The 60,948-nt window shown below is 37.5% G+C and overlaps 2 protein-coding genes across 2 annotated transcripts; one reads left to right on the forward strand and one right to left on the reverse strand.

The window, feature by feature from the left end:
• Positions 1 to 8,457: 8,457 nt before the first annotated feature.
• Positions 8,458 to 26,727, reverse strand: LOC140170192 (succinate dehydrogenase [ubiquinone] cytochrome b small subunit B, mitochondrial-like). Its single transcript, XM_072193524.1, has 5 exons — positions 26,654 to 26,727; positions 24,663 to 24,776; positions 22,492 to 22,642; positions 11,516 to 12,786; positions 8,458 to 9,835 (listed from the first exon to the last, which is right to left on the reverse strand). Exons 1-4 carry the CDS (start codon positions 26,685 to 26,687, stop codon positions 12,618 to 12,620), a joined length of 468 nt encoding a protein of 155 aa, XP_072049625.1. The 5' UTR covers positions 26,688 to 26,727; the 3' UTR covers positions 8,458 to 9,835; positions 11,516 to 12,617.
• A 160-nt stretch (positions 26,728 to 26,887) lies between these two features.
• On the forward strand, positions 26,888 to 58,764 carry LOC140170193 (uncharacterized). Its single transcript, XM_072193525.1, is given in 21 exon segments — positions 26,888 to 27,075; positions 30,250 to 30,356; positions 31,275 to 31,319; positions 32,206 to 32,292; positions 34,200 to 34,266; positions 36,214 to 36,285; positions 37,502 to 37,590; positions 40,246 to 40,402; positions 41,366 to 41,437; positions 42,472 to 42,566; positions 43,276 to 43,385; positions 43,962 to 44,109; positions 47,050 to 47,110; positions 47,865 to 47,939; positions 48,883 to 48,975; positions 50,961 to 51,090; positions 51,093 to 51,134; positions 52,107 to 52,164; positions 52,656 to 52,788; positions 54,061 to 54,132; positions 58,287 to 58,764. Coding segments are annotated over 21 exon segments (1,893 nt in total). The 5' UTR covers positions 26,888 to 27,018; the 3' UTR covers positions 58,410 to 58,764.
• Positions 58,765 to 60,948: the final 2,184 nt, after the last annotated feature.

Consider the following 60,948-nt stretch of genomic DNA (forward strand, 5'->3'; position numbering starts at 1 on the left):
AGAAATAGATAGAAGCTTATTATCCTCTTCAAAATGTTTGAATTTCAACCATTATGCAACCGCCATTTTGGCAGTAAATTATGAGTAACACTTGATTGGGTGGTAAAATCAGTATACTAGTGAACATATCATGTGCAGTTAGATTAGAGTGCCGTAAGCATGGTAAATTAATGTGAGCTTGATTTATTTACAGGTGCCTAATCTATGGATAAATTTTATAGTATACAAATACAAATGGTCCAACATTTATGTCACATTTGTAATTGTGCATTTATACTATAATAACATGAATTACTTCAATAGATCTAAAGAATAACAGGCTGTACGCCCACGTTGTTCAAGTTTATTAATTTTAGAATTGTACTAAATATTTTGTGCTGAATATATCATTCATTATGTCTCCTCAGGGTGCCTTTATTTGTTGCATATTGAGAGCAGCTGCATTGTTGTTATCTTGCAAATGTCCACTTATGTTAGGAATGCCAGCCTGGAATCCACGGTTACTGCTAGAAGATAAGCAACGGCAACATACTTTTTTCAGAGCATCGCGCATTGCATGCCGAAATTTTTCACAGCAGCAGACGTACAGAATCGGGTTGATACAAGAGTTCAGCAGAAGAAAAATATACCCTGAAATGGCAAGTATTTGTCTATTTATCGAAAATACATCTAAAAAGTCAATGTTGATCGTCTCTTGCAGTATTTCATGGAATAAATTCATGTTACGAGGAAATTGACAAGTGAAAAATAGTATACCGTTAAGCACCAATGTACGAGTAACTTGACTAGCTTGACGGTGAGCTAATTGAATTTGTTCACTATTGTTTGCGAGTTTTCGGTTTATCAAAACTGAAATTATTTTAACAGAAATTAAGCTGTTAATCAGAAAGCAAGTACAAAATAAACCAAATGAGAATATTTTTGGAAATATGATGTGAGAATGCTTCTTCTGAAGGCCAAATGAAACATGTTTGTTGAATAGCATATCTAGATGCCTTTACAGCAGTAAGTGCAATACCTAACAACCATGCTGCAATTATCATCTTGAATGTACGTTTTTTCCCTTTCATCAGACGGTGTCGCATTGGAAAACAAATTGCCATGTATCTTTCCACAGCAATCAGTGTGACAAAACCCAATGACACAAAGTAAGGAGTAAATGTCGATATCTGCAGAACATAACAATCTATATTTGAAATAAGAAGATAATCATACTGAACATCCGAGGTCGAATAATCCAAAAGTCCCCACAGGAAAGTAATCGTTAGAAAGTAAATATCTGCGATAGCTAAGTTGCTCATAAAAGCAGTCAAACTACTCTTCATTTCAGGAATTGTCAAGACTGATATCAAGAAGGTAACATTTCCTAACATACCAAAAGCAGAAACGAGCGAAAAAACAATTGCATAGACAACTCCATCTTCATTGGAGAAAATTTTTTCCATTGCTAAAGTCTGATCAGTAACATTGATGATATAGTCTGCCCAGTAACAAGTGTTGGTGTTTTGAACAGCATCCATGGTAGACCCTCCCTCGGGTCCGTGGAGAACGACTGGTAATGTAGATTACATAGCATTAAAAATCAACCCAATACACGGACCCTCCCAGTCTGTAGGCAATTTGACTTCCAGCTCCCACAAACTGCTGGAAGTTCACTTTTACGGATTTGGAGTCACGCAATCTTTCTATATACCACGTCCATGTTTTCACTACATTAACGTTTGTGTAAGCGACTAAACAACGATATTGTATCCGACCAATCAACGCAGCTTGGCAGCGCGGGGATATTTGAAAAGGCTTCCCTAGCTAAATAATGTGCAAACATTTGCAAACCGCACGCGATAATGTACGCAATATGGACAATAGGCCTAAGTCCGAGTCGAGTGGTTGCCTTTTATTATTGCGCGTACCATGGGTCTATCAGACGCGTGCCACTTGAGCTCAATACCTCTCAGTTGTTGACAAGTGTCCCATCCGATCTTGCGTCACATCCCGCGGCATAGCTTTGTGCTACCATATTTGAATTGAAACTGGGGCGGGGCTTTCGTAATTGACATCGGAATCACCGTGCTTCGTTGAACGAATATTTGGAAGTGAGATCTCTAACAGATTGGACCAGTCTCGGAATCAGCGCTCAATGGACTTTCGCGTTCACTTATAATACGAGTATATTTCTATATTGCTGCATGGTTGACTGTGGTGGGTGTAATTAGTGGCGTCGATTTGTGGATGAAGAGGAATGGGTTTTGGCATTGAAGAAAATAAGGGGGGGGGGTGGCATTTTTTTTCATAGGGCATTTATACGTAATTATTTATTGTTACATTATCCAGAGATGGAACCGAACCGAGACTGGGGGCCAGTCTACATCCATGGTGAAATTATTTTTGAACAGTCAAAATAGAAAGTTGTGGTAGTATTGTTGTTGCAACAGATGTAATATTGAGTTGACAGTCATGCACTTCATAGGCTTCCTGCCTTAATTTCAATTCATACAGCACTCAGTTCAGTTCTATAATTAAAAATGCAAATGTGAGTGGAATGGTGTCTTTATACTGCGTCAATCTCCACTTTCTTTACTAATTATGCATATACCGTAAACGTTCGCCTAATGGCGCTCTGGAGTTCATGGAAATGAGAGAGCGCCATCCCTGTAAAAGCCGACTATAATCACTGATCATTAAGGGCACGTGTAGTTAAAGGGTGAAACCTATCGACACATACAATTATGAACAAGATCGAACAAACTTGTTCATGATAATGTGGTAATCATCCACCCGATACGTTGTGGCCCAGTGAGCAGAGCATTAGACTATAGTGCGAGGATAAAGAGATCTTGTGGAGAAGATTGATGGTTCGAATCTCATGCAGTAATTTCTGACAGATTATGATGTCTGTCAATGTTTGTTTTTTCTGATTTGAGGAAATTTTATTCTCTATTTTCTTGAATTTATCTTTAACATTGTTTATATTTTTTTTATATTTTATCTTTTATGTGTCTTTTTTCATGATTCTTTGTTTTTATCGTTTCATTTTAGAGTAACTCAATCCATTCAATCAAATTTTGTAATGAACCTTAGATACAGACTTTAAGGTACATATTTCGAGGTGCATAACAGACACAAAATTTGTGTCATAACAAACACCAAATTGGTGTCGATGACCTGACATGCATGCATTCTTTTGTGATGGTCTTTCAATTTGTGCCGAGTGTCCTTGGCAGTCTTGACTATGCTTCAGTGGTCATGAAAGGATTCAATAGATAACCTCTGCCCCACTAATCCCCAGCTATTGTCTGAAATTGCACCTCGGAAGATATATTATAACAACTCAGTCCCTCAAATGATAGTCATATAACGACCAAAAGATAAATGACTGACTATCATTGAGGACTGAGTTCCGCAGTCTAAATGAACCTATTTGATTGTATAGGCATTTGTTATGTGTGTGAGACGAACTGTCGCGTGCGACAAGTCTTTCAATTCGCGCGAGTACAATTTTGGGGTTTGGGATCATAACATTTTGTTGCCGAAATAGGGGTGCGCAATTTTATTGACGAAGACTTTTTGTAAATTTGGGACCCCCCCCCCCTTTCCGAAAAAAAAGAGGATTCAAAAGATAATCCCTAGCTATATTTGTTTGAAACTGTTCCACAGAGGATGTATCATAATAGGCTCAGTCTTCAAATGATATAAATAAAATTTGAATGAGTGAACGAACAAAATCATACAACGACCAACTGAATAGAGGCTGTGCATATGACGTATCATCTCGTAAATATGGCGGACTACTCAAATACATTCAACAAAAGCATGAGTGCATCTACCGCGACAGTTCGTCTCACACACATAACAAAATGCACTACGATCAAATAGGTTGATGACCACATTTGATTGAATGGACTGCACTGCGCTATGATTACGGGGAAGAAACCGGTTCAAATCCTTTGTTTGGAGCCAATCGATAAACGCAAGGCCTCTATAGCTATCATTGAATACTGGCTAGGATTCCACAACACAATGAGAACATAAGGCGCTTTGGAAGGCACACAATACCTCAACGGCTTTCCATATTATGTGCACTCAACAACTATTCAGTATCGAAGCCCGGTATCGAAGTTACGTAATGTTACTATGTCAACGGGATCACGCGCTTAAGTAATGAACCACGATCGAAACAATCAGTACACAAAAAAGGCATACCAAAATAGCGTGATCGTAATGATCGCCATACAAACAGTGCTTGATTCCGATACCATCACGGAGTTACGTAACTACTTCGTGGTCTGATAGTTATATGATTAATGGTCTGATCTACTTGGGTTCGATCCTTTTAAGAAAAGAAAAATAGCTGATCATTTATAATGCATAAATGAATAAAGTAATGTAGTTACACAATTTGAAACATTGAGGCCGTTCTATTTTTTTTTTTTCATTTAACTGTTAAATGTAGTGGAATATATCACGCATTGATAGGTAGCAGGTGGAGCAAATTTTGTCAGCGGTTTTATTGTCGTTTGTTCGCAGTGCCTATTTATCTTTAAAAAAATAAGAAAATTAAATTTAAATTTACATTAAAAAAAAAAATCACAATATTCGTTCGTAAAATGGGGACAAAATCCAAAAACATTTCTTGACCCTTCTTCACATAAAAGTGGGGGCAGAAATCAAGATTCGAACAAGTACCATTCACCATTCAAGGCTCACCCTCTACCGACTGAGCTAACGGGCCAGACAATAGAAGGGTGTCATTTTGAACTGATGAATATTAAAAAATATGATGAAATTACAATGTTATAAAAAGATTGACCAAAATGAGTTAGGTATAACGTATGAATCGATTGACAAAGTAAGTCCAATGGCACTTTGAGAAAGAATACCGGAAGAAACCCCAAAACATTTGCTGCTCTAGCAACTAACCTAGTGACCTAAAGTATTGGGTCATGTCACGATATTTTTTCTGAGGCATATGTCCAGGTTGCTCAATTTAACATACACGTATCCTTAATGCTGTTGCGATTTTACAAGGATGGCGCTCTCACATTTCTAAGAATCCAAAAGCGCCATTAGGCGAACGTTTACGGTAATATAGTGACGTGAATGGTCATATTATGAAACAACAGTTAGCCTTGATTCAAGACTTCTGTCTTTTTTCCCCGTCTTCTTTCTTCCTTTTTTTAAAATCACTTTCTGTGTCAGTGAGTCTGATACATCACCTGCTTTAGACTACTTCAACCAGTGGTCTACACTGCGCTAGTATCGTGTTATGTTCCGTAAACCTGAGTGTTGACGAAAGAGGGCACCATTTTTTTTATTTTTTGTTCTGCACATATAAAATCTGAATTTTTGTCAGTTTTAATTTCAAAACGCACGGTTGGTATTCAATACGCACACTTAAGTTTATCGTATTCTTTCAACACATAGGCCTATATTCAAGTGCAATGAGCCTTACAATTGTTTTTATAGAAACCAAAAATGACGGGAGATATTCATCATTTTCTACCCCGGTATCCAAAGATCTATCGTCGAAATAAGTGCACATCTCGACTGCCCAATTCCTCTAGCCCACCCGGAAAGGACAAGAGCGCGAGCGGTTACTTCAAATTAAACTGTGTAGACTTTCATTCATCTGGGTATGTTGAAATTAAGATTTGATTTAAATCTAGTCAGCCAGACATATCTATTTTTTGACGGACGAACCGACGTTGTGACTGAAACCTTCAGTCTTCAGCTGGGTTGTGATGCAAATGACCTTGAGTACCGGACACTTCCAGTATTGATGACAATCGACGAGGAATTTGGTTCCAATCACCCGCTCATTCAGAAACTTGGCGTAGTCAATACCCTGTTCCATAGAGCCGAGTCGATCATCACCCAAGACTCTGACAAGATCGCTGAATATCAACATCTTCGCAAAGCTCTGGGTACCTGTGGTTACTAGGATTGGGCCATTAACACTAGGCTTTGAACAAGGACATCGCTAAGCCCACCGCTACGAGTACTAATCAGACGGGTAAAACAACAAGCATCACCATCCCATACCACGGTGACTTATCTGAAAACCTCAAAAGAAATTTGCGCTTTTCTCCTATTCAAGCCAAATGCGTTGGGGTGTGTTTGTGTGTGTACACGACGAACGCATTTGGCTTGAATAGGAGCTAAGTGCAACTTTCAAAATCCGACTTGAAGCCACTCAAGCGCCCATAACTCGACCAAATGATATCGTAGAGCAACAAAAGTGGTATCAAAATGCGCAGGAGAAAGCTGCGCTTTATATACATTAAATAAGTTTTTGCTATATATTTCAGTTCCCGATATAGCTGACCATCTATAATCGTTTCGATACTTTCTGGGTTGAGTTTATTTTGAAAACCGTACGTCCGATTTGCTTCAAACAAAAGGCATATTGATAAAGTGTGCTTTGCTCTACTCAATTAATCTGTTTAAAACATGCTTAGAGCACTTCCATAATGCCTCCAATACCACCTTAAAGACCCATTCAGTGATCCCAGCGAAAGTGTTAAAAAAATTAAATTAAAATTAGCATCTTCTTTTAATGACATTTGTCAGTAGATATCCACGAAAAAAGCTAATTTCCAAAATTTCAGTTGATTCCGATTTTGCGTTTCGAGTTATGCATGATTATGTGTATTGCACTGCTCCATAGACCATGTGTTGTAATTTCGTTCTGGTATAGATGAGGTGACATGTGTTTACATTTGATACGCCCTCTGTTGGTCTGTGATCAAAATTGTCAGGCAAAAAACACTATAGTTTACATGGAAGAAGTTGATTTTTATTCATTAACTTTGGTTTCAAAGCAAATAATACAAAAAATGGTATCAATCTTGTTTATAAATGCATCAAGCTATATACATAATATCACACAAAACTTCAAAGGTTTTTAGAAGTTGAGTTTTAAAGAGATTTATGTAGTCTGTCATAGACACTTCTGTGTTATTTTGCCTGCTTTGAAACAACAGAGGGCGGTCTGAATGTAAACATGTGACATCATAGGTCACCTCATCTATACCAGAACGAAATTCAAATTTCACGATATCTTTGCTAAACGAATTAATCAGCAAGAAATATTTTGAACATAAACATTATGTGGCCAGAGGATTCCAGTGATATAAAAATCTCAACTTTTTTGAGAAAAGTGGGGGATGATGCTGTGGATCACGAAATTCCCTTTTAAATTGTCATTTGGTATTTTTGGAATGAAAATTTTTTAAACGACAGTAAGAAACAGAATTGACGAAGTTGAAGCCACATTCAAATATATGCAGCTAATTTAGATACTGTCAGTATCTAAATTACAGATCCATATAAATTCCTTATTTTTGTCTTAAATACACGGCTTTCGGCTGAACCACTAACAGGCTATGTTAACACACAATATGACAATGACAAACGACTGTTTTTAGAGTTTATGTCTACACAATAGAATGAAAATCTATCAATACAAAACAGCTTCTGAGAAATCTTTTAGAAAATTTACACCAAATATTGTCAATTTTACTGGGACATTTGCTCAATTTTGCTGAGAAAATGTGCTTAAAAATGAGAATAAATGGCCGTTGCCATGGAAACTGCCTTCTCTTTGAATTCACTTTTAAATTAAAGATGCCTTTTATATCTTAAATAAAAAGTAATACAAATTTTTGCAATACAAGAAATTGATAAAAATGATAAAAAGGGTACATTTTTGCCCCAAATCACTAAAAACATGCAGTTTATGCCTACTTATGAATTTCAAGAGGTTAAGGGGTACTACACCCCTGCCCAATTTTATGCCTATTTTTTGCATTTTTCTCAAAATTATAGCGCATTGGTGACAAGTAAGATATGTATATTATAGGGGCAAGGACTACAATTACTGCACTGGAAATTTTATTTCAGCACAGACAACAGTTGTGGAGTTACAGTCAAAAATGAGGGAAACCCAATATTTGATCAATAAATCAATAACTACTTGCCTTGAGTCGCTGAATTTTCAGTGCAGTAGTTGTAGTCTTTGCCCCTATAATATACATATCTTACCTGTCACCAATGTGCTATAATGTTTAAGAAAAATGCAAAAATAGGCACAAAATTGGCCAGGGGTGTAGTACCCCCTTAAAAAACCATAGCTCACAGAAAAATGATGTGATTGACTTTTGGAATTGACATTTTTGAATAAAACCTATGGGTTATATGGCAGAAAAGATTCTCCAGACTCTTCTGGACATTTTGATATATGATTTGCCCATTTGAAACATATGGCCTACGAAACTGTTAAATTGAACACTTTGGCTGCGTGACTATACTGTATCAAAAATTGGTCAACTTTTGGGAAAAAAAGGTTTCCAAGTCTCACGGAAAGACCCCCTTTTTTGGTAAAATTTCTCCCATCTCTCTTCTGTGGAGCTGAAGCTGGTCATACACATGAAATAATTGCAACAATTACTAGCTTCAACATTTGTTTGATTATAGTTTCCATTTATTGTTATTGATAAACAGCATGGTAATATACCTAATTGCACCTTAAATTTACTACATGAAACTACTTAAAGCCATTGCTCATTTAGGTCTATCTAAAGGTATGGATTTGGTATAAAACGGGGTAGGGGGTACCCACCTTTTTTACCTCCAGGGGCAAATAACACTTATGCTGTGCCATACTAACTTGCTATTCCATATGAGTTTCTGGGTACGCCCCCTGTCATCTATTAATTTCCAAAGGTTCATTGCTAAAATCAGTAAATTGCAGTATACTGCAGTTGGTTTATAACAAGATCACACAACTTTAATAACTTACTCATTTTTTTTATTGGGATTATCCCCTTTTACTGTTTAGCCATATAAAAAGAAAGTATGTTACCTTTTAGATGCAATATCCTTATTCTATATCCATTCAATTATAGCTGATATAATTTTGGTTAAAAACAAGCACACCAAAAGTAAAGTATGTTTTAAAGGACATCAATTTGCTGTGCATACCCTCAAAGTATTATACTGCTCTGCCATTACAGAAGCGCATAAGTGACATTGTCCTGGTATCGAGGGGTATCTATCTATATAGCAGGAGTGAGTAACCTTTTTATGCACACGGGCTGCACATGCTACAAGTAGAAAAAGAACTTGTATAATTTTACACGATTGGTAAAATGATTGAAGGTAGTTTTGCTCAAAAGCCTTGTTATGTAGGCTAAAGAAATTAACCATGCATTTTCTTCTCTATGGTGCCATGAGCCGCACAAAAATCCGGGCAGGTCACATGAGGCCTGCTGGTTCCCCACCCCTGATCTTATCTATAGAGTTAATCAACATTATAATTAGAATTTACATACAAAGCTGCTATTTAAATTTCAAATCCAGGATCCATACATTTGGGCAAACACACTATAACAATCATCTTTACAAAAGCTAAGACCCTGGTCAGACATTATATACACATTGTAATTGCATCATCCGACCAGCGTTTTCTTTACCATGGTCCAACTATAGTTGACTAAACAACATACGGTCACACTGCAGTGTACTATAATCGGATAATGGTTATTAAGAGCTTGATTTCATGCTTAAATGCATGATCGGATGACGCATTGTGCAGGTCACACAGTTGGTTGTTTGTACTAACTATAGTGTGACCATAGTAACTTGGGCACTAACGATGCTAATTAGCATCGTTGGGGCTTGCAGTCGCATGGTCCGACCATCTTTACTTGGTAAAAACATGCACGTCTGACTAGGGTCTTAGTTACGCTATGTACATTCAAGCTGTGGGTCAAAGTCTCAAAACTGTATGGGCTATGCCAGTTGAAATCCAGTCCATACACCCTGTGGAAGACATGACCTAATCTTCCACACAGGGAGTGTAGGTTTCAAATGGAGTCATCCATTCAGGTAACCCCGTTAGTATGGATCTCAACTGAACCGAACTGGTTAATCCTAGTGGTGGCACCAGGATATTTTTCCAAGGGAGATAAAAAAAATACATGTATGAAATGTTTCCTTAAATTTGGCATTGTCTCCAGAAAAAAAACGTGATTTTCTGTGACATTTGACAGGGGGGGTAAGTGGGGTCTCCCTTTTTGTGAAGCTATGGCTGGGGCTGGTCAATACACATGAAATAATTGCAACAATTACTAGCTTCAACATTTGTTTGATTATAGTTTCCATTTATTGTTATTGATAAACAGCAAGGTAATATACCTAATTGCACCTTAAATTTACTACATGAAACTACTTAAAGCCATTGCTCATTTAGGTCTATCTAAAGTCATGGATTTGGTATAAAATGGGGTAGGGGTACCCACCTTTTTTACCTCCAGGGGCCAATAACCCTCTTGCTGCGCCATACTAACTTGCTATTCCATATGAGTTTCTGGGCACGCCCATGTCATCTATTAATTTCCAAAGGTTCATTGATCAAATCAGTAAATTGCAGTATACTGCAGTTGGTTTATAGCAAGATCACACAACTTAACAAAATAACTTACTCATTTTTTTGATTGGGATTATCCCCTTTTACTGTTTAGCCATATAAAAAGAAAGTATGTTACCTTTTAGATGTAATATCTATTATCCTTATTCTATATCCATTCAATTATAGCTGATATAATTTTGGTTAAAAACAAGCACACCAAAAGTAAAGTATGTTTTAAAGGACATCAATTTGCTGTGCATACCCTCAAAGTATTATACTGCTCTGCCATTACAGAAGCGCATAAGTGACATTGTCCTGGTATCGAGGGGTATCTATCTTTATAGCAGGAGTGAGTAACCTTTTTATGCACACGGGCTGCACATGCTACAAGTAGAAAAAGAACTTGTATAATTTTACACGATTGGTAAAATGATTGAAGGTAGTTTTGCTCAAAAGCCTTGTTATGTAGGCTAAAGAAATTAACCATGCATTTTCTTCTCTATGGTGCCATGAGCCGCACAAAAATCCGGGCAGGTCACATGAGGCCTGCTGGTTCCCCACCCCTGATCTTATCTATAGAGTTAATCAACATTATAATTAGAATTTACATACAAAGCTGCTATTCAAATTTCAAATCCAGGATCCATACATTTGGGCAAACACACTATAACAATCATCTTTACAAAAGCTAAGACCCTGGTCAGACATTATATACACATTGTAATTGCATCATCCGACCATCGTTTTCTTTACCATGGTCCAACTATAGTTGACTAAACAACATACGGTCACACTGCAGTGTACTATAATCGGATAATGGTTATTAAGAGCTGGATTTCATGCTGAAATGCATGATCGGATGATGCATTGTGCAGGTCACACAGTTGGCTGTTTGTGCTAACTATAGTGCGACCATAGTAACTTGGGCACCAACGATGCTAATTAGCATCGCTGGGGCTTGCAGTCGCATGGTCCCACCATCTTTACTTGGTAAAAACATGCACGTCTGACCGGGGTCTTGGTTACGCTATGTACATTCAAGCTGTGGGTCAAAGTCTCAAAACTGTATGGGCTATTCCAATCCATACACCCTGTGGAAGACATGACCTTAATCTTCCACACAGGGGGTGTAGATTTCAAATCAAGTCATCCATTCAGGTAACCCCGTTAGTACGGATTTCAACTGAAATAGCTGAATGCAATTCAAACCGTTTTAAATGCTTTGGTATATTTGATCCAACATTGTAGATTTCAAGCTTTCAGATTGAGATCTTGCCTTATCTATAACAATAGATGATTGGAGACTGTGTTGTGGAAGAAATACTCTTGGAGACCGTGTTGTGTAAGAAGTACGCAAGTGCGAAAAAATTTAGTTCTAAGAAAATGGACAGCATAACCATAATTCAAATAAAAGATCATCAACTTAACTCTTTTTGTTGTGAGAGTTTCAGAGTTAACCTGCCAGCATATTGAAACATGAATATGTGTGACTTACACAACAAGGAGAGATTGAACTATTTCATTCATAGAACTATATTTATGGGTACTTCAACAACAGTCTTCAATTATATATTTCAGATATAAGCTTATATCACCTCACCTGTGGTTATTTGTGTCTCATTTTTGCTTATATCTCAATTTCATTATTGCCAACTTTAGTCTGATTGGATCAGATCATGCCACATTTGGGTAGCAGAACGACTATAGCACATAAAGGATTAATTGAGACAGAATTAAAAGAGGCTAATTTGTATCTGAAATCCAATCAAACGCCCCACAACCCTTGATTGGTTAGCAGCGCAGAAAAGAAAGGTTTATTCATCTGGTGCCTTTATCGGGAAAAAAGGAATCACAGAAACAGAGAAGTCAAAAAGCAACTTTTCTAGCCATTGATTGTTGACATAGTGCCTTCCGCAAAGAAAGTTTACTATTAGAAATACCTAATTTTTCAGACGGTTTGCATGTTTGAAGGTGCACAATTCATCACCAAGCATGCTGTTTTAACACCGCATTCAGCAACTCAACCATCACAACAACTTGTAAACAAATTGTTCCCGAGTTTGAATGACAGGTGACATCAGACGCAAACTAGTCTTTTTAATTCTGTCTCACATTATTTTGTCTTGAAATTATATTTCAGCTTTGCGAATTTGACCCTCCTCTTCAACAATAATATCTTATATATCACAATTTAATGTCACTAGCGTCACTAAGACCAGAACATAGTGATAGCCTTAGAAACTCCCACATCATTGTAATTAAAGTTGCATAGTCCTGCAAACGTTAGACATGATACTGCAAAGAGCATGGATGACGCTACCTTCTCTATTTTTTTGCCATGGATATATACGTAGTCTGTGAAGATGTTCTCCAAACCCCTGGGTTAAAAACAAACAAAAACAGTACAATTAGAGATTTTAAATGGTAAATTTTAAATTAAAAAAAATCTTGCCGCACATCCTAAAATTAGTCACTTACCGTAAACGTTCGCCTAATAGCGCACCTGGGCTCTTTAGCCTTGGGTAAATTTCATGTACAAATAGAGACCTTCCTCCTCTAAAAATCCCAACAAGAATTAAGGGTACGTACCCTTATTTGCTGGTGGAATTTTTATGAAGGGCACTTTTAGTTTGTGTCTAAAATTCAAGTTCTGTCAAGGGAGCCCATAGCGCCATTAGGCGAACGTTTACGGTATATGAGCCATCCCAGAAGCAGTAGTGTCGCCAGTGGCAAGGGGACTGTATGATGGTTCATTGGAACATCACAGGTCATCGATACACAATAGAGGCCGTCAGCCTTTTCCACGGGATCCGCCATCTTGTGGGTACTGCCGTTCAGTATGTCATGCGTTAGACATTACGCCCCGATTATACGGAATTCGCAGCGCTTGACGCACCTCTTCAGTCAAGCGTCAACGCGGTGATCTTAGCAACAAGGCACTCCGTACCCACAAGATGGACGGCGTTGACGTCCAATGACCAGGGCCGTTCCTAGGGATTTTGCCGCCCTAGGCAAAGCCTCTCCCTGACGCCCCACCAAAGTACTACCAAAAAAGTGTTAATAGACCAGGTTAAAACTGAGCTAAGTACCACTTGGAGAACCAGAAATTCTCATATGGTTTATCTGGACCAGTTTTGCATGGGGAACAAGAATTTGTTGGGTAAAAAGCCCGTAACCTGAGAACTTTTCCGTGAGGGCGCTTTTTTCAAAATGGCCGCCAAAATCCAATATATACGGTTAAATTAGTCACTTAAGGGCATATTTAACCAGATTTTGGATTTTTATTGATAGCAATAATGTACTACTAAGACAGGTTATTAATATGAAGGTGACAGGAGGTCACAGCTGAGGGCGCTTTTTTCAAAATGGCCGCCAAAATCAATGAAAAACATATATATGGTTAAATTAGTCACTTTAGGGGCATATTTAACCAGATTTTGGATTTTTATTGACAGCAATAATGTACTACTATGTCAGGTTATTAATATGAAGGTAACAGGAGGTCACAGCTGAGGGCGCTTTTTTCAAAATGGCCGCCAAAATCAATGAAAAACATCTATGGTTAAATTAGTCACTTTAGGGGCATATTTAACCAGATTTTGGATTTTTATTGATAGCAATAATGTACTACTAAGTCAGGTTATTAATATGAAGGTAACAGGTCATAGTTGTGGGCGCTTTTTTCAAAATGGCTGCCAAAATCAATGAAAAGCATATTGTTAAATTAGTAACTTAAAGTGGTATACTTCATCAGATTTTGGATGTTGTTATTGATAGCGGTAGAGCATTACTAGGTCAGATTATTAATACGGAGGTAATAGGATGTCACAGGCAAGGGTGCTTATTTTCAAAATGGCCGACAAAATTGAAGGAAAGTATGATATCAACGAAAAATGGAAATGTTACTGAAGTTGAAAAAAAGTAATAGCTGTCTTTGACTTTTTGAACTTATGATGAAGTACTTCAGGGTGGTAAAGGTAGCTTCTGATTTAAAATGACTGCAATGATGACTACCAGAATTGCCTTTATGTATTAAAGAAGACCCCAAAAGGCAACTTGTACACTAGAATGCAAAAGTGTTGCGTACAGTGCTATAAATTGTCCGCTTTTGCATGGTTTCACTGATGCATTTCTCTTTGTTTTAATCCTCAGGATCACTCAAATCGCTATTTTCTGACAAATCTTCATAGTCATTCTCTACCAATAGTTCTTGGATGTCCTCGGGCATTATTACGGTTTCAACCCACTTCCATGTTTTTGTTCCACCCGTTGTCAACAATGTTTCCACCATCGTATACAGTGTCATCTGCTGCTCTCCACTCTCTTGCAATGAAATTTGTGTGAAGGATATGAAGCGCCAGCGCCTGCTTACATGGTGGTAGTAAGGATATATCTGCAATCTTTTTATCTTTTGAAAACGTTCGATCAAAGATATCGTATCTTGCTTCATTGACATCTTTGCCCTTGACTCCGTATAGAAGTGAAACGTACTCCTTTTAGCTCTTTGCATAAACTTTCTGACGGAAAATCTAATACTCCAATGTTGCAGAATGTGTCCACAAACTTTGGCTTTGACTCCAGAAGCTTTCAGCACTGACGTTTTCCCTTGCGAAAAAAAAGCTGAGTTGTAATCATTGCCAGTGAATGCATGAAATCCAATCAGGGATGACTTCTGAGCTGCTGTTAAGTCAATATCGCTCAATTTAAAGGCCTTCGTGTCACAAAACAAGATGCTATTTTGATTCCCGATCTTAGCAGTAATCAGGAAGAAGATGACACAAAGGTCATCTTGCATGTAAAGCATGCAGTGAGGAATAACAACGAGGGTATAGCAATCATCCGCTCACATGCGGGAGTCATAGACATTGCAGTCATTGCTTTATCCCATTTCATTCATGATGGACACAGAGTAATTCTGGACACAAACACTGGCAAATACAGGAAGGCATTGGAGTATTAGATTTTCTGGCAGAAAGTTTATGCAAAGAGCTAGAGGAGTATGTTTCATTTCTATACGGAATGAAGGGCAAAGATGTCAACGATACGATATCTTTGATCGAAAGTTTTCAAAAGATAAAAAATATTGCAGATATATCCTTACTACCACAATGTAAGTAGGCGCTGGCGCTTCATATTCTTCAAGCAAATTTCATTGCAAGAGAGTGGAGAGCAGCAGATGTCACTGTATACGATGGTGGAAACATTGTTGACAATGGGTGGAACGAAAATATGGGAGGGAGGTGGGTTGAAGCGGTGATGGCGGAGGACGTCCAAGAACTGGTGGTAGAGAATGACTATGAAGGTTTTTCAGATAATAGCGATTTAAGTGATATTGAGGATTAAAACAAAGAGAAATGCGCCAGTGAAATCATACAAAAACGGACAATTTATAACACTGTAAGCAACACTTTTGCGGCATTCTAGTGTACAAGTTGTCTTTTGGGGTCTTCTTTAATACATAACGCTCATTCTACAAAATCCGGTGCCAATCCACTAAAAAAATTGAAAAAATAAAAGTTGTTCAAAAAGACCTGGTTTTTGTGTTTTTTAAAAGTAAATGTATCACTACTTTCAGATGTAAAAATTGCCAACACCACTTGCATAGTTTTCTTTCAGGAAGTCATGATGTTTTTTAACACTAAAACTCAATGTAATGTGAGCTACGTTACCGACTATAAAATGGGCTGGTTTTACTCAATCCAAGGTCATAAAAAGCAAATTGAAGATCATTTGAGTGAAATGTAAAACAGATTTCACCATTTCATAGAAGATTTGAAGATGCTTAAATGAGTGTGTAACGTAGCTCACAGTAACGTAGTTCACTGGTTTTTAATGTTTTTAATGTGATTTGCGAACGTTAGAACGTTATGTCGGTTAATTCTAATATAAATGGGGGTCGACCACTGGTAGCTTTCACATATTATTAGGAAGTACATGTAATACAAGTGCATACTATAGAATCCTGGTAACGTAGCTCACCAATCTTAACATGGTCGGTAGAAATTTCAATGTTTACAACATTTCTATGCCAAAAATGCTACAGCATCACGATTTTTACTGTGATTTTTAAAAACCTATGAGTGTTTCCTTTCAAAAACCGCAAATTACATTGATACCTCTGTTTTACTTCTTTCCAATAACGTGTGTTAAAAAGGGGTAACATAGCTCACAGCATTTTGGTGGAAAGTGCAATTTATTTTAGAATTACACAAAGACATTTTAATCACTAATAAATAATGTTGATAAACAATATGATGGTGCGTTATCTAATTAAAAAACAACAAATATGTAAAGAAATCGCATTTATTCAAAGAAAATATTCAGGGTTAGATGTGACACTTGAGCTGTGGAAACGCATTTTTAGCGATTTTTGAGCCTTTGCAAGGGTTAATCAGGCTGAAGAAAGCATTTAAAGTATGGAAAACTATATATGTCCATGTAGATCTCGTTGAGTTCTACCATCATCATTGCAGTCATTTTAAATCAGAAGCTACCTTTACCACCCTGAAGCACTTCATTATAAGTTCAAAAAGTCAAAGACAACTATTACTTTTTTTCAACTTAAGTAACATTCATGACGCTTTTTGTTGATATCATACTTTCCAGTTCAATTTTGTCGGCCATTTTGAAAAACGCACCCTCGCCTGTGACACCCTATTACCTCCGTATTAATAATCTGATCTCGTATAATACTTTACCGCTATCAATAACAACATCCAAAATCTGATGAAGTATACCACTTAAGTGACTAATTTAACCATATATATATTTTTCATTGATTTTGGTGGCCATTTTGAAAAAAAGCGGCCTCAGCTGTGACCTCCTGTTACCTTCATATTAATAACCTGACTTAGTAGTACATTATGGCTATCAATGAAAAATCCAAAATCTGGTTAAATATGCCCCTAAAGTGACTAAGTTAACCATATATATGCTTTTCATTGATTTTGGCGGCCATTTTGAAAAAAGCGCCCTCAGCTGTGACCTCCTGTTACCTTCATATTAATAACCTGACTTAGTAGTACATTATTGTTATCAATAAAATTCAAAATCTGGTTAAATATGCCCTTAAGTGACTAATTTAACCACATTATATTGGATTTTATGGCCATTTTGAAAAAAGCGCCTCACGGAAAAGTTCTCAGGTTACGGGCTTTTTACCCAACAAATTCTTGTTCCCCATGCAAAACTGGTCCAGATAAACCATATGAGAATTTCTGGTTCTCCAAGTGGTACTTAGCTCAGTTTTAACCTGGTCTATAAAGGTGGTTGACCTATTTGTATACTGCCCACCAGTGGCGTAGTTAGGGCTTGTGACGCCCCCTCACCCCGATTCTTGAAACTATTGCGCGCGAAAATTTCCACAAATAGGGCCTACCACTAATAAATTTTGGCTGTAATTAATTATCAATTATCTTTAAAATGATTTAGAAGTGATATGCGCGCGACGAGCGCGAAAATTTTGACTTTCATCGCTTGGAGGGGCGCAGAATCGATGATGAAAATTATTGGTCAATTCGGCGCCCCTAAGGATGGTTCCCCCACCTGCCCCCTCCCCCGTCGCTATATACGCCACTGCTGCCCACGACCGCTTTCCTTCTTTTCTGTATTTTTTATCCTTCCCATTTTTTTTTTTTTTTTTTTTTTGCTTATCAGTGCCTTTGTCATGCAACTAACTAGCATTCATTTTCAGGCCACAATACGCTGTTGGTTTTTATGCTAAGGATCATTTAATGACTGATATGAAGACTTAAGTTTCGCTTTCTAAGTTTGGCTAAGTTATTTTCTAATCGATTGCACTCCAGATTTTATTGAAATTCAGGCGATAAAAGTATTATTTTTGGGTAAAAAAGACCAAAATAGTCACGATTATCGAGTTATATCTTGGTTCCCTGTGTGTGCTAGAGATTATTCTGGTCTGTATAATTTAAGATGCGTAATACAGACGGAAACCAATGGAGGTACATTTCTTAAGATTTAGTTCAGATCAGAAATTATTTGACTACTTCTTAACTTTTCTTCACTATTTCTTTATAATTTAAATAAAGAGATAGGTAAGGAATGTCAAAAAATAGTCAAGAACATGTCTGAATCTTGAATAAATCCCTAATAAATCTGAACAAATGACTTTTCTGGGGACTATTTGGCTTTATGCAAGTGCAGTACGAAAGCACTGTGCCGATTTTTTTGTTTTAAAAAGGTCACGTTTTTACCGATAAGCTGCGATGCTCAACAAACTTCGTACTTTTCTATGAGGCTATTTTGCACCAATATATCGATTAGTTTTTCTTGATTGATGACATCACCATTTCTGAACCAATCAGCAAACAGTTTTGTGTGATTGATCGATTCTTGCAGTAGTCTCCACAGCAGCCAGTTTGGTTCCGCCCCTTCCACACAAGGGGGCACTGAACAGTAAGCGTCGCCATTGAAAATACATGCGCCGAGGGCCTAAAGAACGAGCTATTGCCAAGTCCGTGCAATAGATGGGGTTATTTGAACTGTTTGGTGATGGAGCAACACTCTTTAAATTTAATATATCTTTTTTGCACATAGATCGACAGTGTCAGTTTTTTTTTTTTTTTTCTTTTTTAACTCAACCCGTATTTTGTAAGCTGCCACCTCTCAAAATCGGGTTCTTGACGATTGCATTGCATTGTGGGATATCTTACACATCACGAAACACAATTCTCGTGATTTTTTTCGCATTCATGGGCAACAAGAACATGTCAGCTTTAACATAACACCCTACAATGATGTCATACGTACATTTTGGTGGAAATACGCACATATTTGGCCTAAATTTTGTGTTTTTAAGGTACTATACAGACGTTACACTTCCGGTCGCGGAAGGTTACTGTTCAGTGCCCCCACAAACATTTTTGTGGAGGGAGCGTAACCAAACTGGCTGCATAGGAGACTAAGTTCACTGACCCACTGACCTTGCAAACTCAACCACAGAGAGCTACGGTGCATAATCGAGGTGAAAATACGCTAGTTTGTTTACCATTCTGAGCTCATGAGCTTCTGGTAAATGTCATTCAAGCATTTACGAGCATACCATAATATTTTTTTTATTAAATATAAAGATGTTTATTTAAGTTATTTGTAAAATTCAGCGATGGACTTAATATAGAAGTGGTTTGATTTTAGTTGTAAACGCTGGACTCGACCGCATGACAAGTTGAACATGTGAAGTTCCAAATTGAAGCCATGTACTACTATTCCATGTAATGTAGGTCTCACACGAACTGCTCAAGTTATACTGACTACTAGATTGTCTACTTTTGTACTTTCGTAAGTGATGAAATTGAAGAAAAATCATGAAGTGAAATCTATCAGAAATAAACACTGATGTGATGTAGGCTAGTCCTGCTTAATCGGAGTACAGCATCCAGACCAGGCAGATCCAGATCCGAACAGAACTTACGATTGTTCGGTTGGACTGGTTCAACACACATGACACAACAGACATGTCAGGACAGAACAGTTTTGGTGTTTACAAAAAATGCAAATGATCTCAAGTCACAAAAATTTGTTATAAAATTTCATTTTTGTCTCGCCTCAGTATTTCTGTCTGTCCGGGGTGTGGATGTCCGTGTGTCCGCCTGGAGCTGTATCTGGGAAACTGTAAGACCCACGCAGTACGTGGACGCTACTTGGTGGGAGGAAGGGTATCTAAGTTTGTTCCGTAATTGTATGTTTTCGTGAAAAATAATGCAAATTAACATAGCTAATTTGCATAATTTATGCAAAAAATCAGCGCAAATTGATAAAATTTCATTTCTGAACTTTGTTCAGGATGGGACTTAGTAATCACTATTTCCGCCTGTGTGTGGGGGTGGGATGTCCGAATGTTTGTCCGAGCTGTATCTGGGGAACCGTAAGACCTACGGGACGCTTACTTGGTGGGAGGAAGGGTATCCAAGTTTGTTCAGAATTGTATGTTTTCGGTGAAAATATGCAAATTAACATAGCTAATTTGCATAATTTATGCGAATATCAGCGCAAATTGATAGCGGTGCATGGTAACGAAACCTTGTGACAGGAATGATACACACCTGCTGATCACCTGATTAGTTTTTGGCGAAAAGTATGCGCATTTAGTTGTTAAGTTGCATAATTTATGTGGAACGCTTCTACAAAATGGTTGGAAATCTGAAGAAATCCGCCTTGTGAAGCTGTTTCTGGGGATCCGTAAGAATGCTAAGCCCTATGATGATGAAACGTGGTGGGGGTAGCATGACCAGAGGATCTCGACCTGATTCGATTTTCAGCGCAAAATATGGTAATTACCTACCTAATTTGCATAATTTATGCATAATATGCAAAAACCTTTTTCTCGGAGACTAGGGTCGCGATTCTTCAAACTTGGTGGGCGGGTGCATCTTGACCCCAGACAGAACAAGTTTGTATTGGTTAGTGGGTGAAGGTCACTCGAGGTCATCCAGGGGTCATCTAAGGTCAAATTACTAAAACTGTCGATGGGCATGAAACTTGGTGGGTACAGTTAACATTTAGAGTCAAATTTTCTGACGGTCATTTTGGGGTCATCCGAGGTCACTTAGGGTCATCCGAGGTCAAATTACTAAAACTGTCGTATGAGCATGAAACTTGATGGATACACTTAACATTATGAGTCAAAGTTTCGGAAGGTAATTTCGGGTCATCCAAGGTCACCAAGGGGTCATCTGAGGTCAAATTACTAAAAACTGTCATATGGGCATGAAACTTGGTGGGTACAGTCAACATTTAGAGTCAAATTATCGGACGGTCATTTCGGGTCATCCAAGGTCACCAAGGGGTCACCTGAGGTCAAATTACTAAAAACTTGTATGGGCATGAAACTTGGTGGGTACACTTAACATTTAGAGTCAAATTTTCAGACGGTTATTTTGGGGTCATCTGAGGTCACCAAGGGTCATCTGAGGTCAAATTACTAAAACTGTTGTATGGGCATGAAACTTTGTGGGTACAGTCAACATTTAGAGTCAAATTTTGGAAGGTCATTTCGGGTCATCCGAGGTCACCCAGGGTCATCTGAGGTTAAGTTACTAAAACTCGCATGGGCATGAAACTTGGTGGGTACAGTCAACAATTTTGGAATGTCATTTGGGGTCATCCAAGGTCACTCAGGGTCATCTGTGGTCAAATTACTAAAACCTCATGTGGATATGAAACTTATTGATGGATGTATTATGCTCTGCAAATAAGATATAGCTATAATACCAACCAGCAAGATGTATGATTGCGTGTGATCTGGCACATACAATGTATATGATTTCACGGTCACCTGTTGCACATTCGACTGCAATTACTTTCACATTCAAAAAAGCACAGAGCCACAGCGCCATTGGTGCTCTTGTTTTTTCCGCACTCCTTTTTTCTTCCCTTTTCTTTCTCCATTCCCGTTTTTTTCCCCTTTTTTCGCACCCTTTTTTGCGCCCCTCTGCGATCGCCGCCCTAGGCGACCACATTACCTGGCCTAATGGTCGGAACGGCCCTGACAATGACTACCTCTATAGTTCACCATATGAACAAAATTGATCAAAATCTGTGATGTGCTTCTTCCTGTTTGGGCCTGTTTCAGTTCAAATTAATCTAATTTTGGTCCATTTAAGCATCTTTTCCTGTCATTCAGTCATTCAGTGAAATATAGACCAATATGCCATCGAAAGATACAGAAGGGGTGGCACTGACATGACAAGTTTGACAAGAACACTGCCAGGTCTGTGTTTTTTGTTGGTACATGTTTGAGTTCCCCCTATTCCGAAAACCAGAACAATGCCAACGGAAAGCCGTAACAAATTTTTACAGTATGCTAAACCACTAAACCAAACACACTGTGATGCTCTGAATGGGCTATTCTAATTCATTATTCTAAATCTATACACCCCCTATGTAAGACATGACCTTTATCTCTAACACAAGGAGTGTGAATTTCAAATGAAGGTCACCTAAATGGGCAACTCCATTTGAAATCTACACATCCCCTTTGTGGGAGATTAAATATACATCTTCCACAAGAGGTGTATGGAATTCAACTGGAATAGCCCAATGTCAGTCTACACATGTATACCTACCAGTGTCCATGTACTACAAAGGCTGCTGACAGTGCAACATCTAGTGCTGGATGGTGAGTGATGAGTGCTGCTGGAGTCAAACCCATCATACCAATTATTACTGCTCTTTCAATATTCCAATGAGTTGAGCCCATCATTCCACCATGACCATCTATATTGAAAACAAGAAATCAAAATACACAAAGTCATCAATTACAATAATTTAAGAAAAAAACAACATCAGTTGATGTAAACTATTGAACACTCACAAAAATGAAAAGGGCAAGACTTATCATAATACTAATCATGGCGTGTCCGTCCATCAGCGCGCTATCACGTTCGCGCGGTTCGCGGTGCACTATCGCGTGCTCGCGGTGCGCTATTGCGGAGTATCAACGGGAGTGTGCACGGAGTACAGTGCGTGCATTGGAAAGCATTACAGTGTGACTAACAGGGTGAATCTCATCGGACCAATAGGCCTATTTTCAACACATATCCTCCAATTCTCAGGTGCAATCTGTGTACAAACTCTGAGCCCTGAAGCTGCTTTATTTGATCAGAAACGGCCGGCCCTTTGTTTTAATTTAATATAATAATAATAAAAACCCGCTAGCACTTTCAGTCCGAAGACCTCAAAGCACATTACAAAACAAAATTTATTGGCATTGTAAATTATGCGAGTATAGTTGTTTTAGTAATGCTGGTTTCATACTTTCCTGCCACTTACTGCTTCGATAACGATTTTGCTTTACTGCACACGTACAGTCGCACCAGAAAGGACAGCTGTGACCAGCGGCAAGCCAATATATCGAACACTCCATCGCTTTGCCCAAAGGGGAAAATCACTAAGAGTTAAACTGTCAACTCGGGAGTGTTGCTGCTATGAGGTATGAGGACAGGACAGGGTCAGAATTTCGGAATGAATCAGAGAATCGATTCTCGCAAAGATACTCGTAAACAGATTTGCGTGAATCAAAGTGGATTCCCGCAAACGATTGTAGTTTACACAAAAGTGGATTTGCGAGAAACAAATGATTCCCGCAATTTATTCTGCAAGAATCAAGATTGATTCTCGCACTTTGAAAATTCTGACCCTGCAGGATACAATTTTTAGCCAATGAGCACAGAGAAGTAATGTTGGCTTTCACAGTCATGTCGCTGCTGTTCAGCAGCGTGTCGCTTGATGACCGACGCAAGCGGCACGGTGAAGCACCTTGCAGCAAGAGTTAGGAAAGTATGAAACCAGGTAACAGAGTACTTGCACTACCAAGTACAGTACTGAAGTCTCATGTCATAGAAAAAACCTTATTCAGTAGTCAGCATCAAGAGAAAAAATGCAAATCAGCATTGTCGGTAAGTCCCCTTTTCTGACACTATGTAAGTTTAGTTTTCCATGTGCAGTCAAAGTAGATGTGGAAAATTTCTTTCTTGCTCTATTACTCTAGTAATGAAGCATTCTATCAATGCAAACCGTTCATTATTGGTAAAATTTTTACATGAAAAAAATGTGACCTGTTTTATTGAAATCCAACCTTTTTACATTTTTTGGTCCCTGTGAATCTGAAAGTTTATCGCATCAAATGCACACAGAAAAACTTGACATTGATACTATTTCCCAGAGAAGCTATTTTCCCATTCATGGGTTGATATAAAATGTGACGTGTCATGTCAAAAGGAGACACTTTTGGGTAGGATCGTAAATGGAGAAATAGCCAAAAATCTGCCCGAAAAATTTTCACAATTTGGGTTTGTTGCACATTTGTGATGTTATTAATGTTTTAAATATTGTCTGATAGTTTCAGACCGGAATATAACTGTCATCTTGTATTTTGTGAGACATTTTTCTAGGTAATTCCTACTCTCAACATTGTCAATAATATTTTTAAAGGCCGATATCTCAATTTCCAATATTATAATATACCATAACTTACGAACTCAATATCTTTGCTTAGGAATGTCCGATTTCATTGGGGAAAAACGGCATTGTGGAGCAAAATATCTCTTTATGTAAAAACCTCAAAATTGATAACCTGCTCAAAAGTGTCTCCTTTTGACATAATACGTCACAAATAAAAATGCAAGATCTGGACATGCTTTGTTTATTGAGGTACATTTTTGTCACTATCGACCCATGTTGCACTGGATAGCAAAACAGTACAGAAAATTGAATGAAATGGAAATACCATGCCTACCTCCACTGTGCCTCTGTGGTGATGTGTGTAATTTAGTTGATCCTACCAACATTGGCGTCCTGCTGCAACATGGCAGGCATGTTTTGCCCATAAGGCTTGGTGCTAAGGATAGCACTGAAAGAAAAAAGAACAATATTAAAAACTTAGAAAATGGTGGATTTTGTGATAAACTGAAGATTTTAAAAAACGTCCCAACATAGTGAAATTTAACATAATATGATTCAAACTGTTTAAACACTAGTTAGTACGTACTCAAAATACACAATGGAATCAATAACTTAATATGCTTAATGTAAATAAAGTTAAAGTTCACAAAATCGTGTGCATCCCAGTCCACATAGAAACTTCTTGTACCATTAAAGCTTAAAAAACATAAAGGAGCCAATCCTGCCACTGGATACCACTGTATTTTAAGGACCTTTTGGAGGACTATACTACACTTGCATCAAGTTCTACATTAGGCTATATATATGCCATGCCTACATATTTATGACTGGCACATACACCATTTTGTACAATGTACATTGTACAAAACATTTTGTACAATGTACAAAATGTATGTATGTGAATGGGAAATTTTGTACATAAAAGCTATCATATTAGCAGAATAAACTTCAGTAACAAAATTGCTTGGGCTTAAAAAAAAAAAAATTCTGTCGCATAGTCGCCATGCGCATTCGTTAACGTTTTTCTTAGAGCGCCAGTGTCAGCCGAAACTCAAATTCATTTTTTTTTTCTGCTGTAAAATCATGAAATTGTGTGACTAATTTAGAAGAAAAGTTATTTGGTTTGATACTCGCATTGTTAAAAACAATATTTGTACTTCAATACCGGTATTGTGTATTAAATCAACCACAATTTTTAGGCTATGTACTTTTGAACACTTAAAAAATGACATCTTAAATTAAGTTTTAAAAAAAATCTTTAAATAAACACGCATTCCACATTCGTTTTGGAATTTGCTACGTGCTTTGAGACATAACTTATACTATAGCCAAAATAACAATTTCTCGATCATGAGAGGATGTACCTTCTGTGTCAGCGCATTTTCATAGAATAACACGATCGCAATGACCTGCATGACCGAATCTTGACCTTGCCTAGCAACGATCGTGTGATTGGCCAATTCTCAAAAGCTGTGTTTGCGCCAGTAGCGCCGGTATTTGCGTAGAGTACGCCAAGCGCAAATAACTGTGCGTACTCAAGTTGGCTCTCATGATCGAGAATTTAATATTTTGGCTATAGCACGATTTGCTTTATTTTTTGAGTCATGACTCATGTGTAGATTAGTTTACAATACATCATCATCATGCATGCATGTTACATGTATGTGGAATATTTGAAAAATTTGTCATTTTTAGCGAAAACATTATTTAGGCGATGTTCTCATGAGATTAGCAAGCCGAAATTTGTGTAGCAGGTTGTCAAAAATGGGGAGCAATTTGCACTGTTTGTAGATGGACTCTTCTGAAGTTCAGTGCTCTTGTCGCCTCGACTTTTTTTAAGCTTTCATTTCAAATTGCATGTTACTCGAGAACTTGGATAGCTTTGAATTTGCACATGATAGTTGTGCATTCGATGCTAGAGTGCATTGCATTGCTCTCATTTTTCGGTTGATTTTTACAACGGATGTTTCATGTTATTTATTTGTTGACAAATACTTTGCAATTGCAATTTTACACAGAATTGAATGGTAAAAAAAATAACATAATAACACATAATAAGGGCCTCCATCACCGATTTATCGGACGATATACATTTTTTTGCTTGGCCTTACCCAATTCAAGTTACATGATCATTACATTTAATCGATTCATTTATTTTTAAGCTTACTAAAAATATGAAACATTCATGCTGAATTTGCTCCTACAACCTTGTTCAAAGTGTGCAACTCTTATCAATGTTATAAAAGAATTTGTACTGAACGCTACCATATCATTTTTATCTTACAATATGAATCGTTTGTGACATTTTACACAGCTTTTACATACCGCGATTCGCACGTAGCAAACTGTTCGTAGCCATTTTTTTCTCAATAAGGTCAAAGGTCAAAGGTCAGAAGGGTGAATTATGAACTTATAGTAAATCGCTGAGCGACTAATAATTAATTTCAAACCAATGAAATAGCGTGCATTTTATTTATAGGAATCTGATTGGCCAAAAGTCCGTCAATCCTCGCTCATCGCGTACCGATGAAATATAAACTTAGCTTTTGTAAACAAATTATGACAAAATGTGAGCAAAAACAGTGAAAGAAAGGGGTGTGAAACAAAAAATAAAATAAAATGGTTATTACAACAAACTAAAAATTTCAACTTACAAATCATGAAGTAAATGAAAAGAGGAAGCAGAAAAAATGATTTGTATAATTCTAGTGGCAGGCCATGGTCTAATTCTGGAAGACGAAATCAAGGTAAGCTTAAATTAAAAAATCATCATTTATTTACAAAATTATGAAATAAAAAAATGGCATTCATATTACAGTAAATTGCTGTAAACATTTGATGAGAATGTATTTCCGCAATAACAAGGCCCCTCTGAAGTGTAGTATCATACTTGAAGTATATGCTTTGAAGCTTTGCATGTTGTACACAACGACAACGTTGTTAATTCATCGCCATGCATGTTGTGCGTTGCATTGTATTACATGATTAGTTGCGTCTTGTTAAAGCCATATTATAACATTTGCTCAATAGTTTTCAAAATTCTTACACAATGTTCATAACACTGTACGTACATTTACGTGTGCACATTGCAGGACAGCCTAGACTCGCTTGCCAGTCCTATATACGCCGTACCTATGTATAGACGAATCCAAATACACGCATTCCTACACCTGACTAGCAGCCTTTAGTTGGGTAGCCGTCGGCTACAATGCACTCAAAATGTGAAATGATTCGGCCTTGGCGGAAATTTTAAACTGCATTCCATCACCCGTTTTACACCTTCCGCGAAAACACAGGTAGACAAAAGAATAACACAATACACAAAACACACAGCATGGTCTATTCGTTGTTGAAGTGACATAATAATCGGATTAACTATACGCCGTATCTATGCATTGATGTACTTATGCGAACAAAAGGACTATGTATATGAATAGATGCGACGGGATTACCTGCGAATTATCTCCATTATATATATTATTAGCTATTATTCTATTAACCTCCTCGCCCTTGCATCTTCTCTAGGTGTTAGGCGGCTTTTATTTGCACAATCGGACGCTCAAAACACCAGGTTGGTGCTAGCGGCTACCCAAAGATGTCCGACCAAATCCTGACCATGACTTGGCTACTTGGATTCGTCTATATTAAGGACTGGCTTACGCCATTTTGGATGTCAATGGGAAATACACACTTAACGATTTGCGCCGGTTAGAAACTTGAAAAAAAATCTTTAAAATTTTATTAATGTATATAAAAGTGGTACCAACCTTATTGTGCTTGCTAATTTAAGACTCGGTTGAAACAAAATTAAGGATCGAATGTATTTTAGTGTCCAAAAGGCAAAATTATCGTCAAAGTTCTGCTCAAATCGCACCCTTATGCGAAGGGTTCAGAATTGAATCGGGAACGAAAATATCCGATCTTTGCGATAGGGCTCTGAGTGAGTCCCGGGAATTCGAGTCCCGCCTCGATATCCTATTACCCGGCAGGAAATTCCCTGCCCGGCACCAAATTTTTGTAAATTTTTTTTCAAAGTTTTTTCCTCGAAGTTTAGTAGTAATCTTGGATTTAGATTTAATGCTAGGATCATGGCTGACCTAAAAAAATAAAAAAAATAAATTTGCACATTGTTTAGTGTTTTAATCTGAAAATTGATATAGTTTTCATAAATACATACTTATTAATGATATCAAAATGCATTGAATTTGAATGCATTTTGATATCATTAATAGAGTATGACATGAAAACTATGTATCAATTTTCAGATTAAAACACAAAAACAATGTGCAAAATTCAACTTTTTTTTTTTTTTTTTTTTTTTTTAGGTCAATCATGATCCTAGCATTTAGGTCTAGGTCCAGAGACACTACAAAAACCGAAAAAAACTTTTTTTTGCAATTTTTATTTTTTTGCAATTTCGGTACCCGGTACCCGCCGAAAAAAGTTCGGGTACCGGGAGCCGAATTTCCAAAATGAGAGCCTTACTTTATGATCAAAACACAAAATTACAACTTTAAACATACTATTGGCAAAAGACATTATATTACCAAACAATATAGAATAGAAAATTTGACATCATTTTCTCAAAATATTGAAGAAATTTGCTCACTAGACATCGAAAAAGTACGCAATCCAATTCCCGTTAAAACGCGTGAGAAACTGAAAGTGCATTAATCGTGACTAGGACAGCCATACACATGATCCTGGGCCATCCATACACCAAAATTGGCCTTGAAAAAAGAAGCATTTACACAATGTAACAAAAAAAAAGAAGCATTACAATGTAACATTACAAAAAAAAAAAAGAAGCATTACACTATTACAACTAACTTTACAAATGGCCAAAATGCACATGTTTGTGGCATATCCCAGCCTGGTCATTTGTACTAAACTTTACGGGCTTCGTAAGTCTTCAAATCAGACATGCCGGGTCGTAAGTTCCATTTCACTAAACTTACAAGTTTATGAACGGTACCCTTTGTAATAATAGAGATTTACTAGGGACCCTACGTAAAGTTACGTCGGTTGGGAATTCAGTTTTTAAAGGTCCGTAACCGGATCAACAACAACATCCCCCCGATTTTTTTCATTATGAGTTTTTGATATCACAAAATAGATCATGTTTTTCTCATTACTATCCTGAAATTTGACGCTCCAAGTCGATGTATTTCCAGAGAATTCGTGCCAAAATAGCTCCCTTGGTGGCTACCACTTTCTGGAACTCTGGGCAGGCTTATCATAGATAATTATAGTCTCCTCAACAGCTAGTTTGGTTTCATGTCATTCACATTGTGTGAAAAGAGCGAACCACACTAACTGCTGAGGAGACTTCAGATCGACAACGGTACTATATAAAGCTCTAAAAATTCCAAGATGTCGGAAGCGGGCTGCGTGGCGCAGTTGGTTAGCGGCTAGCGCATTTAATGCTTTTATGCAACAGTTACCCAGTTCAATACCTGGTAGCGGCAGGTTTCTTTTTCCTCTCCATTTTTAACCCAAACTTTGTTACATTCCTTTGAAATGTACATATTGCACGAACGATATAAAGACGAACTTTGTATTGGAACGTGCATTTGGTGGAGCTTGGTTGTCAGTGCAAGTTGCTGTGCAACCACGCACGCACGGCACATGATGAACAGGAATTACAGCACATGTTGTTGCTTGCCTGCCCAGAATGCAGTTCACACATACCAAGGTATTGGATTGCAAATTTTGCTATATGTTCACATTTACACTGAAAATGCTCTCGTTTTTTCACAAAGCTGCATAAAGGTGACGATGTATTTTTAAAGACAATCCATATCCTCAAACCAATAGGGTTACCTCCCTTTAACTTTACGAACTGTTACTTGAGTTACGAAGGGTGAAAAGGTTAGTGAAATGGACCCCTGATGTAACAAACTTATCCTTTCTTCTTATAGCTTGACACTAGTGGTGCTTACTGTAATCTTATTGGTGTGCCTAAAGCGTTACTTCCTGGAGTCGGTGGTAAAAGAATACTGGATTTCTGGTGGGATGCCATTAATACGTAAGTCTTCAGCAGAAAAGTATTGTCCAGATCAAAAAATTATATAGGCACTCACTCAAAAACATTTTAATTCTCATTGTCATAGGAACAGTGCTTATTTTTTGGTCTTAACCCAGGAATTATGGAACCTTTCGGGCCTCATTTATAACTGCTAAATTGGTCTAAAGTGTATAAAAGTATACATATTTTAAGGGGGTACTACACCCCTGCCCAATTTTGTGCCTATTTTTGCATTTTTCTCACAAATTATAGCGCATTTGGTGACAAGTAACTAGATATGTATATTAGGGGCAAGGACTACAACTACTGCACTGGAGATTTTATTTCAACACAGACGACAGTTGTGGAGTTACAGTTAAAAATGAGGGAAACCAATATTTGATCAATAAATCAATAACTACTTGCCTTGACTTGCTGAATTTTCAGTGCAGTAGTTGTAGCCCTTGCCCCTATAATATACATATCTTACTTGTCACCAATGCGCTATAATTTTTGAGAAAAATGCAAAATTAGGCACAAAATTGGCCAGGGGTGTAGTACCCCCTTAATAGAATGGCAATGACTTGATAAATTCATATGTGACATTAAATTTGGGCCAAAATGCTCATTTTTGGCCCAAAATCCGAAAAAATGGTTTTTTAGCCCACTTCTTTTTCGTTAAACGTAACAAAAAAATTCTTGGGACAAAATTTTTTTCATTAAAAATATCATAAAAAAGCCTGATTTTTTCTGAGAAAGGTTCAACCTAAATCTTCCACTGAGGGAGGGCCAGTTTTGGAGCTGCTAACTTTGTTCATTCCATTTGTAATTCATACTCCCTCTGTGGGAGCTGACATTTCCAAAATCTTCCACAGGGGTAGTGTGGATTTTAAAAGGAATTGCCAATTGATATATACTCTTTTGTTCATTTCCATGCAGACGACAACTGTTCAATGAAGTTTATCTGATAACAAATGCCAATAAGTAAGTGTGTTACAATGTAAGTTTAGTTTAAGAATATATAATGACCGAATTGTTTAATGTTCACGAATGTAATGCATAAGGTCATATTCATAGTACTTTCATTTGGTGCTACGTGTACCTCATTTAATGAGATACACGTAGCACCAAATTGAAATACCTATGAATATGACCTTCATGCCCATTTTACACTGTAACTCAGAATACAATTGAGGACATTTACGGCTCATTCGTGGTGTACGGTCACATATGTGAAGAAGTGAACAGATTATTATTATTTCTTTTTTTAGTAAGCATATTTTTTATATTCATCAGGACATTTTGATGTAGAGTTTGCAGAACCTGGAGATCATTCTAGGTCTTTTATTTTGATAAAATACACTGCGCCAGCTTCACCTAAAACCCATATTGTAACATTTGCTGAGGATGCCCTCAATATTTGTCAAAATTCTGTTTTTTACACGATTGTATTTTACACATTTATATTAAAGTAACATACCCTGCAAAAATCAAGACTTTAGGTGCAGTGCTGTAGTTTTGTCAAAACTTGAGATTTATAATAGACAAATTTATGCATTTGCTATGTTCATAACACAGTGCGTACATGGCATACGGGACAGTTATACACACATCAAAGGACCGTGCCATAGCATAATCAACCGAGCGACACACATTAGCAGCATGGGAGCAGGTAGTAAATTCCGGCTCAGAATTAAAAGGGGACATACATGTATCTGACAGTAAAAGCTAACATTTTATGGAAAAGATATACCGGTATTAATCTATTTTATATGGAAATGTTACAATATGGCTTTAATGCAGCAACATCCAATATTGCAAGTAAAACAGGAATGTATAATAACATAATTATTTTGTATTGTACATGCAGATACAAGCATTATGAACGTTGGGCAACAGCACAAGATTTTCCTGTAGAAAATATCATCAATGATGGCTCAACTACTCCTACAGACAGGTAAGCAAATCCATTGGGCTATTCCAGTTAAAATCCACACTACCCCTGTGGAAGATTTTGGAAATCTTTAACAGGGGAAGTATGCATTTCAAATAGAATGAACACATTAGCAGCGCTAACTCACCCTCTTTCTGTGGAAGATTGATGGTGAATCTTTCTCAAATGGAGCTGCCTAATGTGTTCATTCTATTTGAAACTCATACTCCCTCTGTGAAAGATATTTCAAAATCTTCCACAGGGGTGGTGTGGATTTTAAATGGAATAGCCCAAATATAGAATCTTCCCCTAAAATATTAACTTTGCTCCTCCCCTATGGAAGGGTTATACATAAATAGATATCAAATGAAGGCATACATTCAGCTAACACTATTTGAAATTCACACTTTCTGTGTGGGAGGTTAAAGGTCATGTCTTCATAGGGGTGTATGGATTTCAACTGGAATAGCATGCTAATCATTTAAAAGTTTTTATCACAGTTTTGTTCCTCACTTTGAAAGTTGTAGAGTGAAATTTGAAAGTTGGAAGTGCAAATTGCAATGCAAATCATGGGTAGCGCTAGAACAAAATGCTCCAGAGTCTGCAGGGACACCTGAACTTGCAGAAAATTTGAAAGTAGGGGGTCCATAGTAGAGATGGCGAGTCAGAGTTGCACAAATGCAGCATAAATAGTATGTCTGCAGTAGCGCCAGATTGAAAAACTGGGGGTCTGCAGGAACCCCTGACCTCACAGAAAATTTAAAAATAGGGGGTTCGAACTGAATTTTGGTTGGGAGCACGGTGGCCTAGCGGAACGGGCACTGACTCATAATCGGAAGGTTGCAGGTTCGAGCCCCGGCGACGCCATCGTGTTGTGCCCTTGAGTAAGGCACTTTATCTCGATTACTCCTCTCCACCCAGGTGTTTAAATGGGTACCAACATTCTTAAATGCTGGGAAGGTAACAGACTCGCTGTAGAGGAGGTGTAGCGATCCCCCTATAGCAACATTACTTGGAGGAGTCTGGCCCAATCGCCAATGAAAGAGAGATGGGCACTCCGATCACTGTTTATACAGGATCGTCTCCTTTACCTTCACCTTTGTATTTTGGTGAGTCTGGGACCCCAAAATGCAGCCTAGCACTACCCCTTATGCAATATGGCTTAAATCCAGGTCTCGGGTTGGTCTGGGGGAAACTGTGTACACATAACCAAGGGTATTGCTATTTGTAGAATGTGTTATGCTTTCATGTGATGTGTTTTGACAAATCACAGTGCATGATTTTCAATAAATTGTCATAAGCAAGAGTGAAAGTAAGAGTTGTGAGGGTAATAACAGGGGGTTGACAGTGAAACGCGGATTCGCCAAATTTGCACGCTACGATGCTGTACAGAAGTTGCCGCTGAATCACAAAATTTGACAATTATGGGGCTGCCATGGGTGCTAACAAGTGCATCCGTTAGCACCCTTCTACCATGGCTACGCCAGTACAGTTACGCTGTTCCCAACTGTTAAACAATGATCTAAATAGATTATTGCCAAGTCTTACGTGTAGGCGTGTAACTTAATTTTCGTGTTTGAAACAATATTTTCTTGTATATCTTGGCCCGGATAGCGGGATTGTTGGTGGATGTAATTAGTTCATGGATGCGCTAAAAATGTCATTAAAATATTTAAAATAGCTGTTCAACATTTGAAAAAAAAATACACTGTAGCTGGCTTGAAAAAGGTCTAACCTTGGATGCAGCAAGCCATGATTTTTACGGGTAATTTTATTACTTGAACGTGGAGCACGGACGCAATACAGCCGGTAGAAGTCGCGGTAGTGTTCCAGGCCTACGCAATGGCAGGATAATGGCAGCTTCCATACCTGTATATATTATTTGACAAGGAGTTTTATCCCTGGTAATAAAATTACTTTTTTCTCCCCAGACTTGGTTCTGTAGGTGACTTGGACCTCGTACTGAGAAATAAGAAGATCAATGATGATGTCTTGGTGGTAAGTAATATGAAAATCATCTTTTTGTATAGAAGAAGATGTATATAAACATAATGTGGGTGAATCCAGTGAGCAAACCATTTTGCCCCCTAAAACAAAACAAAAAAATCGAGTAAAATCAGTCTATTTCAGCCAATTATAGCTTTTGTGTCCCCCGTAATTGACCATCCTGGATCCGCTCTGTGTAAAAGTGAAGGGGACAAACCTTTGTTCACAGGTCATCCAGAGTGCCCATCTCTCTTTCAAAGAGATTGGGCCAGACTCCTCCATGTAATGTTGCTGTGGGGGATCCCTACAACACCTCCACAATGAGCCTTCCCTTCCCTACACTGAATAAAGCAGGTACCCATTTGTACACCTGGGTGGGGAAAGGTAAGAGGGGCTAAGGGGGTACTACACCCTGGCCAATTTTGTGCCTATATTTGCATTTTTCTCAAAAATTGTAGCGCATTGGTGACAAGTAAGATATGTATATTATAGGTTGCAAGGACTACAACTACTGCACTAAAATTACAACAACTCAAGGCAAGTAGTTATTGATTTATTGATCAAATATTGGTTTTCCCTCATTTTTTACTGTAACTCCGCAACGGTTGTCTGTGCTGAAATAAAATTTCCAGTGCAGTAGTTGCAGTCCTTGCCCCTATAATATACATATCTTACTTGTCACCAATGCGCTATAATTTTTGAGAAAAATGCAAAATAGGCACAAAATTGGGCAGGGGTGTAGTACCCCCTTAAGAGCCTTGCCTAAGTGCACAGCACATTGGCGCCACTGGGATTAGAACCCACAAACTCAAGCTACCTCCAGATTATGAGTCAAGCCTTATAGTGTGTTCGGCTTATAGACAAATCCAACGAGCCAAGTCATGGTCAGGATTTGGTTGGCCATCTTTGGGTAGCCGCTAGCACCAACCTGGTGTTTTGAGCGCCCCATTGTGCAAATAAAAGCCGCCTAACACCTAGAGAAGATGCAAGGACGAGGAGGGTTAATAGAATAATATATACAATAGAGATATTTCCGCAGGTAATCCTGTCGCATCTATTCATACATAGTCCGTTTGTTCGCAAAATACATCCATTTGTAGCGCTTTGATATGGTGTAGTTAATCCGATTATTATGTCACTTCAACAGCTTAATAGACCATGTAGAAGCTGTGTGTTTTGCAAGGGAACTATAGGGCCTATTGTGTTGTAAACTTTATGCAGTTTAAAATTTCCGCCAAGGCCGAATTATTTCACATTTTGGGTGCATTGTAGCCGACGGCTACCCAACTAGAGGCTGCTAGTCAGGTGTAGGAATGCGTGGATTTGGATTCGCCTATAGTTAGGCAATAAAATTAGGCTCAAATTGTCATGCATTGATATAGAATGTTGTGCACACAGTTGGGTGAAGCATTTACACTAGTTGCATGTTGTGTAATGCATGGATGGCACACACTTATGTGAATGTACGTGAGCGTCAGTTGGAACTTTACGACACAGGTAACAACAAAAACCAAATCATTTTTGCTAATTTTAAGCCAAAATAAACTTTAGATTGCTACACCACCATGCCCTGCTCTTTAATACTGTAATTTTAGTTTGTATTCCACATTTTCTACTCTACATAACTATTATTAGAAGTCACTGTTAATTAAAGGTAATATTGACTGCTCAGTGCCAGAAGTGGGTAAGTGCAATAGCTACCATGTGTAGATGAGTACAATATACTGTGTGTAAATTGCCAAATGTTCACAGGGCAGCTATTGCACTTCCCCACTTCTGGCACTGAGCAGTCGATATGCATACAAAAAGACTTGCATCAATCGCTGAGAAATAGTTTCAAGTGTAAAACAGGCTTATTGTGCTTGATTTTACAGATTTTATGTTAGCTAGTTCATTATGCTAGCTCACTCACTCCCTGAGTCCTCTCCACGCTTATCATAAAATTCTTGTCAATTTCAGGTTGCAGGTGACATGCTATTTCAAGACCATAATTTTGACATGGCTCAAGTGATACACTACTTCAAAAGAAAGGTAATTATAATATCGCCCTGTTATGTCAATGATGTCAACACGTTGAGGCAGATGTTTCATATGTGCATTTCTTCGGCATCTTTAGGCATTTGCATCTGTACATCAGCAATAGGTAGAGAGTGGGGGACATAGATAGAGAAGGAGCTAGATAGACAAGACTAAACAGAAAGACAGGCAAAAAGGGAGAGAGGTGACCCAACGTGTGTATACTGGTTGTGTAACGGAGCCAAATATGGTATCAAAATCATTAAATCCTCCCAAGTTCTTGTTTATGGTCTTAAATTCAGCCAGCTGAGTCTTGTGGCTTCCAGAATTGCTATAAATCAGTTGAAATAAAATTGAAATAGAAATTAGAAATAAAATAGAACATTAATTTTTTTTATTTTTATTTTTTTAGACATTTTTGGAAATGATGGTGGAAATGGCCTCACTTATGGTACCCTACCGATAGACCAATGCAAGGTCTCACTTAGGGTATCTTTTTAAACAGAGGTACTCTGGTAGGGGATCATTTTACATGTATCAGATTGGTCCGAGTATAGTCCCACCCGCTTTTTATGTGAAAATTTTTCACAATTGGGGGGTGGGATTATACTCGAATTAAAAAAATAAAAAATTTTAAATTTATTTTTTTTCCGGTTTGAGTGTCCTAGACCTAGATGCTAGGATCATTCATGGTTGACCTAAAAAAAATTAAAAAAATCAAGATATTTTGTATTTTTAATATGAAAATTGATACTTTGTTTTCATGTCATATTTATTAATGATTTCAAAATGCATTCAAATTCAATGCATTTTGAAATCATTAATAGAGTTTTTTTTTTTAGGTCAACCATGAATGATCCTAGCATCTAGGTCTAGGTCCAGGGACACTCAAAACCGAAAAAAAACTTTAAAATTTTTTATATTTTTTTTTTTTACAATTTCTGAAATTTTTCGAAAAATGGGGGGTGGGATTATACTCGAACATGGGACTATACTCGGACCAATACGTTATTTATTTACACAGTTTGACCCTTAGGCCAGGATCATTTACCCATTTCTTGTCTTGAATGGGTCACCCTGTAACCCCTGTAACTTGATTGGTTACTGGGATATTTTGTGCAAGTTACCCCCCCGGCAGAACTGGTGCTTTACTCATAAATTTGTGCTACGGTTTCAAATTGCATTAAAATGACTATTTCAACTTCTCAATTGACTCTTATAATATTTTCAGAAAGGAGAGCTGGCCATTTACTATGAAATGGAACCAAGTGAAAATTCAGCCAGCAGAGGGATTGTAGAGGTCTGTTCTACTACAAACAGGTGAAAATTAATTAAATCTTTATTTAAGAAATAAAGGGTAATGCATATTCCTTTCAAGCAAATAATGTGTCCGAGGCAGTAAAACGTAAATAATGGGTGAGGCGCAGCGAACCCATTATTTAAACGCTTTTACTGCCGAGGACACATTATTCGTGTAATGGATAATGTTGCACCCTTTATTTCTATTCTATTACCACAAAATAGTGCAATTTAAAGAGAAAATATCAATTTTTTTGCCCAAATGTTTGAAGTTGTTTACCTCAAGGTGGAGCGCCTACGCGTAGCCAAAGCGTAAGTGATAGCGAGTATTGCAGAACACGTAACTGCGTAATGCTTTGCGTGACATTGCGTAACGGGCGGCGCTAATATACTGTGTCACGCTTTGCTGTGTGCTGTGATGCAAGAAGAACATAAAGTTTGTTGCCCTGGCCGCTTTATTGCTAATTAATGGTCTTTCATGTGACGCATTTCAACAAATCACAGTGCGCGATTTTTAATAGTGGGTCGTGGGGGTAATAGAATAGCTTATAAGAGCTTATAATTGGCATTCCAGCAGGGGTGGGGTGGGGGTGAGCAATGGAGCCAAGTGAATACTCAGCCAGTAGAGAGATAGTAGAATCTAAATCTATACTATGTTTAAACTACTAGTTCATCATCATCATCAGTCGGCTGCGGAGCAGGTGACTACAAGCTTTCTCCAACTGTTGCGATCTTGGGCAAGCGAAACAATTTTGTTTGCCTGCAGCATCCTTTCAGTATCTCCCAGGAGGTGCTGTACATACTGTAAGTACAGTGTGCGCGGCCGTCCCGGTTTCCTCTTCCCATGTGGTGGATTATAAAGGGCATATTCTTTCACAGGCTCGTCATCTTCAAGACGCAGTATATGCCCGAGAAATTTGAGTTGATGAATCTTGACCAGTGGAGTGGTGTTGGTCAGATTGTAGATGGTTTCATTTGGGATCCGATCCACACGCTTGATCTTTGAACTAGTTCATTAGGAATGTTGATATCAACTGTGAATTTTGTTCTTTTTTAACAATTCCAAGTACAAACGAGGTGATTTACTCACGTTTTAGTGACTTTTCACCACTACACTAGTGGCTTCATCAGACTGGCAACTCATCACATCTGACTGCTTGCTTTTATAGGCAACAGGATGCACCGTGGAGGGCGTGATGAGTTGGTCAAAGATGTTGTTGAGTGCATAGGCCCCCTCGTCCTTGTTTAGAGTGTCATGTCCTTTTCGGCGGATCCAGATGGCTTCTTCTACGCACTCAACAACATCTTTGACTACTAGTTACTACTATGATATGTTCTTATGTTACCCACATGTAGCCTACATACTGTATGTAAGGTTACACATTGATAGTCCAAATGGTCATTAGTCCGAAAACCCAATTACCTACCCAAACCATAACCCTAAACTTCACCTAACCTATAAGCTAAGCTTATATCCTATATAAGAAGCAGATAATTACCCTAACTTAATCCTACCTTAACTTAAAGAGAAACCAACACATCTGGAAATATAGCATGTTTAAGTCCATTTAATCCAGTAACATTATTTTTATGAGGAGAGATTAGTGACATTCACCCACAAGACACAGCTTTTATTGCACCATATCCCACAATGCAAATTGATTCTGAGGTGACCAGCAGGTGGTGTAAACTTATATTTATGCAGAACATGTGTAAAGTCCTAGTGCATGCACGATGGGATATTATCTGAGTTTGAGATTTCTTGCTATGTGGTCAACGTTTGTTCCTCTTTAACAGTAACCGTAACGCTATAATTAGGGAGGTCACATGAAAATTTCAAACCCACCCCTGGAATTACTTTTTCTGTTAGGATTGTTCCTTCTGCAAAATGATTTCAAAAACCCTTTGAATCAACTCAATCGGACAATCCGTTGCGAAGATACGGCCTTTTAAAGATTCACAAAATTGTCCATTTTTAGGAAAATCCTGATTTTGTCATAAATTTGCATATTCATGAAGCGATAATTGTGGGAATAAAGCCAAAGAAGGCATGAGATGTATTGTTTAATTGTTTATTTAATGTTATGCAAATATTAAAAATCTAGGGTCATAATTGCTATATCTGCTTCTTTACAACATTTTTAAAATGGCTGAAATCACAAAAATAACTCTTTTGCCAGGACTTTTAAGGTAAATATGTGTGATTTTCACCATTGAGGGCGCTATTATGTGCCAATTATGACCTTTAAAGGCTTGTATTTCCTAAACTACACAACCAAATTGTCTGATTTTTGCATAGGATTTTGCTCTGAGGGTCTAGATTGTAAAACTGAATATAGCATAATTGTACATCTTTGGGAAAATAGTTTTATTTGATGACAAAAATTTATTTTGTGCGTAACCTTTTTATGCGTGACCGCATAAAAATGCTATATTCACCTTCATTACGAGCAGAAAATTTTCTATCTAATTAGGTAGTCGGGTTTGCACAGAAGTTACTAGGAGACAAATTATATGGAATTCAAAATGCCCAAAAGTTTTCCAACTGCTGCAGAATCTGTTACAATTTTCACCATACATTTGTGTATGTAGGCAGGGGTACACACAATAGCTAGCATTGTGGCCACCCTACTATAATGCTAGGTTGTCAATTTATGTGTACATTATATGTTACAGAATAACCAAGTTCTTTGAGAAGCCAACACCTGGTATGACTACATCCCGCCAAGCTAGCGTTGTGTTCTATTGCTTCAGAAAAGAAACAATACCAACCATAGGATTTTATCTGTCAGCACACCCATCAGTGGAGGAAAGAAACTTTGGCATGTACATGGTAAGAAGATGATAGTTAGGCCAAAATATTGTGTTTGGTTGCCCTCAGCGAATCGACCGAAAAATTTGAAATCTTGGGTCAGGTTTTTTTGGTCAATTACTACTTTTTTAGGGCTCATATTGAAATACCCTACCACATTTTCACACAGAAAGAAGGCAGGATTCCCCTCGCTAAGGGCGCGCCTCAGTAAAGCTCGGGTCATAAACGGATGGATTATATGCATCAGTGATACACCCTGCCCAGGATTTTAACAAAAGAAGGCTAGCACAGGAAAGCTGCAGGATGGCGCACACCTTCCTGTGTAAGGGAATTTCAATATGAGCCCTTAGAAGAAACCTTTTCATTTGAACCGTATCAAGGACATTTCATTTTGTTATTCACTCACTTTATTTATTAAGTGCATATTTGATTGAAAACAAGAAGTGTATTTCCATTTAAATTCAGTCCAAAAATGCACAGTTTTTTGACCATAAAATTATAAAGCATTTGTCAATACTAGCCTTTTCAAAATGGAGGGAAAATGTAGGAAGAGCCCATGAAAAAAAGAAGATCGACCTACCGACCCTCCAAATCTTGGAAGGGCAACCAAACAATTTTTTGGCCTTATAAAGCCACACCCTTAACAAACTAAACTATTTTTTAAACATTCAATTAACTTTGATTGACACAAGGTTTTTATTGAAAACCAATTTGCTCTTTAGAGATGTTGTGAAAGACAAATATTTTAACATCCTAGGATCCAACATGTTTTCAATTTTCTGCAGCCTTTTTCAATTTTCAACAACCTTGTTCTTCGCCATCGCAAAAGTCCATTTTCCTAAATAATGTAAACCATAAAAGTTTTTAGCCTCACCAATTTGCCAGTTTCAGTAATTTATTATAGATGTTATAAATTATAACTGTTCTCCTGTTTAATTTATAAAGTGGAAGAAATAAATCCTATATTTTGCTTTTTTTTTACAGGAATGGTTGGTGAATGAGACGGATGTATATGGCATGAAACTCCCAACAGGTTTCCAACTTATTGGTTCTGTGGTATGTAGCATATTTGAGATTCTGTCAACCACCTGTGCCCCTGAAGCACAATTTGTTTTTACACATTATTATAGTGGTGCTATTTATGGCTTACAAGTATTCTATTTATCCAGTATGTGCAATGTCAACCCAACCAAGAGAACAGTTGTTTAAAAACAATAGTTGGATAGGTTTTTATGACGGGAGTTCATAACAATTAGTGAGTTTTATATAAGCAGGTCCGCTGTCATACAAGTTTGGAACTGTCAAGCTTTTTTTCAGGAGTAGCTCTGACTTCTTCAGGACAAAGTACCTAAAAATGAGACATATAGGCCACCCATGGCCCACCGATGGCTATGAAAAGAGCCATTCACTGAAAAAAAAAAAAGTGCAGTAATTTTTAGTGCGCTACGCACAGGTACAACGCCTAGACGTTGATCCACAAGCCTCAGCACACTTTACAGGTTGTCGCTGATCACTACGGCCACACATCATTCCACAAACCATTTAACAACAAATCAGGGACTTTGCTGCCTCAAGAGCGCACACCCTAGACACCCTGAAAACTGCCCCTGTCAACAGAACAAGCAGACCTTGCCTATCTGCTAATGTAAAAGGTTTGGTGGATACGAAAAGAGCTGTTCACTGAAGGCTGCCCCTTGTCAACAGAGAACAAGTACACCTTGCCTATCTGCTATTGTAAAAGTTTTTGTTGGCTCTGAAAAGAGCAGTTCACTGAGCCGTTAATAGAATAAGCTAATCAATAATCTCAAGAAAAGTACAAATGCTTTAGGCAACTTTATGGGTTCAGACCACTAACTAGCTTACCATAGACTTCACATACAAAAGGATGGCGCTACATTTATTTGTAGCCAAAAGCTGAGTTACCTCTCAATTTTACAATGTAAATATAAACTTTATTTACCTTAGCAAGAAAAGATTTCTGTGTAACATAACTATAAACGATACATATATTTCCTTGTACTTCTTGAAAAAAATTAGCAATACATAACATTAGAGGAGCTGTTGTTAATCACTTTGTTGTTCTCTTTCAGGGCTTAGCTGATTATGAGAAATGGCTTCATTATTTCTCAGACAAGCAACTCCAACAGCAGGGAAAGGAGCAGTACACAAAGCGAGCATATGCAAGGTATGCAAATAAAGCACATAATTATGGATATGTTCATTTTAATGAATTGGCAGTGAAATGGTGAAACTAAACCTGCAATTTTGACAAAACTTTGTTACATTCATCAGGCGTGTAGAAAAGTAAAAAAAATGGAGTGCCCAAAGTTAAAGAAAGCGGATTTTGAACGTAGCTGCAAAAGAGTGCAAAAACTCACAAAAGGGCAACCTGGTGCCCCGCTTGAGATGCACCTGACATTCATATAGGTAGGATAAAGCTTTTGATAGATAACCATATTATCGCAGCATCTACATGAACTGTGCTTTGTATAGATGAGTTGACTTCTGACATCATTGCTTGGCAGTATGTGCACGCATCATCACAATTTCCATTTGCCTGGCAGTATGGGTGCGAATCATATTTTGTTCAGGGCCTGTGTTTTAAAACTACCTCCACATCACAAGAAGGCTATATAAATGGATATTTTCACATACAGATATTTTTGGAATTGCCAACACAGAAGAATTTTGTCCCGTATTTTTTGTTTGATATTTTCAATAAATTCATGCCTTACCAAACAAAATTTCTTACTTGTGCATTGTTATAAAATTTGCGATATAACCTCTGTTAAAAAAAAATTGAAACTTGTTGTCTGCATGTATGCAGGCAACACCTGCTTGAAGAGAGTTAAAATCCAAAATATGATATAAAGTTACCCCTCTTCTTTTTGCAGAATTGGCTTGATGGGTAACCCCTCGGATGGCTTCAATGGGAAAACAATTTCTTTGTCTATCGCTAATTTCTGGGCAGAGGTCACCATCATTGAGAGTAATAATTTGGTGAGTTAACAATCCATTGGATGTGTAGGCAAACATTGCACACAATTTTCAAAAAAATTGTTTATCTGCACTAGATAAAAGTCTTGCAGCATTGAAAGTTTCAAATTTCACATTTAAAATGTTTTGGCTGTAATCAGGTAAATTATATGAAATTTTGCATATTATACTAATAATTTCAATTGAATGAACACAGCCTGAAATAGCATGACGAATTTGGCATACACTGCACGATGTACACCAGCGTGTGCGACTGTGCGTGCATAATGCGGAAGTGAATCCAACCATGCCAACTCACTTGACTTGTCATTGGTTAGAATTTTAATTATTGTATCCAAGGTCATGCGTTCGAGTTGCAGTTTGAAATACCAGATAAACAATCACGTTTGGACAGCGTACAGCTGTTGAAAGCTGTGTTCATTCATTTTAAATTTCTAGTATAGTCTGGGTGTGTTTACAGGTCTTTTTCATCTTACGCCATTTTCTTTCTCAGTCACAAGTCACCATCAATTGTCTGCTGTAAGTAATTTATCATTAGCAAAATAACCAAATAATTTATCTGTTTGAATTTTTTACTTTCTAGGTGCTTGTCCTCACCCTCTGAATGACCCCACTGAGTTTGGTAGCCTAGGTGATCTCCATGGCATCAGTCGTAAGGAAGGCTATCTAGGGGGACTCAGGTTACTACAAGCTACTTGTAAGAAATTCTACCAATATTGCAATGAACAAGGGTAAGCACAGGTTTCACATATGGAAAAGTAGTCTCTTTTGTTATCATGTTTAATTGAATGCTTGCATTACACAGTAAAATGTGATGTTTTTTATCTAATTTGACTTTATGACATTGTCATGAAAAAGCGGAAGACATTATTTCTTCCGTTTACTCTCTATTCTATTCCTTGTTATGTTCTCTTTATTAATACGACTTTTCTTTGTAAAGTTACATCAGTTTATCAATTGCTGAAAACAATATAAAACAAAAGAATTTTAACACTTTCTTTGCCAATATCTCAAAAACAATATTGGCGACATCCGAGTCATTTCCCTTGATCGTGTCACATATTACCAGTTGCATATGAATTTGTCCTGTTCACTCAAGCTTCATTATCAGCGCGACTTGCTTTCTGGTCAGAAAAGACTTGAAAACCCTTGAAAAATGGCCGATTTCGCACGGTTTTGACTCTGTTCTTTTGAATTGAATGGTCTTTTTTCATGGACGAAAAGGTTTTGTTGAAGCTTAGTTTGTTACCGATCTTGTAGTATAAAATTTATATTTATATCTTGTAAAAATCCGCCGTCATTTAATTTTTTCTGTTCCCAAGTTTCGCCAAATTTCCTGTGGCATGATCGTTTTTAGTCCATGGCGACCGGCTTCCTCTGCGTATAAATACTTCCGGAGTGTATCATTTATTTTGGACGAAAGCGCCATCATTTTACTGGCAATCTTAGCCAAATGCTGATATAAAATTCTTTCCAATTGGTTAAAATAAAGCACCGTCGATCGTAACAACCAATACGAAGCGGCGTAATATCAGCAATTTCCATAGCGTTTGCATGGGTGACAAACTTGGCCACAGGACTCGGCTTCCTCCGATCAAAATAACCTTGCTAATGTAGATATATACACAATATTATATGTACAGAAAGCTGAAAATGTGTTTGTTTTCACTGTTGTTTTTAAATGTCATAAAAATAAATTATTGGGGGCTATGACGAAAAAAAAAAAAATATGTTCCACAGTTTCTAACTGTTTCATGATCCAGTAACGCTGTGTGTGCGGAATTTCGTATCGAACAACAGAAATTGTTTGCATTGCTTTGTGTGTATTGAACAGTAGATGGTGGTCAGAAAAAATCTATAAATGTCCAGTGAATTTACTATACAATTTCACTGAACAAAATTGCCTTGGAGAAATTCATATGTTTTGGTTCTGAAAAATAATGTGATTAGTTAAAAAATGAAAGAGAAACAATGCTCACCCTAAAAAGATACCCAGGACAGTGTAGGGATCAATAACAATACATTTTGTACACTAACAATAGAATTTATTGATCTGGAACGATGCGTGCACAACACATAGAGCTACATAGATATAGTGTAAACATTATTAGAAATTCATTCAATCTGGCAATGGGCTATTCCAGAAATAAGTGCACACCCCCTATAGAGGAGTAAATTTTCAATCAAAGAAATGTCTGGATTTCCAGGTCTGCTTTCTGAAAACGACTGGAATTCCAGTGGCAAATGTCACTTGAAAAAGCCTGGAAATCCAATAAAATGAAGGAAAAATTACGGAAATGTCCAAAATGAGCTCTCAAATTGAGGATTTATGATTTTGAACTATTTTTCTGCTGGATTTTTTTGCCTTTGGACACTTTAAAAGTCTGTATTTCCAACAGTCACGACTGGACAAAAAGTCCGGAAATCCGAACTCCTCTATAGGGGGTGTGCATCTATTTTTGGAATAGCCCAATGTCTGGCCTGAACTTTTCCATATGAAAAATTCCTGTGAACAACATATTCCATGTATGGTTCATAAGACATCCATGATCCCGCAGTCAGGTTTTGACAGCCTCATGCACTGAAAAGTAAGGTCCATGGCGAGAATAGCGAATTGATTATTGGGACTCTTTTCAAAGCTAAAATAGTGTCACATTTATTGAACCAATCTGCCGTTCCCAAAGAAATTAGACCCAAAGGTCCGTATGCACAAAACAAGTTAGACCAGTTCTAACTTTAGACCTGGTCTAACTATGGAGATTAGTTCTATGGAGAAGGAACTATTTGGTGTGTACATACCTTTCTCTATATTATTTTCAATTGAACTTTTGGACTTTACTAGGAGTAAAGGAGGAAAAGAAAAGAGTAAAGGTATCCCTCTCTAAGTCTAATCCCCATAGTTAGACCAGGTCTAAAGTTAGACCTGGTCTAACTTGTTTTCTGCATACAGGCCAAAGAGTTACTCCACCATGTTTGTGTGTCACTCATGGAGTGCAGGACAGTGTACCTCCAGATTTTTTCGCTATACAAACTTCAATCCAAGGTATGGGCTTGTTTACATTCTATGTGGATTGCATTGTGCCAATGGCCAATTTTTTGCCGACAATTGCTGGAGTACACTATAATTAAAGACAGAATTAAAAAGACTGGTTTGCATCTGATGCATCTGTCAAAAAAACTCAGGCATTTTAATTGCAAGTGTCGTAATGATGAGTTGCTGAAAGCGGCGGTAAAAACAGGGCACCTTGTGGTTAATTTTGCACCTTTAAATATACAAACCGTCTTAAAAGTTAGGTCTTCATAGTAGGAAACTTTCTTTTCTAAAGACACCATGTCAACAATGCCTAGAAAAGTTGCTATTGTCCTTGAAAATGTACACATTTTTTCGCAATTTTCTGTGATTCCTTTTCTCTGATCGGCATCAGATGAATCAACCTTCCTTTTGCGCATCATTAACCAATCAATGGTTGTACAGAGTTTGATTGACAGTGACGTCAGATGCAAACTTTTCTTTTTAATTTTGTCTTTAATTATATTTTGCTTGTCATGCATGACAATATGACAGATTTACCACAATAGGTCCTGAGTTGTTTGACTTAGGGTTTTTTATACATAGTTTTTTTTATTAAACAGTTACATCAGTAACACTCTATTGTTTTTTTCTGTTTCAGCATTGCGTTACCAAAGAGAAACTTCACTTTAAAGTATGATACCAATATACCAAGACAAGTGGTAAGTAGGTCACAGTTCAATGGGCTGTCCCAGTTGAAATCCATACACCCCCTATGGAAGATATGACCTCAATCTTCCACAGAGGGAGTGTGAATTTCAAATGGAGTTGCCCATTCACCTGAAAGGGTGACTCCCATTTGAAATCCATACACCCCTTTGGAAGACATGACCTTAATATCCCACACAGGGAGTGTAGATTTCAAATTGAGTCACCCATTCAGGTAACCCTATTTGAAATTCACACTCCCTGTGCGGAAGATTAAGGTCATGACTTCCACAGGGGGTGTATGGATTTCAACTGGAATAGTCCAATGGGGTCTGTCAAGGATGAAACACTTTTTATGAAACTCATATACTGTGTTGTAAATTTGGAAATCTGTGGCAGTAGATAAAGTTAATATCAATAGACCATCTCAAATCAAGATTGGAAAATTATATTAAAATGTTCTCAAACAAATCCAAATAAAGGTGATGTTAAACATACCTCAATGACGTTTCGTGCTGTAACACAGCACTTTCTCAAATTGGAAAAACCAGGTGCAGTGCGTGGACAGTATTTATTCAGTAAGCTAGGGGGTCAAAATGGCAGACAGGTTATCATGGTAATGTCAGGAATCATGGTACCATTTTGAGCAAAAATACAGCTTAGCCAATTTCTACTTGGGTCATCAGGTAATATTTCATATCTTACAGGCTACTTTCTTTTTAGACCACTCTATGATATAATTGTTTGTTTGTTTGTTTGCTTTGTTAGGGTCTTGCAGGAAGCAGTGCCATCGTCACAGCAACATTAAACTGTCTCATGCATTTCTTTGACCTCAACTACACGGTAAGTTTAAATAGTGATACTTAGAGCTCTGTCAGTACTGGAATACTTCTGACACAATGTGGCGATATAATAATGAGCCCTACAGTTGATACAAACATCTTTCAAAAATACAGATTACACCTAATAGAGGCCGTCAGCGTGACATATGCCGCCATCTTGTGGGTACACGCTGCGATGGTCGTTCGATCTCCATGCGTGAACAGCAAAATCACTGTGTTGATGCGTGATAATAGCTGCGTGGCAAGCTGCGCCCTGCACATAGTGTCCGACGCATGAACACGCGTATCATTTGTACCCACAAGATGGCGAAATGCTGACGGCCTCTATAGCTCCTAATCCAAGTGAAATGAATTGAAGGTTTGTAAGCAGACTATGGGTGTTTCACCTCGAGTTTAGTAATGAGGTAGGTGGGAATTTCGCAGTTTCTAAACTGTGGTCATGATCCTTTTTTTGGGTCGCAGCCTCTTCCAAAAGTGGTCGCGGGACTTGCCAAAAGGAAAACACATTTCTGTACATAAATTGTATTGGTCATGTAACCCCTTTTAACCCATTTTAGCATATTTGTCCCAATAAATTGTTCTGGCAGCCGGTCAGCTGGTCGACTTGGAGATTGTGCCCCTTTTGGAAATTTTACCTGGTAACAATCAGCATTTGTATTATGCTATTGGTCACTCCTATATTGTCTTATGAAATTTGGGTTACAGGAAAAAAAGTTTGGGAAGCACTGCTCTAGTCGCATTATTGACTTGTGCACTAACATAATCCTGTGGAGCATATACACGTGCATGCATGCATGCAAGAGTGGTTTTTTAGCTCACTTGCAGTGCAACAGGGTTAAAGCAATGATATCACCAACTCAACGTGTAAATATGTGTAGTATGAATTCACAGCTAAACTGTATCTTCCATCACTTACACCAACTCTTATTGTTTCCTTTGTATAGGATCTTCCTAAAGCAAGACAACCACAGTTTGTGTTAGATGTAGAGACTGAGGAGCTCTTTATTAATGCAGGTTTACAAGATAGGGTTATACAGGTAAGTATTACTATAGGCAAAATATCTAATTCTCGATCATGAGAGCCAACTTGGGTACGCACAGGTACTTGCGTCGAGTGTACTACACAATGACTGGTGCTTACAGCGCAAACACAGCTTTTGAGAATTGACCAATCACACGGTCATTGCTAGGCAAGGTAAAGGTTCGATCAAATAGGTTGCGTCATCGTGTTATTCTATGAAAAGTACGCTGACGCAGAAGGTACATCCTCTCATGATCGAGATATAGTTATTTTGCCTATAGACAGCCGCCCTCAGTCGGTCGGTCAATTCATTTGGCCAATTCAGTCAGCAGAGTATTCCTTGATTTTACAGGCATCTTTCAACTTGAGCCATTTCTAAATGTCTTTGAAGAACAAAAAAACTGTTGTAAAGTAATTAAAGCAATTCTTGCCCCATGTATCACAGTCTACAATGTTAGACTGTAATTTACACAGGAGGGCAATTTTTCTGGTCGTTTTACAAAAAAGAGATCATGGTTCATGAAAAGGAATGCTTGGTTTTTGATAATATGTGCATCAAGAAATACAAAACAATATTGACTTAAGTCATGGGAGAGAAGGGGTTTGTCTGGCTGTGGTCACAGTTTTGAACACAAGGGTCTCATCAATGTCCATTTAATGACCATACGAGGGCCGGTCAAAAAGTTCGTAGAACTCGGTATGTTACTTTGTCGCACGGTATTGAATTTGGTCTCATTTGAAAGCTTGTTCCTTCAAAACATGACTGCAAAGATATTATATTTTTGCATCACTGTATATGGGCAGGACACTCTTCAGAGGAAGCCTACCTCCATGAATTTACAGGTACTACCAGAAGTGAATACAGGGTCATCATGGAAATTTCTCCCGACGGTGGTGAAAACTCAAATAAACTTTAACAATGTACAGTTGTTGTAAATGGCAATGAAGTCATTGGTATTCAACAGCAACGAAATGGCTCTTAGAGTTCAAGAATGGAATAAGCGTCCTTGAAGATCATCCAAGGTCCTAAAGACTTGCTGACGTCACCACGAATGATATACGCGCTGATACAGTGGCATTGATAATGAATAAAGAGCCAAATAAGATCGATGACATAGCCACAAAATATGACAACTCTGATGAATGTGTTTTCAATATTAATCCATTAACATTTGGGTATCCCATGGTGTATTCTAGATGGGGGTCCCAGAATATTCATGTACACAATTGATACCAGTTGACATATTAAGGTCCACACCTTCTATACACTTAGAATGAAGACCAAGGCAAGTTTAATCTATATGTGGCTAAAGGTGATAAGGCATACATTAATCACTGGAATTATGAGTGAATTTAGTGGAAGCATCTGGATCTCACACCCCTAAGAAGATCATCACTCGGTCACCGTAGTGCAAGGTCTTCATCGCTGTTTCTGAGATCCAGGGATAGTCTTGATGACAGATCATTTGCCAAAATGAAAGTACAATTATAGGCATATATCATACAATTTTTATAGCAAAATTGAGGCAAGCCATCGTGTGAAGAAGGTTGATGGTAGGAATGTGGCTGTTCTCGGATTGTGTCCTGTACGCTATTCTTAGTTTGTCAAGCTGCCATTCACGATAGAGGGGTCAGTTAATTAAACTAACCATATTGTGGTTCAGGCATGGCCTTCAGTTAGTGAAATCTATTTTGGAATTTTAAGTCCTACCTTCATAATACCAGGTTTGCTGGTGATCAATGCTGGTGAGCCTTCACTGAAGAGTGGCTCAAGGAGCTATCGGAAGACTTCCATTTTGTTGACATAGAAGGTTTCAAGAAAAATTGCGACGAGTACATTAAGGTATGTATTGACCATGCTCAAGGGAGAGATAAAAAGAAATTGGCTAGTACTCTTTCAAGTACCTTGTTCTACGAACTTATTGACCGCCCCTCGTATTAACCATGGCATGTATAGAAGTCATGTCATTGATGATAAAAATTACACAATGTATTTTGCAGGTTTATGAAGGACTGGTGTACATGGACTTTATTAAGGAGTTACTGGACACACAAGGGCATGGCAACTATGTGTCATTGGATGTCAGTTTAGCGCCCCCTATGTGGTTAGCATTTATACGCAATCCAAGTGATTCGGGAAAATACACAGCAATATCAGGGAAAGATGGAATAACGGTAAGAGCAAATCATGGATCGTCTTGTAGGACCAAAAAATCAAATCTGCTCTCCCCATGACTCATCTTGAAAAGATCTGATAACAGTCGCTTCCGAACAGCCTGATTGTTGGCTGTACTTACCTTTCATGTAAAAATGCAGGACCAGTTATCTACGGCGACCCACTTCACCAGATAACTTGTGCCTGTCCGAAGTTTCATCAGTTTTGTCGTCCAGATTTCAGCTGTTAATGCCTAGATATGCTTGAAATAAAAACAAAAAATAAGAATTTTAAAAAAGATGTAAAACTACACATTCTGTCAGTTATTTTGACAAGTCCTTTTAGCAGCTCTTCAAGGGAATATAAGACCTGAAATGCAACACATCAAATTGAAATCATGTCTTTTTTGACAAGAAATTTACCACAAACAGGGAATGGAAGTTGGCTTTAAAAAAAAGTGAATTAGACTTTTACTCTCTTTTTGTGAATATATGACCCAGTTTACACACAGAGAAGTTGACTCAACTGCGATATCAAATTCAAATTACAACTAAGGATTAGTATTTTGTTAACAGGGTCTTTACACCAAGTAGTTAACTTCAAAACAAAATTGAATACAACTTTTAAGCCCTCATTTTATGCTTTTGTAACCATTATGAATTGGACTTCTAATTACACGTTTATTTACACTGCAAAATCACAATTTTAAATTGACTTTGAATTTGGAAAAACTAGACCAGGGTCATCATTAGAAGACAAGTCCTGAAGTGCAGCTCAAAACGTGGCAACCCTATTTACACACAAATGAAGTCAAGTTTAAATTTGTATCAGTCTGATGTCTTATTTAATCCTCTACCATAATTTTTATCAAGATGGGGTATTTGTCAATGATTTTGGCTTTCTCACTATTGATATTATGTTTGATTACTCTTGCGTGACCTACAATCACATAATCCTGACAACTAACTCTTAGTTATGTTCCTTCCATCTAGGTGATGAAGAAGTTATCACAGCAATGCAACAGTTTGCTTCCCTCACAGACCAGGCAAAGTAAGATATTGAGCTTTATATCCCGCTGGTTTTTAATTCAAAATGCATGATACTCTGGACAATGTACATGTACATAAAAATCCAAAATAGCAGATGTTAAAGATTAACTCAATATGGATGTGGTTGGAAACCTGGGATGAAGTGGTGCTTGGACATCTATGTTCAGGAAATCTGGTCTTAAGAGAATGTTTAGTCTCTTCGATGTATGATTCTTGGCAGGTTCTTCTTGTGGTCATTTGAAGACTGTAGCAGTAACAGCTGAAAATTACAGAGATAAATATTTACAAACAAATTCAAAGTATAGACCTCTGGAAAAAGCAACCGTTACTACTAGTTTCACAGCATACCCTCACTTACGATCATTGGGTATACCGATCATCAGAGATAAATATTTATGTATTGAGATCAAGAGCTAAAATCTTTTTATGGATTACCAATACAGATAAATGTTCATGCTAATATCAAACTATTACTGTTTCATTCTTCTGCAGAGAAGCCTTAGAGACCGGTGACTTCAGTAGATTACAGGGTCTTATGAATACTAACTTTGACTTAAGAAGACAGTTGTATGGTGATGATATTCTTGGTTCAGAAAACATCCGAATGATAAACCTGGGAAGACAGGTAAATAATAAATAAATAAATAAATTTCGGTGTTTTATATAGCGCCTTTTCCGGATCTTAGAGGGATCAAAGCGCTGTAATTTCGCTGCCATGGTGGATCATCACAATCAGATCGCATCAACTAGGCTGGTTGCAGCCGAACTTGGCGCAAACCTATCCGCACTTAGATTGTAACATCCACCAATTATCTATGCAGCTCCCCAAATTCCATTGGGTGAAGGAAGTTTTGATAGCCAAACAACTAATCACCGATTTTTTGAAAGCAGGAGGAAACCGGAGATCCCGGAGAAAACCTGCGAGAGCGAGCATGGAATCGGGATAAACCAAGTGCACATGAGTCCTTGGGCGCGCCGAGGCTTGAACCCGGGACCTCAGTGGTGCAAAGCGAGGAACTACCGCTCGCTAACTCGCCCTCCCAGGTAAGCCAAAGGTTTGCCTCATCAAATCTGCCAGCAAGAGCAGAAACTTCATTCAAAGGATATGTGCTATAATTAAAGACAGAATTAAAATGACTAGTTTGCGTCTGACGTCAATGCCAATCAAATTCCCTACGACACTTGATTGGTTAAGAGCGCGTAAACAGAAGGTCGATGCGTCTGGTGCTGATCAGAGAAAAGGAATAGCAGAAAAGGGTGCAAAATTACGTATTTTTACAAGGCAAAAAGTAACTTTTCTAGGCATTGTTGACATGGTGTTTTCGGGAAGGAAAGTTTCCTGATATAAAGACCTAACTTTTGAGACTGTTTGTATATTTGAAGGTGCAAAATTAACCATAAGGTGCCCTATTTTACCGCTGCATTCAGCAACTCATAATCACAACCTTCACAAACATAACTCATCATCACAAGACTTGTAAACAAACCTTGCTCGTGTTTGATTGACAGATGACATCAGATGCAAACTAGTCTTTTTAATTCGGTCTTTAATTATGCAGAATTTATTTTATGTAGCCAATTTTTTTCATCCCACTTTGACGCAGAATGTCCACATTTTTGTGATGATTAGAATAAACTGCAAAGAAGCTTAGAAGACATTGAAAAGAAATCTGCAAAAATATAAATTTTAATAGGTATGCCTTGGGATGCTGAAATGAATATTTTACTTGGGCAAAGCTGCTTCTTTACCAGTACGGACCAACCGACCATCAGGATTTTGGAGCCAAACGTGCAACACAACAGGCCTTGATGAAATTTGATGGAAATCTAAGAACCACACACACCCCTCTGAATTTGGTAACTAACTATTCTCTATGCTGTGTGCCTTATCTTTCAGTTTGGGTCATCAGCAAAGTTTCCAGGTAGTGGTGGTGCTGTTATTGGTGTCTGTTTGGATACAAATAAATTGGTAAGAGATATGAGATGTTACAGCCATACCGTGGAATCATGGCATGTTGCCTGTGTGGATCGATGCTATTTCAGGTACCGCGTGAGCAAACTAAAAAATAGCTCAAATATCGTGAGGTCTGAACGCTGAACCGGCATCAGCTGAATTTGAGTGTGATATGAATCTAAGGTTACAGCTAAAGACCATCGATATCTCGATAATAATCAATATATCCACTGTCCAGTAATATTGATATGGCCGATATCACTATATCCAAGTTGGCAATAATGAAAAAAGTATCGCAAAAATTGGGGGAAAAGGACTGAAATTGAGCAATTGTTCTAGGTCATGTGATGATATTGTTCTACTGTGGTCCCAAGGAGAAAGGCTTTCTATGCCAGCAAGGAATGAAAGAAACTGTAGGTTGAAGTATTAGCAGATGGTTATTATGTATGGATGAAAACAGAAGATACAAATAAAATTGGGAGGAAAATCAATTGATCAATTTATATCAATATTGAGTGGCCAATATATATGAATTTTTAAATCCTGACATCAATGGTCCTTATCATACAGCCAAATATTGTCACATTCATGACCCTACTCTGTTTGCACGTTAGAATTTTTTTTAAAGTCTAAACAGATTTTAAACATGGAGAGATATATTAATGAAATAGCCCCATCATAAGATATAAGGAGTCATTGTTAAGTATAATATGTAGTTTTTGAATATGATTTCTTAAAAAATAAAAATAAAATAATTATTATCCACCTACCTGCTTTGCGTTGAACATGAATAATCCATGCTTGTAAAGATTGCATAATATAAATTAAGCAAAATTAGTCACTTTTTGACAACATGTAATTTTCATTTTTTCCTTTAGGCGGCAATATGCTCCAACTTCCATCATTATTATGTTTTGATGAGTCCAACAAGTATGTGAAAATATTGGATCCAAAACAATAATGATAAAATTTGATGTTTTATGCCAAATATTTATTAGTCGAGCTATATGACTTGTGTAATATTTTTAAACTCATAGCTCAACCAATAAATATGGGCTCGATTGATCCAATTTTATATCACAATTAGACCTACAATCTTGAAAATTAGTCTTGGAATGCTTTTGTATCAAGAATGGAAAACTGACACCCCCTCTCCCCCATGCAATGTTGTGAAATGCCAATGTCTTCAGCAAATTCCCAAAGTGTTCCAACATTGATAGGGAGAGGGGAAGGGTAAATCATTGTTGTACAGGGTGTATCAAAATGATTGGTACCGGGATATGTGACATTTTCAAAAATATACCAAAAATATAAAATGACTAATTAATATAGTTTTTGTACTATAAATAGAAAGGGGCATATGTTAACTTATTGATTTGATAATGTGAAGATAATAGGTTGATTCAACTGGGAGCTATTGTCATTTAAATGAAGATCGACGTAATCATGGTTTTACTAACACAATACAAGATGAATATGTTTACTGCTTGAACTATTTATTGCATGCATGCTGTCAATCCATATCTCACTTCAGAGTACATAACATAAAATTGCTTTACATATACTTTTAGAAATACATGTATATATATTTAATAAATTATAGGTTTAAAATTCAGTTCAGTACTGTCAAATAAATATATATTGCACAAGAATCTCATAAATCCAATAAATATTTGTAAACATAAGATAGATTCACATGCTTGAGTTCCAGAATAAACTAGTCGTGATTTTCTTTCACAACAAGTGCAATGTTTTGATTAAATAATGTAATGGTCCAACAATATGCAGCAATGGCATGTCTGTTTGATGATAAGAAAATATATATGATCCATTAGAATGACTGATGGCAAACACTGAAAGCAATACGCTAGTTATCTTTGTCTTTAGCAACAATGAGTCAGTTTAAGTCATTTTGAAGGTGAGTTCAAGTTTATCCCATCAATGCAGTTCGGGGTGCAGTTCCAAATCATTGTCCAGCTCTACCTTCAAGCTGTCTACCCCTGAGTGCGATACATCTGCGAGCTCTTTCTAACATATCAAGAACTGCCCTCTCTGTCATGTCCTCTCTGCGTAGTCTTGTGACAGCAGTGACGATCCTTCTTCTTAACGATTGGATGCTATCTGGTGGCCCTTGTTGGTACACTTTCATCTTGAGGTAACCCCACAGAAAAAAATCACACGGTGTGAGATCTGGTGATCTTGGAGGCCATTCTTGGTCATGACCTAAACCAACAACACATCCAGGAAACAGTTCTTGTAGTCTCTGTCTTACGATTCTGGCAGTGTGAGGTGATGCCCCATCTTGAATGAACCTCACACCTGGGATTGATCCATTTGGTAACTGCCCATATCGCTGGACAAGCTGAGGCTGTACATGATTGTTCAAAATATCTAAGTACTTCTGTGCTGTCAATGTTCCGTCTACAAATATGGGTCCAATCAGTTCATTATTACCCATAACTCCCATCCATACTACTACTTTGCGCTTATCTGAGGGAATGTCATAAGTGAAGTCTCTCGGTGGTTGTCCTTTTGGAGCATATCTACGGACATGGGTTGTGCTGACCTTCCCATTCATGTAAAAGTTTGCCTCATCAATGATAACGGTGTCATTAAGCCATCGGCTGAACCTTACTCTTCGTCTGTAGTCCCCAGCATGAAGGGCATGACGACGTTGGATTTTGTAGGGGTGCCATTCTAGGTCCAGGCGTGTAATCCGGTTGAATGTAGCCGAAGGGATATGGGGCAACGGATTTCGACGAGCACTCACATCTGGGTTACGCCTCAAGGATTGCTGTACAGCTACAATGTTGTGACGACTCCGACCTGTTCGCCGTCTGCCACAGGCCTCAGCATGGCGATTTTTGACCTCTCCATGTTCATCAAATTTTTCAACATTGTAAGTAATTGCATGTTTGCATGGGACCCTTCTTGCTCTTGGGAACTGTCTTCCAAATCTCCTCTGCACTTCACCATAGCTTCGTGTTAACCAGTAATGCTTCACTATGAACGCGCGCTGAAGTTTGGAATAGTGTGGAGCCATTTTATAAACTTTTATCAGGTCTAACGTATATACAACACCGTCTACAGTCTATAACCATTCTGCCCAACCATATACTTAGTAATCTCAATGCATCCTATACTACAATTTAAATTACCGCCTTAGAAGTTAATAATACACAAACTTTCACCCCACCTAAATTATTCAAGTCAATGAAGTATTACGGCTTTGTTATTACTCTCAATCAATAAATATTGATTAGATCATATACATTATAAATGAAGAAAAGGCAAAGGAAAAAAAATAAAACATTTCCAAGTTTTTTAACATATCATTGTCACTTAAAAGATACTTGTAGTAAAATAGAGCTTTGAAAATTGCGCACTAGTGATCCAGCGTTACGATGCATTTTGTAAAAACACCTACTCTCCTTTAGAATCATGTAACTTCTGAACGGAATGTGCTATCTTTATAATCTAAAATTCTTAGAGAGGATAAACATATTGTAATTTCATATATTTAAACAATTAACACTAAACTGGTTCAGAAAATAGTTAAAAAAATTCTGTAAAAATGGGAAGACGTCGGTACCAATCATTTTGATACACCCTGTAGATGTCATGTTTGTTCAAAAACAAAATGCATATCATTTCTATGATCATTGAGAATTCTGCACAGAATTACGACAACGTGTAGTCATGTACCAAATGTTCCAAGTACTTTTTTCCAAAATTGTAGGGTTCCCAAGATTTTTGAACACTGCTGAAAACAGTAGAATACAATTCTACTTTTGATTTCATCTTTAGGGAGTAACATGCTTGATCACGCCACATATTTGTTTTGCTGCTTCTACACACACCTAGATGGTCTTGGTTAACTCGTAATAGGCGGCAAATGTTAGGCTTTTACCACTATGCTGAAAAGTAGACCCATGTTAAGAGTGCTGTTATATTGACCTGTCTAGTCTTTATTTTGTGTGTTAAAGAAAGTAGACAAGGTATAGGATTTGAATTAATAATTTGTGGTGCTTCTGGCAAGATGTCACAAGAAAATTCTCAAAATAAAATATTTTGATATTAATATGCGATGTTACGAGCTGATCAAAGTATGCATGAAACCACTTTATGACTCTATTTTGCACTTGTTAATTTTATAATTTTCCTTACAGAAAGAGTTAAAAGCAGCATTTCAAGAAGAAGGATTTGTCATTTGTGACATCATACCTCATATTCCATCTCCTCCAATGTCAAGAAGACATTCATTGAAGACACCAACCAATGGACCATCATGAAGGCTCACTGCACTCAACTTGGGATGATCACAAGGCACACTGCAGCAGTTCTTCAGACAGAGAAGATATGGTTCCTACATGTATATGGAGATCTGGGATTGCATTCTTGAAGATGTTTTAAGATATATTAGCCTGGTACTGGGCCTGGTGATCTATTTTATTGAAATGATGTGTCAATATGGTTTTACAGGAAGGATGCATCCAGGAGGTACTCAAGTTTAGTTTGGATAGGGTTGTGCCGCTAAGAATTTGAAAGGGGACCCATCATTATACCAATTTTCAAGAAATTTTGACCCATCGATATATACCAAAATTCAAAATTATCAGCCTAATTTAACACAATTTTTACCAATTTTCCTCCAAATTTTGGTGAAATTTCAAAAATGTTGGCTACAGTGATGCAGATTTGAGCTATTTTTTGAAAAAATTAATAAATTGTTGAAAAAAAGGCCCATCCATATACCAAAATTGGCCCAGAAAAAGGGATCATTGATATACCAAATGACTGAAAATTTGACCCATGTTTGTAGCACATCCCGTATGGTCATTTGTATTGAGTACCTCCCCAGGGGAAGATGTCCAAAAAGATATCTTAAGTCAAGAATCTTCAATACGTGTCAAAAGTAGCTGGAACTCAAAACTTGGGACTGTTTTAAACCGCATTTCTGTTATAATTGACATTCTAATATTGTGCTTTGACATTCTAAGATTAATTCATATTCTAAAATTGACATTTTTTTAATTGTACAATCTAAAATGTGTGCCTTCTTTGGTGTGAGGTATGACTACAACCCTTCACCTTCCCATCAATCATTGTTGGGTTTTCTGGTGGAAAGACATATCATTTTATACACAAACACATCAGTAAATGATATAGCATGCTCTTTATTAGGCCAAAAAAAATAAATTGTTTGCTTGCCCTCGAATGGATTTTAAAAATTGGGTCGGTCGGTTGGGAAAAGTCTTTTTTTTTTCTTTTTTTTTTTTAATTTCTTTCCTGTTTAGATGGTCATTTTTCCAGGTACCAAATGTTGAATTTCCGTAGCTGCAACATCACGCCATGGTCCAGCATCTGTGCTCGCCACTTGCACCTTAAAAAATTATAGATCTTCCACGTGTATAATTCTCCTAGTGTTTTCTGCTTTTCAACCTATCATATTAATCAGCGTTTTCGGTCCTTGCTTCACCCGTACAGCTAGCGCTACACTCACGTTGTGTCCGCCATGTTTAAAGTGAAATCATATTTATACCGAGCGATTTGTGCTCTAAATAAAAGTAGCCTCGACAAACATGTTGGAAAAAATAGTGCAATTTTACTTCCTTGTCAATACGAACAAATATCATGAATCTAAATATTTATAAACAAGAAATGAATATCTGGTACAACTGTTTTCAAATTTTATCTACTTTTACCATATTTTAAAATCTGCTATATTGTATACATTCTTGCACGATATGCACGGTTATATTTTGCCTGTAAATAAACTCATCCCTAGATGCGCCGTCCGAAATGTGCAAGTGGATAGCAAGTTGTATTAGAGCTTAGACACTGAGGTGGTATACGAAATTGCGGAACCCTACAGTCAGGTTCAGACGAAAAATATGTCTGAACCTGACTGTTTCATCATGACTGGAATACTATTCCGTAAAGATTCACCTAATGACGCATATGGGCTCCCTCAAATAACTGCAATTTTAGGCACAAGCTAAAATTGCTCTCCCGTAAAACTCCCACCAGCAAATAAGGGCACATATCCTTAATTCTTGTTGGGATTTTCAGAGACGGGGGCTTTCTGTTTGTACAAGAAATTTACGGTAAAGCAAAGGAACCCATGTGCACCATTAGATAAATTTTTATGGTATATGTATAAGGCCTAAAAAGAAAATTGTTTGATTGGCGTAACCCTGACCGACCCTAAAAATAGGCCCGACCCTAGACTTTTTTCTTTTTGCAAAGAAATTGAATTTTTTTTAATCAATTAAAAAAAAAGAAACAAAAAGTTCCAAGGCCTTTATCATACGCAATTTACCGCTTAAAATGTGTTAAATTTATTTATTTTTTTAAATGCAGACCGACCTACCCTAATTTTCTTTTTATGTTACGCCAATCAAACAACTTTCTTTTTTAGGCCTAATTGTGATATTAAGTGCATTAGACTAGCACTAATTTTCCTTCAGGACCAAACTTACGGTCTTTGTGATGTTTTTCAATTAAAGATGTTATGAAATTGATTATATATATATGTATTAAACATTCAAAGACAGGTGTAATTAATTCCAAAGATATATATTTTGATAGATTATAGTTCCATATAGTATTTATTCATATTGTGGAACGGTACAGGGAGCAATAATATTTTGTATTGTATTCTTTTATCAAGGTATCATTTACAAAATTATCCATATCTTGAAAAGTATTGATGTTATATAATGTTGGTATCATTTTGCTTATATGTCTCGTTCTTACATTTTTATTCAAATCATGAAATATCAAAAATGCGACTTGTTCCTGGTTTTGTCAGAACGGGTCACATATTAT

The sequence above is a fragment of the Amphiura filiformis genome, chromosome 14 (assembly GCF_039555335.1).
Source record: "Amphiura filiformis chromosome 14, Afil_fr2py, whole genome shotgun sequence".
In the NCBI taxonomy this organism is placed as follows: domain Eukaryota; kingdom Metazoa; phylum Echinodermata; class Ophiuroidea; order Amphilepidida; family Amphiuridae; genus Amphiura; species Amphiura filiformis.

Coding starts and splice junctions, on each gene's coding strand:
- LOC140170192 (XM_072193524.1), bottom strand. CDS start 26,687: ATGGCTACGAACAGTTTGCTACGTGCGAATCGCG. Junction 22,643..24,662: donor ACCACAGAGGCACAGTGGAG/GTAGGCATGGTA, acceptor TTTTCAATATAG/ATGGTCATGGTGGAATGATG. Junction 12,787..22,491: donor TTTGTAGTACATGGACACTG/GTAGGTATACAT, acceptor TTTTTAACCCAG/GGGTTTGGAGAACATCTTCA.